The sequence below is a fragment of the Mobula hypostoma genome, chromosome 5, assembly GCF_963921235.1.
Source record: "Mobula hypostoma chromosome 5, sMobHyp1.1, whole genome shotgun sequence".
Taxonomy (NCBI): domain Eukaryota; kingdom Metazoa; phylum Chordata; class Chondrichthyes; order Myliobatiformes; family Myliobatidae; genus Mobula; species Mobula hypostoma.
The window spans coordinates 63,564,964-63,637,052 of record NC_086101.1 but is presented as its reverse complement, the minus strand read 5'-3'; positions in this window follow the sequence as shown (position 1 = coordinate 63,637,052).

Below are 72,089 nucleotides of genomic sequence, written 5' to 3'. Positions count from 1 at the left end.
ATACTTAACTACACTTAATTACATTTAAGTTTCATCGCTCGCTTCAGGATTGCAATTTTTGCTTCTTGCTAAGGGATCGAATACATTTTTTCAACTTTGTGGAACATCATTACTGGATTGATTGGAGGGTGTTTCATACAAGGATAACAACCCGTGCTCGGTTGCCAGCAGTGCCAAATGGTTTGTTAGAATTGTCCACTGCAGGGGTGCTTTTAAGGTTAAATGGGGGAAGTTTAAAGGTGTCATGAGGGTAGGCTTGTTATGCACAGAGTAGTAGGTACTGGAATTGGTTATCAGGATCATGAGCTGAAATGTTTGTCTAGTTCTGTACTGTTCTATGTTTATGTTCTACAAAATTCATTAACCTCATTCCGTACTGATACTAGGGGCCTCAGCAGTCCGCTGCCTTCAATAACTCCAATCAAATGCCTGATTAATTGCCTGTATTCAAGGAAATGTCTTAACAATGGACTCTGCTGCAGGGTTTGGGCAATCTTGTAGGCAGGGCTGCAAAACCGAATCAGCAATCACGCTCGTGAGTATGCATGTTCTAGCCAGTTACTGTTTAATTGTAGTGGTATTTAACTCTCTTCCTCTAGTTTCAGTCTTCTTGTATCTTGAAAAAAAGCACAACAACATCGGTGCCACCTGCTTATCTTCATTCCGGGAAAGAAGACTACCATTTAGATTGATGCTGTAAAGGAGCGGTATTTATTTAGCATTAAGTCACTGCTTCCAAGCCACAGTGTTGGGGTTAGCTTTCAATTTGACGGTTTTAGTTATCAACTCCGTTAGACAAGCATTCATTGTTGTTTTTTCTTCCTTTAATCTTGCACAATTCTCATCAGAAGTCACTGAACTGTTTATCTGCTTCAGAGTCTCCACTTCTGCACCTGGGCCATCACTGCCAGCAAGTCTCGAACCACAGAGGAAATGGACCCAACCAAGAGAGAACAGCTGACGATGCCCTTGATATTCATTAACAAGATAGAAAAGAAGTTACAGTCGGTGGAGGGTGCATTGGCAGAGGTGACTCACACAGTGCGATAGCTACTCGCACAAGTACAAGCCCAGCCCAAACCAAATTTCGTGGAGAAGAAGCTGAAGTTAGTAGAGTCTGGGTTGGCCAAAGTGTCTCCTACAGTGCGACAGCTGCTTTCAGAGTGGCAAGCCCGGTCCAAGCAGGAAGAAGAGGTGTTAACCCTCACAGCAACAGTTCAGCAACTGACAACAGACAGTCAGAATCAGGAGCAGTTAATTACTGCTCTCTTGACCACAATTCATCAGCTTCAGCCAGAAGAGCCCCATTGCCAGTATTTCAGACGTCCTCCTCTTTACAGACTCACCGGCCTTGGCCTCTAATGCCTTGACTCCCCTGACCGGACCAGAACATATTCCTCCACCAGGCAGATACTCTGGTCACCCCACCAGCTGCAGTAATTTTATTACCCAGTGTAAGCTGCCTTTCCAAGCCCAGCCAGGTTGGTTCCATGATAATGCGAGTAAACTGGTTTACTTGGTAAATCTCTTAGATGGGCTGCCACCGAGTCTGTTCAACAATCCACAAGAACAAGATTCCCCACAGCTCAGTCATTCCAGCACGGGGTCAGGAGGATGCCCGCCAGCTCCTGGATCTCCGCCAAAGGGAAGGGGCAAGGGAAGCACTTTGGAGTAAAATCCCACAGGCTTGCAGATGTGATGGTATAGAATAAGAGATCACCCATCACTGTCTGCCTGAATAGGATGTGCAAGGTAAGACCCCAGAGAAAACAAGATGCATGACTGTATGAGGGACCATGGCCTGATGTTCAATTGGAAGACAAAATCTGTAAGACAGCAGTGGAAGCTGTGAGCAGTTTCAAATTGCAGGGAGAGTACAGCTCACACAAACTCTCATGGTCCCAGAACATATTATACACATTCAGGAATGCTCACCAGCAGTTTTTTCCAAGGAGAAGACTGAAGAGAGCTTGATTATGCACGTCTATACTCATATCATTGTGATATGTGTAATGGAGAGCATCCTAACAAACTGCTTCTCTGCATGGTATGGAAAGGAAGATAGGAAGGCTCTACACTGAGTTATCAAAACAGCCCCACACATCACTGGCACCAGCCTACCCACCATCAAGGATATTTATACAGAAAAGTGACACAAAGGGGTCAGTAACTCTATGAAGGATTGCACAAGCCCTGCTCGTGGGCTGTTGCCCCACCCCAGTCAGGGACGAGGCTATGTGGCATCCACACCAGGAGAACTAGACTCAAAAGCAGTTACTTTCCCCAAACAGTAAGGCTAATCAATACTTCCACCCACTAACCCACCCCTCCACACCGCTCACGACTATAATTTTATAATTTCCTTTCAGTCACCTTATGTAAGGATATTCCTGTAACCAGTGATACAGTATGGACATAAAATCAATATATTTATATAAACTATCTTACATATTTATATGTTTTTTTATTATAATTGTGCATTTTTGTGCTGCACCAGATCCGGAGCAACAACTATTTCATTCTTCTTTATGCTTATGCACTGAAAACGACATTAAACAAACTTGAATCTTGAATCTCAAAGAGCTTACATTTTTAGATGCCTTAAAGGAAGGGGAAATGTTGTCTATGTAAGACCTGATGCAGCAAAGAATGAGCTGTAGCCATGATATTTTGGGAAAAGAATGAGTAGATTGTGTTGCATCGAGAGATCAAGAGCATGCATGTTGCAAAGAACAATACTGAGTGTAGATGTGAAAAGCATGCATGTTATAGAGCATGGTACTGAATGCAGATGTGAGGATTGAAAGAAAACAATACCTTGAGAAATATTAGAAGGTCTGAATTATGAAAGGCATAATTTCAGATGATTCTTCTAGTGAAGAGCTGGATCTGGAGATGTTTGCTAAGGAAAGATGTATGGCTGCAGAATGCAGCTTTGGTCTGCAGTTCCTTACCACCAGCCACTTCACAAGGTAGTGTGGGCTACAAGTAGAAGTTCAATCTGAGGCAAAGCAATCTGCATTCCCATCCACAGACCTCACCGATCGTCATCCAACATCGCGCATTTTCAGAATGCTATTTTTTGCTGTTCCCAAAAATCACCAAATAAACACTATTAAATAAAGTATAGCACTTCTAGTTAAAGTTTGAGTAATCTCAATTAAACAGTAACATTCATTGAAATATAATAACAAATCTATTCTAATGTTTAGCCCCAATGTAGGTGCAACAGCAATGGCTGAAGTAAAGCTGAGTGGTCAGATATAAAGTGTATCCAGAACTTCCGCACCATTCACTGCATATTCTGCATTCTACAGGTATTATAGAATCATTGAAAGTTGAAAGATGCTGTATGAAATTATAATGTGCTTCACAATTCTGTGCTGGAATATACAGGCATGGAAGTCTGAAACATGATGAGTGATGATTCACTGCCTCACTGATTAGGGGGCAGTGTTCTCTGGATCTGCCAGTCAACAGAATGATATGTAATAAAATAAACACCTAGGGCAAACCAAATCTGACACTAAGTCACTTAAAAGGGTGGTAGGATATATTCAGAATAACTTCGTACAAGGCATAAGTTTTTAAGGAACGTCTTAAGGGAGAGACAATAAGCAGAGACACACAATGGAAAGGGATAAATCTCGAGAGTTAACTCCGGCAACCATGATAACATTGAAGGTAAAAATTGAGGGGCTGGAACTGAAGGTCACAAATTTTGTTAAGGTTGTCTACATAGAAAAAATTAATGCATTATTGAAAGTGAGCAGACTATGTGGAGATTCAAATGCTGAAGCGGGCCTGATCGTTTCCTGCAAAACAAGTCGTTAAAGAATTTCCATAGCAAGTAGTTTGTTTTATGTTAGATAGCTTTACATAGCAATGGAAACACATGGACGAGGAGTTTCTACAGAACTTCGATGACAGATTCCAACAAGGAAGGAGAAGGAGTCTTATCGTTGCCTGCAGCAACTACCTTCAATAGTAGCACACTAAAGAGAATATTCTTTTAATATTCTGTACTCTCTGCATTCAGAGAGATGTCTGACATATCTCCCAGCCAAAAGTAAACAGCAAAAGTAAAAACTGATGTTCAAGTCTATTAATATTGCAGTTACTATAGAAACCTTTCTGTACACAAAGATCTCAAACTGCACTTATCTTGTAGAAATAGCCTCGTTTCATTTGTCGTCACCAGCCATAGAGCTCAGCTATCCACCCCCACCTGGTTCTATGTTAAAATATGATTTAAGGAAAATAAGTTGTAGTTATCTAATCAACTGCATGGCGTATGCTTTTTATACAACACAAGACTGAATATTAGAAGATGTTGAGAGACCATTTGTATTGTTCCCATGAGAGATTGCTTAATATTCCAACCTCTTTGTATAAACATCCTAAATACTAGAATAATCAAATCTGCAGTAAGAGCATCCTTAACACAAAATAAGCCAACACTGATCACATTCCACTAAACCATCAGCAGCTAAATAAAGTTTTTAAACAGGCTGCGAGCAGAAAAATATAATTTTTTTTTCTCTTTCTCATGTCGCTGTGTCTCGGCTGTCCTCAAGGTATTCAAGTCCACAGAGAAGTAGCGACCGGAGTTGCACAAAGTCTGAATTCATCTCAAATCCTTATGGAAATGAACTAATTCCCAGTTGTGGGAGGTGGGAACAATTTAAAAATGGTACAATTAAAAGGATGGATGTGTAATTTTGCATCATGTAGTGAAAATCGATTCAGATCAAACTTTAGGATCTTGAAAATGGAGTGGTCAAGACTGGTCTCTCCTCCAGGTGATTTTAAGTAATAGTTCAAAATCATCTAGAATTAAAGAGAAATGTATATAAACTAAATACATAAAGTAAAAAAAATGGTTTACAAGGAAGCATTGAACAGAGTGCCCACCTGTAAAATTAAGAATGAGTTCTCTTAACTGATTTGGGTACAGTGTCAGCATTAGGAAGAAATACAGAGTCATTGTTAGGGCTGAAGTTCAAAGTTCAAAGTGCATTTATTATCAACGTATGTATACATTATACAACCTTGAGAATCCTCTCTTAACAGACAGACACAAAACAAAGAAACTCAAAAGAACCTATTTAAAAAAAAATGTCAAACATCCAATGTGCAGAGAAAAAAAAACTAATAATGCAACACAGAACACAACATGCAATTGAAGAACAACAGCAAAACAGGCCCTGCTCCTCTCTCCCAACCACCCACCCATGCATATCTATAGTAAGCAAATAACATTAAGGACTGAAGTCACGAAAGTGAGTCCATTCACAGACTCAAAGCCACAGCCTCAGTTCAGTGCAGAGCCAAGTAAATGTTGCAGAGTAGTGAGCTGAACTGGTCTGTTCCCTTGCCTCCAGCCCTGGCACCCTGACCTTTTCCATCTGGCCCGGTGTTTAAATTGTCCAAATATTAGGTCGTTCCTCGCTGTCCTGGATCCAAGCTCTGTTAGGGCTCTGTCTCAGTTTCAGGATGATTCAAAGCTGTTTAATGTCATTAGAGTACAAATGATACAATCTGAAATGTGAAAAAGAACTGCAGATGCTGGAAATCTGAAATAAAAGTCAAGAAATGTTAGAAGACTCAGCACATCAGATAGCACCTGTGGAGAGAGTAATGGAATTACCATTTCACAGGAGTGTTCTGATGAAATGTTATGTATCAAAAAAATTAATGGTGTCTCTATTGTCACAGGTGTTGTCTGACTTGCTGTGTTTTCTTTGTATTTTTATTTGTATTATTGCATAGTATATTGGAGTATTTTATTTATATAATAATTGGCAATTTCCTGTATTATATTTTACAATATTGCCTAAATCACTTGCACCCATATAATTTTATTGTAGCTTTGAATCAATCTTACTAGTTTTTTATATGATTTTAGTGACTGGCTTTACAGTATCTGGACAAATTCAGGTGTAACACAGAGAAAAGATAGTAGTGATAACTGCCTAATCTTTGTCAAGGTCGTGGCTTGAACTTAGTTGTTTTAATTTTAGTTTATTTTTAGGTTTGTAGAGATACTTCTGTGGATAGGGAGAGGCATCAGAGGTCAGGTTAGTGTTTAGAGACAGGGATGTGGGGGAATTAGAAGGCAGACTGGAGAACAAGCCTCCGTTCCACATTCAAAGTTAAGTAATGTGATCAGATGTCAGGCTAGGAGAGCACTAAAGACAATGGTTAGATGATGGCCCCCGAGATCAGAAAGTCATTAGCATGTTCCAGGATCATAGTTCCATGCTGGTAGAGGGCATGACGGCCAGAGACCACAAGATACATGAATTGGTGAAACCAGACTTTGAGGTGCACTGTTTGGGTCCTGTTATCAGTGAGTCCTCCATTCAAGGCCTGGTACTTGTCTCCTCATCCAGATAACTCATTGCCGAGTCTTGGGTTGATGTGTGTTCATCCATGGTCGACGTTGATGAGGACCTTGACACCACCAAATGGTGTTGAGACTAGCGCGTGATTTGGATTTAAGTGAGAGAGAGTTGTGCAGCGTCAGCCTCACACTCTCTTCCCAATTCCCATTTGGAACCAGTGGCAAGACAGAGTCGAGATGGCTGGAGATGGGACTAGGCGCAGTGGATGACCAGGATGTCTTCTGTGCCTTGTCTTGCTCTACACATTCCACAACGCTTGCAGAGACCGCCTTCTTGCCCGTTGGACCTACCATTGTTCTCGTCTGCTCAATCTGCCAGAGTCTGTCTTCACACGCTGGGATAGACAATTCCCTATCTCACCGAGGGTTTGAGACCCATCGGCTACCCTCACTTGGTTTAGCTGGCTTGTCAAAGCCATTGCCCGGGGTGTGGCCGCTGTTCCGTGGAAACAACTACAGGGAGCCACAGGTGGGAGCTGAGTGCCAGGTGGGGACCGAAGGTGGACTGACTGCCTTGAAAAGGACGCGACATGTTCCCCCACCAGAGATGCTGCCCCTCCTTGACACCCCATACACCCCTATATACAATAGTATCACCGGGTGCAGAAGGGACCTTCACAGTTGTAGTTATATTCTCCCTTTCAAAACAGGCATAAAAGGTGTTGAGCTAGTCTGGTAGTGAAACATTGCTGCCATTCATGATGCAAACATGAGGAATTCTGCAGATGCTGGAAATTCAAGCAACACACATAAAAGTTGCTGGTGAACGCAGCAGGCCAGGCAGCATCTCTAGGAAGAGGTACAGTCGACGTTTCGGGCCGAGACACTTCGTCAGGACTCAGCCCAGAACGTCAACTGTACCTCTTCCTAGGGATGCTGCCTGGCCTGCTGCGTTCACCAGCAACTTTGATATGTGTTGCTTGACTTTCCAGCATCTGCAGAATTCCTCGCGTTTAATACTTAGATTCACAAGATACTGGGGTAGGAAAATTCAGATTCCGATTTATTTATCACATGTACATCAAAACATAGAGTTTGCATTAACAACCAGCAGACCCAAAGGATGGCAACTTTTCAGTGCCCCCAGACATTTCAGCACAAACAGAGCATGCCCACTATGCCTGACAGAGCAACATAGAACACAACACGCAATTGAAGAACAACAGTAAAACCTGCCCTGTTCCTCTCTCCCAACCACCCACCAACCCACCCACGCATATGTACAGTCCTCTAACCCCAAGACAGGCCACATCTTCGGTCTTCAGCCTCTAGCGGACTTGTGAATTCACAGACATTGGGCTTTGAACTTCCCCAGTGGACTCGCAAAGATTCATCCCTCCCCCTCCTGTCTTCTCCTATCATTTTGGATCTCCCCCTCCCCCTCCCACTTTCAAATCTCTTACTAACTCTTCCTGCAGTTAGTCCTGACGAAGTGTCTCGGCCCGAAACGTCGACTGTACCTCTTCCTAGAGATGCTGCCTGGCCTGCTGCATTCACCAGCAACTTTGATGTGTGTTGCTTGAATATAAGTAGTGATTATTTTGGAAGACCTATCTAGCTAGTCTTCCAAAACTATGTTAGATGGTCAAGATGGTTGAGGTTAGAGTACTAATGTCTAAAAAGAGGTTTTTGAAGAGATATGGCTCGATAAAAGTGAGATAGAGAGTTGAGCAGAAAACTGGCAGATGGAAATTAATCCCAACAAATATGAGTTGATGAATTTTGGGAAGCTAAATAGTCTGTGTATTTATGTGTATATTTACAGTAAATATTACCTGTCAAATATTGAAAAGCCTAGATAGAGTGGACTTGATCAGGATGTTTCTAATAATAGGAGAGTTTAGGACCAAAAAAGTCAGCTTCAGAATAAAAGGACACCCCATTAGAGCAGGAATGGGGAGAGACTTATTTGACAGAGGTGATGACTCCATTGAATTTTCTATATTAAATTTTATTTGTCACTTTTTGCCCTACTGACCAGACCATCTATATGAGACACAGCTTTAGAATATAAGGTTGTCTGTTTTGAAGAGATGTGTGGAAGAATTTACTTAGCCAGTTGGTGGTGAGTTGGTGGAATTTATTACCATAGATGGCTTTGGAGGCCAAGTCATTGAGTATATTTAAAGTGGAGGTTAATATGTTTTTGATTAGTAAGGGTGTAAAAGGTTACAGGAAAAAGATCAGAGAATGAGGTTGAGAGGGAAAATTAATCAAACGTAACTGAGTGGCAGAACAGGTTCGATGGGCTGAATGGCCTATTTCTGCTCCTATGTCTCATGGTTTTATGGAATAAGTGAATGTAGGTGAACATAGAGACTCAGGTATTTTGGAAAGATGGTAAAGATGATAAATGACGTGCTTGCCTTGATAGTTTGGGGCATAAAGTCTACAAAGGGGGACATTGTGTTGCAACTTTATAAACATTGCTAGGCCTCTCTTGAAGTGATTTGTGTAGTTCAGGTCACTAAGTTAGAAGAAGAATATGATTAAGGTGGAGAGAGTGTAGACAAGATTCCACAAGATGTTATGAGAATTGGAGGGCTTTTTTCTGAGGAAAGGTTGTATAGGCATGGTTTCCCTTCCCTGCAGTGGAAGAGACTGGTGGTGGCCAGCTAAAATTATATATGATATTATAGAGGCAGGAACAGATGATCAAAATCCTTATCCTGTGGTAGCGGTATCAAAAACAAGAAGGTCTAGTTTTAAAGTGAGATTAAGGATTATAAAGTAGGTATGAAGTTTGGGTTTTCTACACAGGAAATGATTGATATCCTGAATACGTTGCCAAGGGAGGCATTGGAATCAGATGTAATACCATGTTTAAGAAACATTTAGTTGGGCACATGAAAATGCAACGTATACCAAGTTAAAAAGCTAATATGGCAAATGGGATGATTGTAGGTGGACCAAAAGTCAGCACGGATGTGCTGACTGGAGGGCCCACGTCGGAGCTCTACACTCTTTAATCTTATGAGCATAAGCATTGCTCCTTTGATACCAATGAGTCCAATGTAACTGTTGCTAACACATACAGTATCTTTCCAAACTTCGCAATTTCTTCTCTGTATTGTAAGTAAAAGTCTCACTATGGAGGTCTTGTAAGAACATCCAAGCTGTTTCTTTTTATTTAGACTGAATGAAATAATTCTAAACTGCTGTAGCAGTAGAAAAGCTTAGTAGTTCGTGCACACTATAGATGGCAGGGCAAGTTAAGTAGCTAGTTTAGTCCTTTGGTGGCCTCTCCTTCACATGTTCAACCAGTCTGTTGTCGCCAGTACAGTCTTTGACGGGGTGGGGTGCTGGGACAATGGCATAAACACAGGTGATGTCAAAAGGCTCAATAAACTGAGTAGAAAAGCTGGCTCTGTTATACGAGTCCAACTGGACATACTGGAGGCTGTGGTAGAACAAAGGACCCTTTGTAAAATCCTGGCAATTCTGGACAAGCTTTCTCACTCTCTGCATGCCACCTTGGCTGAACAGAGGAGCACTTTCAGTAATAGACTAAAAACAACTGTACTGCTCCAAAGAGTTCTATATAAGGTCATTTTTACTGCCAAACATTAGGTTCTATAATGAGTCAACCTATAGCTGGGAAAGCGATGATCCCCTCCTGTTAGATTGTTTGAGGTAACTTATTTTTAAAAATTTATTATTCTTACATCTCTTCTAATATTTGTATATCTCATGCACCTGTGATGCTACTGTGAATTTGTAATTTATTTTGGGATCAATAAAGTATCTATCTATCTATCTATCCATCTATCTTCAAAAGAAAATCACTCCTTGTTCCTAGCTTTATGATCAGAACAGTAAAGCTATAAAGATACCTTATTTTTTATCAATCATTCTGATCAGCCTCTTTGGGAAAGTAATCAAGGTCTGGAGAAAGGATGTTATATGGTCCCGGTAAGGCCACTTCTGGAGTACTGCATGCTGTTCTGGTCTCCTTACTTGAAGAGGGATACATTGGCTTTGGAGACGGTGAAGAGGAGGTTCACCAGGTTGATTCAGAGATGAAGGGTTAGACTATGAGGAGAGATTGAGTCACCTGGAACTGGACTTGCTGGAATTCAGAAGGATGAGTGGAGATCTTACAGAAACATATAAAATTATGAAAGGGATAGATAGATAGATAGAGACAGGAATGTTGTTTCCACTGGTTGGTGAGACTAGAACTAGAGGGTAATGCCTCAAGATTCAGGTGAGTAAATTTAGGATGGAAATGAGGAGAAATTGCTTTTCGTAAAGACTGGTGAATGTGTGGAATTCTCTGCCCAATGGAGCAGTGGAGGCTACCTCAGTAAATATATTTAAGGCAAGATTTGATAGATTTTTGCATGATAGGGGAATCAAAGGTTGTGGGAAAAAGGCAGGTAGGTGGAGATGAGTCTATGGTCAGATGAGCCATAATCTTATTGAATGACAGGCTCGACAGGCCAGATGGCCTACTCTTACTCCTATTTCTGATGTTCTCATGTTGCAAATTACAAGAATGTTGATTGGCAACCTCAGCTTTGAGCAAAGATTGGAGGAACAGAGATTGTTTTTCACTGAGCAGAATAGATTCAAGGGAAACTTAATTCAGTTGTTGAAGTCGACAAAAAATTTTGAGAGGGTACATGGAGAAGAACTAAATGGAAAGAAAGCAGCAGAGCAATTGCCGTGATATGGAAGGCAGTAGCAGAAAGAATGATGGAAGTAAATGGAGAGGTGGAGTGGGGGTGGACGGGAGGTCTAAGTGGAGTGGGTTTTGTATTAACGGTGCTGCATGAAGATTAGAATGAGCAGTGACATGGATACTGAGCAGAAAACCCCACCAACCCTCGAGAATAGCTATTTCCTTCATATTCATACTTTTCTTCAGGGAAAGCCAGACCATCTGTCTCAAAGCAAACATCATATTAAATTCTGGAAGATTTATTTCATAGCAAGTCTCATGGTTAACACATCTGAGATTAGCAGCAACACCTTTGTTTCTTTCCTTGACAGGAAACAAAATAAAGATTGATTATTAGTAAGAACCTTTTCATTTCCACCAGCAAAGTGTTGAAGATGAATTCAGCTTGGTTTATACCCAGCTGGACAATAAGTTTAAGTTATTTCTTATTTTGTTAGCTTCTATTCATGACAATCACAACAAGTTATTTCTCCATTATTATTGCAGTTTAAAAATACTTTCTTGTGAAAGGGTGAATATAACCTTTCAGAAAATGCTTAAAATTGCTTAAATGCTCACTTTATGAGAATTTTATGATGCCATATATGTTTATATACATTTCTCCAAAATTCGATGCACTATTAAATTCATTAAATTCACCATTCAGTCACAATGCTTGTATCTGGAATATAAACACAAAGGATTTTTTACATTTCTCCTGAAAAGCAATATAAAGCTATTTTTTTCCTCAGCTTATATTGATTTCACGGCAAGTTTACATTAGCAGGGTGCTTGCATAGATTTTAAGGCAGCAACTTATCTTAGAGCAGAAAATGAAGAGGTGACATGAAGGAGAAGGACTGTAAATGGTAGGAGAAATGGATCTGTAATTGGGAGCATGGTGCATGAAGATCTGAAGGGAATTAACACCAGTCTAAGATTTAAAGTTTCGAATACTATTCCACACAATCCACCAGATTCTTACCATTCCTGATTACTCAAAATACCATTGACTTCAAAACACCCTCTGCTCTCCCATTTGGGCCCAAGCTCAAAATCTTCAGGAACCTCAAGGATACAAATACCATCATTTACCTTTTTCAACTGCTTGACTGTATTCCCAGTATTTATTATTTATTTATTGATTGAGATGCAGCACAGAATAGGCCCTTCTGGCCCTTCAAACAACACTGTATAGCAAACCTAGATTTAAGCCCAGCCTAACCACAAGACAATTTACAATGTCCAATTAGTGTACTAACCAGTACATCTTCGGAAGGTGGAAGGAAACCGGAGCACTTGGAGGAAACTCATACGGTCTCAGGGAAGAATGTACAAACTCCTTACAGACACCAGTGGGAAATGAACATAGGTCACAGGCACAAGAAAGCATTGTGCTAACCACAACACAACTGTTCTCTGATCCCTGGAGCATTAGCTTATATCAAATCTTTCCCATTGTTTCAAGATTCTCATTATTTCTACCAGAGATCCAAGATTAAGTATCCAAGTTGCAGTCATAGACCTATGCAAACAAGATTTCTCATCCAGGTGTTTCTCAAAGTGGGTGATATCACCCCTGCCCTCCCAGTGATGTAGAAGTTTTTAAGGGGGTGATAAAGATAAGTGGTCCTGTGGGGGGGGGGGTGCACTCTGTAGCAAAGGGGATAGCTGAGGGATTAGAGGCTTAATTTAAGAAATGAATTACTTATAATAAGCATTTGGTTGTCAGTGTCTCATAATTGATTACAATAATCACATAATAATCTCATCACTTGCTGACCCACCATTGTCATAGACTTTACTCGAAGCACATTATAGTTGTTGAAAAGCAATGCGACTCTTCTGTATTTGGCATATCACAAGAAACCTGGACTGAAGAAATCGTGTTATTTCTGGGCCTGGCCTGCACATTATTGCTGTTCACTGCTGCACTACAATGTAGCTAATATGATTCCCATACTCTAATCATGCAGTGAAGTAATTCCAGTGAATTAGGGTACAGTGTTCAATGGGGTAAAGTTCAGAATCTGTCCTTTCAAATGGTCTTGACCACATTTCTCTAGCCCATGGCACAATTGAAATATCACTACCCTACTTTATATACCTTCAATGAGACAGTCAAGGTCTCTCTGAGCTATTATGGCACAACTTTCTCCTTTATTGATCACAGCACTTGAGGTTGGACTGAAACAACAGGCAATTGATCATGGTCATTAATCCATAATGAAAATGACAGAAGCAGATCAAATGAAAAAGCAGTGTACACAGTAGAGTGTGCTGTATATGAAATAGGATTTATACCAGTACCAAGCAAGCAACAGCAGCCAGTCTGTCTGTTGTGTGAATTCTTATTCTTCAAATGAGGCAATGAAACCATCCAGGCTCCTTGAACATTTGAGGAGAACACAGTCTGATAAAGGAAGCAAGAACTTGGCTTATTTTCAGTCACTTTGTGAAAACTTTCAGAAATGGAAAACACTTCAAAACATGTTTACCAGCTCTTCACAACATAACAATGATGATTTGCATACTTCAGACTACATTCCATTGCTCAGAAACAGATATAAAGGGAGAGTCAATATTTCAAGTTGTTGAGCAAGTTTTCAAAGAGAAGGACATTCTGCTTACCTATCTTGTGCAACAGATGGGGCTCCATCAGTGACAGAGGCCACCATGGAATTATTACTTTCTTGGAAAAAAAGCTTTACCTAACATATTTACTATTTACGGTGTAATTTACAGACAGCTTTTTGTTGCAAAGGAAAACCTAAGTGACCAGCTGCACAAATCATTAAAGACTGTTATCACAGTGGTAAATAAAATCAAGTCTCATACTCTCATTTCTTAACAATTTCAAAAGCTTTGTATTGAGGATGATGCATAGTTTCAATGCTCTCTGGTACACACAGAAGTCCTATGGTTCTCAAAAGGAAACTGACAGACGGTTTTATGTATTTTTGAAACTTTGATAAAATTCACTGAGGACTCAGATGCTTCATTCAGTAATCAACTCAAGAATATTAGGCACGACGTTGCTTATTTGTCAGAATTAGTTGCAAAGTTTATGAAGTAAATCTTCAATTGCAAGGAAATGATGTAATTTCCTTGCAATTACATTGAAAAATACTGATAAGATCAAAATCAAATCAATCATCTCCACATTTCTGTCCAAGTTAACCCTACTTAAGTGCAACACTCGCTGTTGCAACCTTTTCCAATTTCCCAGCCTCTCTGAGTCAGAAAAGAAATAAAGAATACCAGCTGCTGATCTGCAAGTATACAGTGCTCACCTTGGTGAGCTGTATTAAGTCAGGTCAGAGAGATTTCAGGATCTTCCCTTGATCCAAATTTCAGATTGGGTAATAAGTTGGTTCCTGAATACTTGTAATGGGAAATTAACATGAAGGATGGAGGAAGGTCCAGTCTTGCTACAAAATGACTTTGAGCTGAAGCTGAGGTTCAAAAAATCATATGAAGAATTCTGGTTGCAGAAACACATCTCTGAATGTTATCCTGCACTGTGGAATAAGATCAAAATGTTCTTTATTGCTTTCCAACATCTTATTTAGTGGAGCGCAGTATCAGTGCAGTAGCCCAGATTCTTTCAAAGCAATGAAACATGGGGATCTGAGACTCCTTCTGAGTGACATTCAGCCTGATGTTGAGAAGCTGATATCACTGCACCAAGCCCATCCATCTCATTGAAAAGTTGAAAAAAAACAAAACAATGAAGTAATGAATAGTTGGACTGCTAAAGAACTGCCTAAAAATGTTGTTGAAAATAGTTTTTTTCACTGTAATTAAATAAATAAATAATCTTATTCACAGCAATTATTTGTCACTACTTTGAAGTTGCAGCTCCAACTTTCTTTCACGGTGCGTCATAAATCAAGATTCTTTTGTAATTTTTCTATAATGGCCGGAAATGGAGGGGGGGGGGCGGTCACTGAGGATGTGGCCAGGGAGCCATGGGGCGGTAACCCAAAAAAGTTTAGGAATCACTGTGTAGAGTGAAGCGCTCTGAGATCGGCATCAACCATGAATATTGTGTCTGGCAGCCTACTTAATACACAAGTCAAGGAAATAGGATATGGAGAACAAGCTGTTGCCCAGGCAGCAGGTTCCCCCTCTCCACGCAGCTGATGAATCCAAAGGAACTGCAGAGACTGATACAGTTTGGCACCAGTGGCATCACAGGAGTTGCTACTCAGTGTTGAATTCAGTGTAGGATAGACTTATGGACTCCACTTTCAGATTTCTCCTCAGTGCTTACTCCCAGAGCCTTCCCTATGTGTGGTTATAACTGCAAGGCAGCATAGGTTTGAGAACAGAGTCTTCCTCCTCCTAGATGAGCTTCCAACCATGGCTGATGAGCTGTATTTGCATGGACCTACTAGTTTTAAGGCAAGAGTAACCTGCCTTTTCCCCTTCTCCTTTCAGCAGAAGTGGTTCCACTGGGCTTAGTGGTGAAGCCACATGTGAAGGCTAGGAGCAGGAGCTGGACTTGGTTATTTGACATACGTGCCATTGGGAGCACAATACAGTAGTGTCATAAACTCTGTGGGCGCCTGCAGCTTGCCATAGACCGTTGGGCTTTGAGGTTTCTCAAGCACCTGTATTTACTAATTGTTAGAGCTGTTAAACCCTGGTGATTTCTGTTTAATCTTGTCAAGTTCATTGTAACTGATACGTGTTTCCTGAATTCTATGATTATTTAAAGGGGATTCTTGTTTAGTACTGGAGCAAAGTTCTTGTGTGTTTGCAGAGAATGATCTGTCTCGCAGTGTCGCTGGATCATGCCTTGATATTCTGTTAGTATTCCTCTGTCTAATCTCTTGTTTCCATCACTTCATGGGGAGTCTGCTGTTCCTCTGCTCCTGGTTCAAGTCATTGCCCGCATTTTATGTGACCAATTCTGCCGTCTTCCATACCTGGGTTGAATTATTGCCAGCACCCACAGTGACAGAGTCTGCTATTTCTCCACACTTAGGTCCAGTTCTGCCAGCGACCACCATGACATAGTAGATAGTGGAACCCTATCCCTACTACCTCTCCCAGTTATGACAAACTTAAAGAACCAGCTTCCAATAGATAAAAACTTATAAACGCATATCTTATTTCCGTTTCTCTCATATCGCAAGGCCTTCTAAAATATTGCAGGGCTCGCCCTCACTTTCCACCAATCCCATCCCAAATTCTTTCTGGTCTCAGTATAGTCTTTGATCCAATATAGTTGTTTTGCATAATATAGTACAAATGTTCTTTTAAAATTGCCAGTTCACTGTAAGCAATATGACAGAATTACCAGCATCAAATGAAAACGGTTGCTGTACGAAGTGAAGCATATTAAAAGTTTTGTGCCTCCTGAGAACAACAAATCCCATGTCATTGACATAGTCATAAACTGTTTTTTCAGATCTATTTCAGTGTGGATAAGGAGAAAGATTTTAAAGATTAAATACAGTCTCTGGTGATAAAACAACAATGATTTATTATGGGAACAATGTTGCTAAATGGATTTAAAAATATCTGTGGTTTCACAGTGCCGTAAACAAAGGACATGATTAATATCTCAGGTCCAAGATAGGAGATAAATTCTGTCAACAAAGAATTTTGTCATTCCAATTTTCTGCACTTTAGACATTGTTAGACAATGTATCTCATTGTTACATGACTGCCTGATGAAGGTAATTTTCAGATTCTTCATAATTAATTAGCAGCATATAATATTTCAGCTAATAGAAGTTGTTAAAATGTATAATTTCATCATTCTCATTAATAAATTACAGGAATTAATTATTGCTAAGGATAATGTAGAACATTAGAAATAATTCAAAATGATAACCACCATATTTACCTTCTAAGCTATTTGGCTAAAAATTAGACTGTTAGCATTGATGATGCTTTGGCAGTTTTTAAATAGATTGCATAATCCCATTTGCTTTTAGGAAAGATGGGAGAGTAAGCACACTTTTTTCCAGCTTATCAAGCTCACATCTTTACAGTTATATCCCCAAAATTATCGACACTGTCCTTTGTGAGAGCTGATTTTGTAACATTAAACTAATTCAAAGGAAGATATGGGAGTCTGAAATAAATGTCTGACTTTGGGTTTACTGTAAGCAAGACGTGCATGTGTCACGTAGCATGATGATGTATGCAATTCATGTATTTATTCACATAATCGGTAATGAATTAATTAAATTAACAAAAATGCTTACTTATTCAAACAATATATATACAAGATTACCCAAATATTACTGAAACATTAACTACACCACAGATTTCCTGTGCATTTATACTTTCCAAACTCCAAATCTATGTCAGACATCCACTTCTTTCATCCCACCCACCTAACCTGCCTAGTAGGTTGCAGCTGTAAAATACATTGGGAATATTTTGAAGATGTGCTACCAACAATTTCATATTTCCTATCTGCAATTGCTTTCACCTCCTCTGTATTCCAAACCAATTTCTCTACCCATTTCTCACTTATTAAATGAGATCAAGTTCTCTCTAACTGAAGATGGATTACAACCTTACTTTAAAAATTTGTACTCAAATTTAAATCCACATAGCTGTGAAGCAATCTGTGGGTCTATTTAGTAGCTGACATCTCATTGCTTACTTGTTTGTTAATTCCAATGATCCAGCTCCAGGCATTGGAATCTCTTTGCTGGTGAGATGCTGAAAGTAATTTGTCATAAGGAAAGATCTCTGAAAGCTTCAAGAATTATACATTCCTGGAAGCATGAGAGACTGAAGATGATGAATCTGCCAGGAACCTGCTCTATCTGCCCATTATCCATCACCTTTCCTTGGATTGCTGATCACCTACTGGACCCTTCTCATCATTCATCCTCCTCATTATATTGGCTGTCTTTCATCACAGACCTGTGCTTTGATGCAGGCTTTCAACCGGAAAGGTCTACGCTTCATTTCCCCCACAGATGCTGCTTGACCTATTGAGACTCTCCAGCAGATATCTTGTTGCACTACTCCCGGAGGTACTGTAGTACCTGTCATGAACACTACCTCACTACTTTTTCCTCTCTTTTGGTACTACTTATTTTATATATACATATTTTTTTCTCAATATCACATTTCCTTTTAAAATATTGCAATACAGGTCCTCAGCTACCACCAATCCAATCCCGAATGTTCTCTGGTCTCAGTATAGTCTTTGATCCAATAAAATTATCTTGCATAAAATAAAACAATTGTTCTTCTAAAATTTCCAGCTCACTGTAAACAATATGACAGGAGATATACAGTTGCAAGAAAAAGTTTGTGAACCCTTTGTAGTTTCTTAGTTTTCTGCATTAATTACTCGTAAAATGTGGTCTGATCTTCTTCTAAGTCATAATAATAGACAAACATAATCTCTAAACTAATAACACACAAACAATTTTACTTACTCTCGTCATGACTGAGTACACCTTTTAAACAATCACAGTCCAGATTTAAAAAAGTATGTAAAGCTCTGTGATATTGCCTTTTACAAAAGCTATTTGGATTCAGGTGTTCCAATCAATGAATTGAGATTGGAGGTGTGGATTGTAGAGGTGCCCTGCCCTTTAAAAAAAGACACTCAAAGCCAGACTACCGACAGAGCCTGTACTTCTCAAGAAAGATCTCTATATGTGTATAATGCCTCGATCAAAACAACTTTCAGAGAACCTTAGAAGAATTGTAGAAGATGGAAAAGGCCACAAAAGCATTTCCAAAGATCTGAGTGTTCATCAGTCCACAGTAAGAGAAATTATCTCCAAATGGAGGAAACTCAGTACTGTTGCTATTCTCCCTCGGAGGGGGTGTCCTGCAAAGATCACACCAAGAGCACAATGTGCAATGCTGAAGGAGGTGAGAAAGTACCCAAAGGTAACAGTGAAAGGCATACAGAAATCTCTAGAACTAGCAAAAGTCTCCACTATAGGAAAACCGCTGAACAGGAATGGTGTTCATGGAAGGACACTATGGAGAAAACCTCTGCTCTTCAAAAAAAAATTGCTGCATGTCTCAAGTTTGCAAAGACCACCTGGATATTCCACAACACTTCTGGGGCAATATTCTGTGAACAGATGAGACAGATGAGTCCTTTTTTAAAGAAAGGGGCTTACTTTCCTCCACCGTCAACTCTGCTCTCAAACGCATCTACCCCATTTCACACACATCTGCTCTCACTCCATCCTCCCGCCACTTCACTAAGAATAGGGTTCCCCTGGTCCTCACCTACCACCCCACCAGCCTCCGGGTCCAACATATTATTCTCCGTAACTTTCGCCACCTCCAACGGGATCCCACCGCTAAACACATCTTTCCCTCCCCTCCCCCGCTTTCCACAGGGATTGCTCCCTACACGACTCCCTTGTCCATTCGTCCCGCCCATCCCTCCCCACTGATCTCCCTCCTGACACTTATCCTTGTAAGCAGAACAAGTGCTACACATGCCCTTACACTTCCTCCCTTACCACCATTCAGGGCCCCAGACAGTCCTTCCAGGTGAGGCGACACTTCACCAGTGAGTCGGCTGGGGTGATATACTGCGTCCGGTGCTCCCAATGTGGCCTTCTATATATTGACGAGACCCGACGCAGACTGGGAGATCGTTTTGCTGAACACCTATGCTCTGTCTGCCAGAGAAAGCAGGATCTCCCAGTGGCCATACATTTTAATTCCACATCCCATTCCCATTCTGACATGTCTATCCACGGCCTCCTCTACTGTAAAGATGAAGCCACACTCAGGTTGGAGGAACAACACCTTATATTCCGTCTGGGTAGCCTCCAACCTGATGGCATGAACATTGACTTCTCTAACTTCCACTAATGCCCCACCTCCCCCTTGTACCTCATCCGTTATTTATTTTTATATACACATTCTTTCTCTCACTCTCCTTTTTCTCCCTCTGTCCCTCTGACTATACCCCTTGCCCATCCTCTAGTTCCCCCCCCTTTCCGTCTCCCTGGGCCTCCTGTCCCATGATCCTCTCATATCCCTTTTGCCTATCACCTGTCCAGCTCTTGGCTGCATCCCTCCTCCTCCTGTCTTCTCCTATCATTTTGGATCTCCCCCTTCCCCTCCCACTTTCAAATCTCTTACTAACTCTTACTTCAGTTAGTCCTGACGAAGGGTCTCGGCCTGAAACGTCGATTGTACCTCTTCCTAGAGATGCTGCCTGACCTGCTGCGTTCACCAGCAACTTTGATGTGTGTTGTTAGATGAGACAGAAGTTGTTTTTTTGTGGCAGAAATGCACACTGCTATGATTGGAGCAAAAATGACACTGCACACCAACACCAAAACCTCATAACAGCTGCGAAGCATAGTGGAAGGAGCATCGTGGATTGGGACTGCTTTGCTGCCTCAGGGCCTGGACAGCTTGCAATTGTTGAGGGAACAATGAATTCAAAATTGTATCAAGGCATTTTACAGGAGATTGTCAGGGTAGCAGTCTGTCAGCTGAAACTTAATAGAAGCTGGATAATGCAACAAGACAATGATCTGAAAGACAGGGATAATCAGCACAGAATGGTTTAAAAAGAAGAAAATCTGTGTTTTGAAATGACAAGTTGGAGCCCCGATCTTAACCCAATTGAGATTTGGCATGTCCCAAAAAGGGCTGTTCATGCAAGGTATTCCAGATATACTGATGAACTGGAACAATTTTCTATGGAGGAAAGGTCTAAAGCTCCTCCAAGCTGATGTGCAGGACTAGTCAACAGTTACTGGAAATGTTTGGCTGAAGTTATTATTGTACAAAGGGGTCACACCAGTTACTGAAAGCAAAGGTTCACATACTTTTCCAAACAAGTAATCTAAATACATGTTATATTGGATCATTTTTTCTCAATAAATATATGAGCAAGTATAATGTTTCTGTGTCATTTATTTAATTGGGTTCTCTTATCTAGTTTTAGGGCTTACGTGAAGATCTGATCGCATTTTAGGTCATATTTATGCAGAAATAGCGAACATTCTGAAGGGTTCACAAACTTTCTAGCATATAGTTTTGTTATTATATGTAATAATAATAATATTCATTATTTTTATAATATGCTATTATAATTACAATATATTGATGCCACAAATCAACATATTTCAGGATATATACCAGTTATATTAAACCCGATTCTGATTCTGACTTTTACTCTCCGTCACTTTGCCTATAGCTATACTGTATGTATAACTTTTTCAAGGTCGAAATCTCTCTGCATAATTCCAGGATACGAGGGATTTTGTTGATATTCTTGTTAATGTTCATTCGTCGGCTGACACTCACAGTGGAGTATGGAAACATAGAAGCTAATGTTATCAACAGCTTGTTCCTTCATAGGATTTCCCATTGCATCCAATAAGTACTGTGCCAATGATTTGACATGAACTTCAAGTTTATGAATTATTTTCATTGTGAAACTATTTGCAGATATTGTGCCATGCAGAATGTAGTGTAACCCTGTTTTCAATAGTACACTGAATCACAGTTACTTCTGACCAAACTCTCCAGTCCCGAAAAACTAATTTTATGACTGTCAACTCTAATTCGCTTGGAATAATTGCTGTACAGTCCCACAGATATTTAAGCAATTGTTTCTTTTCTGCTTTTAAGTTGTATTTATGATGTTCTACCTCAATCTGCGCTGGGTGCTGATCTTTTTCTTGGTCTTCATTAATGTTTAAAACATAGTAAGGATAAGTATTTCACTTCTTCATTTTCAGTCTGATAGTGTGCATTGTCAGCTTGATAACATCTCTTGTCACTAGTTGCCACAGACCACCAGCAGTAGGGTTTGAATACTGACTCATTGTGGGGAAAAAGTTATGCTGGCATCTGCCCACCCTTTCAGAAATGATTATCCTTAACTCTGAGGAAATGCCTAAAAAGAAGGGAAGTTCACAATAGGATCAAAGATAAAGACAATTTCTCATGGCTGACTATAACATCTGGGTTGTTGCTGGTATATATCAATGTTTAATGGTGGTGTCCCTGGTATATTTCAATGTTTAATAGTGGCATTTGTGTAGGGAAGTTGGAATTGTCCAACCAATTTAAATTTCAAACAACTTGAAGGGAAATGAAACTCATGGTGTTCTATTGGTTTTTAACATATGAAGCAAAACACTTAGTGAAGTAGCCACCATGGCCATCAAACATACACTGTTATTCACTGAAGTAATAGCTGATTTTCTACCTCAGCTCTACTTTTTTCTCCTATTCCCTGGCTTCTTGATTTCCTTAATAACCAGAAGTATATCAACATCTGTTCTGAATGAACTTAATGATTAAGTTCCCACAGCTCATTGGCATAGAGAAATCCAAATTCACCATCTTCTGAGTCAACATAGTTTTCCTCATGTCAGTGTTATATGGTCTAACCTTCTTCTGAAACTGTGATCCCTGGTTCAGGACTTGTCCAGCATGAGAAACGTCCTGCCTGACTCTACTGATCTGAATATTGATTAGAGCAGCACGGTTGTAAAGCAGTTAGCATTCCCCAGTTACAATACCAGTGTCCTGGGTTCAACCCTTTAAATGTCTGTAAGAAGTGCATACGCTCTCCCCTCCACCATGTGAGATTCCAACAGGTTCTCTGTTTTCTTCCCATATTCCAAAGATTTACGGTTTAAGGCTAGCAAGTTGTGGGAATGCTATGTTGGTGTTAGAAGCATAGCAACACCTCCAGGTTACCCAAAGCAGATCCTTGAACCGTGGTAGGCGTTGTCACAAATGGCAAATTTCACTGTATCTTTCAATATACAGACAACAAATAAAGCCAGTCTTTATCTCTCTCTTTAAATAATATAACTTTCAATGAGGTCATTTTTCATTCAATTCAGTTCCAATCAATAAAGGTTTCCTGACACCACAGTTGTAGGCCAAATCAAAGATGGTGATGAATCAGCATATAGGCAGGAGCTTAAAAATCTAGCTGAGTGGTGTCATAACAGCAACCTCTTACTTAAATCAGCAAGACCAAGGAGCTGAGGAGGAAACCAGAGGTCCATGAGCCAGTCCTCAACGAAGGATCAGAACTGGAGAGGGTCAGCAACTTTGAACTCCTTGTTGTTATTATTTCAGTGGACTTGTTCTGGGCCCAGCACATAAGGGAAATTATGAATAAAACAAAGCAGTGCCTCTAATTCCTTAGGCGTTTATGAAGATTTGGCATGCTATTTAAAACTTTGACAAACTTCTATTGATGTCTAATGGAAGTATATTGACTGGCAGCATTATAGCCTGGTATGGAAACACCAACGTCCTTGAATGGAAATCCTGCAAAATGTATTGGTTATGGTCCAATCCATCACAGGTAAAGTCCTTCCGATCATTGAGCACATCTACATGAAATTGTTATGGTTATGGTTATGGATTTATTGGGTATGCCCGTAAGAAGTTGGCTCTCAGGGTTACAGATGGCGATATATATGTACTTTGATAACACATTTGCTTTGAACTTTGGACTTTTTCTACTCATTTCCGTTTCATATGGCATTCCCACCAAACAAAGAACCAAACCGTTTATTCTCTGTGCGCTAATTCTAAATTCATTTATAAAATGTAAAGCCCTTTATGATTGCAAAAAATGATCCGAATCAAACTTGATCATTTGCTTTCACCTTGCCCATTGCCAGTAAATATTCAAATGCACTCCGCATCTTGCCACTTAAATTGATTAGTTCAATAGGTGTCATATCATGGTAATAATTTTACGAAGTATCAAAGGTTTATCACAAAAGCATTACTAGAATTTGGAACAACATTTATAGAACTATTTAAAAATTACTGTTGAATGTATTAGAAAATAGAAATTTGAGAACATTTATTTCTCATGGTTATTGAACAGTCCCCTGGGGCAATAAAATAGAGTCTTGACCTCTTAATTTATCTCGTTGAAGCCTTGCAAATGATTGGATGCCTGCACTGCAATTTTTCTATAACTATAACACTTTATTCTGCATTCAGTTATTGTGTTCCCTTGTACTACTGTAATGCACTATTGTAATGAACTAATCTGTATAGATGACATACAAAATGATATTTTTCACTATACATGTGACAATAAATCAATTTATCATTTTACCAGTTTACCAATTCACCGATTTTAATGGCATACATTTTATTTTATCAATTGGTTGATGTTAGGAATATAATTTTGTAAGTTAACATTTAGCTCAAATTGGACAATTATCTTTTTCCTAATTTTTATTTTGGCTTTTCTTCTAAAATTCAGACTGACAAATTGGATCTCATACTGGAATAACATTCAAGTTTTCATCTGCAGATTTTTTTTTGTGTGGTGAGCCCAGTTAATTAAAATATTTTCTGCACCATTTACTTTATAAAATATTTGGCTCCATAAAACACTGGAAGGGTGAGCTAATATATGCTGATTGACACATCCGAACGACAGGACCACCAGTGCATTTCCTAAAATAAAAATAGAAAATTCTGGAACTACTCAGTGCATCGGGTAACATTTAGTGGAGACAGAAATAGAATTAAACACAAAATAATCTGCAGATGCTGTTGTCAAAGGAACACTCCCAATGCGCTGGAGGAACTCAGCAGGTCAGTCAGCATCATGAAAAGATTAGTCGACGTTTCGGGCCGAAACCCTTCGTCAGGACTGAAGGAAGAACTTTGGGAAGGGTTTGAAGAATGCTGGTAGTTGAAAAAAACAGTAATTTGAAAGACAAAGGGGTAGGGGAGGGGAAGCAGGGAGGTGATTGGCAGGAGAACAACAGTAGAAGGAGGTGGAACTATGAGGGAGGTGATGTGAAATAGGGAAAGAGGAAGGGAGGGGAAGGGAATTACCGGAAGTTGGAGAATTCTATGTTCATACCAAGGGGCTGGAGACTACCTAGACGGTATATGAGGTGTTGCTCCTCCAACCTGAGTTTAGCTTCATCATGGCAGTAGAGGAGGCCATGTATGGACATATCTGAATGGGAATGGGAAGCAGAGTTGAGTGGGTGGCTACCGGGAGATCCTGTCTGTTTTAGCAGAAGGAGTGGAGGTGCTCAACGAAGCGGTCCCCCAATCTGCGTCGGGTTTCACTGATGTAGAGGAGGCCACACCGGGAGCACCAGATGCAATAGATGACCCCAACAGATTCGCAAGTGAAGTGTTGCCTCACCTGGAAGGACTGTTTGGGGCCCTGAATGGTGGCAAGAGAGGAGATGTAGGGACAGGTGTAGCAGTTATGCTTACAGGGATAAGTGCAGGGAAATAGAATGAACATTGCAGGTCAACAGCCCTTCATCAGAACTGCAGTGGTGAGGAAGTTGCAGAAAGATGGAGAGATACCAGGAACATCTGTGGCTGAGCAAGAACCAAAGGTGTTCAGGTGCTATCATGCTTTTGTAGTACTTCAATTAATCAATGTGTTAGAAAAGGAACATTAAAAAGCAAGCAAACAAAAAAAAATTGCTGAATATATGAGATCCAAAAAAAACAGAATTTGCTGAAAATCTGAAACAAAAGAGAATACTGGAAATGCCCTTCAGATCAAATGGCATCTGCAGAGAGAAGCTAATGATCTTATGTCGGAATGAGCTGGCTCTGACACAAAGACTAAAAGCTGGTTATCTTTTGTAGTTGAATTTAGTGTTGAGTCTCATGAGCTGTAGCGCACCTCGACAGAAAATGGAGTACACTTCCTCAAGCATTACTTGGACTTTGCTGGAGCAGCACAGGAGATTGATAGAGAGGGAATAGAGAATTAACGTGGTAGGTAATTGGAAACTCGTGCTTATTTTGCAAACTGAACAGTAGGAAGTTACCCAGGACAACACACACAAGATACTGGAGGAACTCAGCAGCCCAGGCTGCATCTATGGAAAAGAGTATACAGTCAATGTTTCAGGCCAAGAACCTTCACAATGAAGTTACCCAATCTGTATTTGGCTTTGCTTATGTAGAGAAGACCACATCATGGGCACCAAATAAATTAGATTAGATCAGGAGAGTGACTCTCCTCTTCCTCTATTTCTCACTCTGACCTTTTACCTCTTCTTAACTGCCTTACACATCCCCCAGGGTTGCCTCCTCTTCTCATTTTTCCTATGCTCCACTCTCCTCTTCAATCAGATTCCTTCTTTTCCAACCCTTGATCTTTCCCACCCACCTGGCTTCACCTATCACCTTCCAGCTAGACCTCTTCCCCTCAACCCAACCTTTCCCACCATTTCCTGAATGAGTGCTGTTGGCAACAACATGGGTGGTGTGTATGGAATTGTGAGCCAGGACATTCCATGAAACTGTCAGCTTGAAGACTGATATGCCATTTTCCTGAAGTTAGTAATTAAAGTGGCAACTTTTGAAGATATGCTACTGGAAGCTGCATTAAACATAGAACACAGAATAGTCCAGCACAGGAGCAGGCCCTTCAGCCCACAATGTTGTACTGAACCATCTAAAAGTAAATTTTAAAAACTGCTCCCTTCTACCTACACAATGGCCATGTCTCTCCATCTTCCTCACATTCATGTGCCTATCTAAATGTCTCTAAAAGCCTGTAATATATTTGCCTCTACTAACATACCAGGTAGTGCATTCCAGGCATCCACGACACTCTGTGTAAAAAAACTTGCACCTCACATCTCCCTTGAAACTACCCTCCTCACCTTCAACGCATGCCCTCTGTTATTAGACATTTCAACTCTGGGGGGAAAAGATATACTTTATCTACACCTCTCATAATCTTACAAACCTCTATCCAATCTCCACTCAACTTCTGCCACTCCAAAGTTCATTAATAAAGCTAGTTTCCATTCTTAAGCAAGTGTTTTTTTATTATGCAATCAGAGAGATAAAATATGTGCCATGCATATGGTAAATTTTTTAATGAAAAGTAAACAAGTATTTTAATAAAGCACAATCAATGAAAGATATCAGAGTTTTCTATGAAGTTTTCTGCTTGTCCAGTTGCACAAATTAATCTCCTATCCCTCAATCAATTGATGCAAATAGACCTGTGATTAACTGTAAACGGAAATGATTATATTTCATTGTGTCTGAATTCAGTTATCAAAGTTGTTCTTATGACCAACTCTTTACTTTGTTTTACTTAATGAGTTCTATTTTTAGATGGTACTTCCTTCTGATCCAAATGAAAAATAGGCTGATCAAAATATCCAGTGAAAGGAGTTTATTAACTGTGGAGCACTCCATAATTAGGCCTATCTCAAGCTTTACTTCAAACAAACAGATAAGGTTTTACACATTATGTAGGACCGGGTAATGTTTTATGGTGATACATTACGACGGAATATCTGCTGTACTCTCATCTGACACGATGTTACTATGTTTATTCATGCTGTGAATAGAATTGTTCTCTTTCAAATCAAATCAAGATGAGGAACTAAATTGCAATGGAAGACAAACTCATAGCCATCAGCAAAAAGAACTTCTGTCTTACCAGTTTTGATCTTTGGCCATTCCCTTTAGCAACAAGTATACCCCTTTGGATACTGCTGGGGAGGCGGGGGGTGGGGAGGGGCTCCTTTCAAGGCACCGCAGCAGCAGCCAGGCCAGTGGCACTCTGGCCAACTCTGAGGCTCAGCAGGGAAAGGTAAAGTCAGGTAGAGCGATAGTGACAGGACACTCAATAGTCAGGAGGATGGAGAGCAGATTCTGTGTCTGCGAAAGTGACGCTAGGATGGCATGTGGTCTCCCAGATGCTAGGGTTCAGGACGTTTCAGAGCGGCTGTAGAATATTTTCAAGAGAGAGGGTGAGCAAGCAGAGGTCATGGTGCACATTGACCACCAAGACATAGGTGGAAAGTTCTGCTCAGATAGGAAAGAAATTGAAGAGCAGGACCTCCGAGGTTGTAATCTCTGGATTACTCCAGCTGCCACATGCTAGTCAGGGCAGGAACAGCATCACAGAACAGATGAATGAGTGGCTGGGGAACTGGTGCAGGGGGAAGGGTTTCAGGTTCTTGGATAATTGGAACCCTTTCTGGGGCAGTGGTGATCTATACAAGAGGGATACCTATACTGGAAGGGAACCTGGCCGAGAGTTTGTCTAGTCCTACTCAGGAGAGAGTTTAAACTATTTTGGCAGTGGAATGGGAACCTGAGGACCAGGACAGAAAGTCGAGGGGTGGAGAGGAAAATAGATATAAGGGCCAGTAAATGCAGGCAGACGCAAAGTGATAGATTCAATGGGACAGAGTGTTTGAAATCTGTGTATGTTAATGATATGAGCATTAATGGCAAAGGTGGTGAACTTAGAGCATGGATCAGCCTGTGGACAATGATGTTGTGGCCATTACACAGACTTGGTTGAGAGAATGGCAGGAATGGGTGCTTAATGTCCAAGGGTTTCGATGTTTTGGAAAAAGAGGTGAGTAAAGTTGCAGTACTAATCAGGGACAATATCAGAGCTACACTCTGAGGGGACAATATGGAGGGCTCATTCATTGGGTCTATATGGGTGGAACTCAGAAATAGGAAGGATACAACCACTGTGCTGGGATTGTACTACAACACCCTCTCCTCCAACCTCACCAATAGCTGCTGGGTACTGAGAAACGGATATGCAGGCAGGTTAACGAAAGGTATAAAAACAATAGGATTGTTGTCATGGGAGATTTCAAATTCCTTCACATAAACTGGGACCTTCTGAGTGCAAGAGGTTTAGGTGAGACAGAATTTGTTAGATGGATCCAAAATATACAAAGATAGTCCAACAAGAGGAGGTGCTGGACTGGACCTGGTGTTGGGTAATGAGCCTGGCTATGTGTCCGACCTTTCAGTGCGTGAACAGTTAAAGAACAGTGACCAGAAGTCCTTAAGTTTTAAAATAGCTATAGACTAGGATAAGTATGGACTTCACAGTAAATTTTTAAATTGGAACAGGGCAAATTTTGAGAACATTAGGCAGGAAGTAGGGAGAGTTAATTGGGAACAATTGTCTTTGGATGTCAACATCTGACAAGTGAAGGGTGTTTAAGGGCCAAATGCACAGGATACAGGACAGGTATGTTCCAGTCAGAAGGGAGGACAAGGATTTTATGGCAAGAGAACCTTGGATGTTGAGAGAGGTGATGAATTTAGTCAAGAAGAGAAAGGAGAAGTATGTAAATCTTTGGAAACTAGAATGAAACGGAGCCCTTGACAATTATAAAGAAATCAGGACAGAACTGAAGAAGCCAGAAGGGGCCAAGAAAAGTCCTTGGGAAGTAGGATTGAAGAGAATACCAAAACATCCTATGCATACATCAAGACTAAGGTGAAAATTAGGGAAAGGGTAGGACGAATCAAGGATGTGGGCAAGGTCCTTAATGAGTGCTTTAAATTACTATTTACCAAGAAAAGGACATGGAGGGTATTGAGCACCTCTGCTCCACTGCCAAAAGTAAAATTTCCTGGTGGCCAACAATTTTCATTCCTATCCTTATTCGCATTTTGACATATCGGTCCATGGCTTACTCTTCTGCTATGATGAGGACACTCTCAGGGTGGAGGAGAAAACACCTCTTATTCTGTATAGGTAGCCTTCAATCAGATTCCTTCTTCTCCAACCCTTTATTTTTCCACCCACCTGGCTTCATCTAACATTTTCTAGTTAATCCTTCTACTCCTTCACAACCTTTTTATTCTAGAATTTTCCATCTTTCTTCCCAGTCCTGAAGGCTGTTTATAATTTTGATAACACTGCCTGGCCAGCTCTGAATTCCTTCAGCATTTTGTGTGTGTTGCTCTGGATTTCCAGCATCTGTAGAATCTCTTTCATTAGGGAGATCAGTGCTGAGTATATTGATATGCCTGGGCACTTTGACGTAAAGGAGGAGATTGTGTTGGGTCTCTTGAAGAACATTAAGGTGGATAAGTCCCCAGGCCCTGAAAGGGTATAAACCGAGATTATTGAGAGAGTCAGAAGAAGAGATTTCTGGGGCTTTGATCAATAGCTTTGTGCCCTCTTTAGCCTCTAGCGAGATCAAGGAGGACATGTCATAGCAAATGCTGTTCATTAATGAAGAAAGGAACCAGTGATAATCCTTGTAACTATAGACTGAGTCTCACATCAGTGATAGGGAAGTTACTGGAGAGAATTCTTGGGGATTGGAATTATGAGAATTTGAACGACCATGGCACGATTGGAGTGAGTCAGCATGACTTTGTGTGTGACAAGTTGTGTCTTACTAACTTGATTGAGTTTTTTGACAAAGTGACAAGGATGATTGATGAAGTCAAATCTGTGGATATTGTCTACATAGATATGAGTAAGGTGTTTAACATGGTCCTTCATGGGAGGTTCATCCAGAAGATTAAGATACATGGGAATCATGGTGAATTGGCCACTTGGATTCAGACTGGCTTGTCTGTAGAAAACAGAGTGTAGGGACTTATTCTAGCTAGAGGTCTGTCACTAGTGATGTTCTGCAGGGATCTGTACAGGGACCTCTGCTATCTGCAATGTATATGTAGATAAGCGGGTTACTAAGTTTGCAGATGATACAAAGATTAGTGATGTTGTGGAGAGTGGAGAAGTTTTGCGAAGAATACAGTGGGATATAGATCAATTACAAATAAGAACAGAGAAATGGCAGATGAAATTTAACCCAACCTAATGTGAAATATTGCACCCTGGTAGGTTAATAAAAAGGCCCTTAACTGTGTTGATGAGCAGAGGGATTCTGGGGTCCAAGTTCATAGCTCCCTGAAAGTGGCTACACAGGTTAAGTGGGTGGCTAATAGGCACAGGACATGCTTACCTTTTTTAGTTGAGACATTGAGTTCAAAAGTCAGAAAGTTATAAACCTCTGATTAGGCCATGTCTTGAGTATTGGTCACCACATTACAGGATGGATGTTGTGGCTTTTGAGAGGGTGCAGAAGAAGTTTATCAAGTTGTTTCCTGGATTATCGTCTAAAATCTAAGGGCATATGCTATAACAAGATTTGTACAAACCAATGTTGTTCTATCTGGAGTAGTGGAGGCTAAGAGGAAATGTGATAAGAGGTCAATAAGAACATGAGAGGTATAGATAGAGTAGACACAATATCTTTTTCCAAGGGTTGAAATGTCTAATACCAGAGAGCATACAATTCAGGTAAGGGGGTAATTTCAGAAGAGAAATATAGGGTAGGTTTTTTATATAGAAAGTGGTGGGAGCCTGGAACGGGCCTCCTTGGTGGTGGTAGAGGAAGAAACAGTAGAGGACTTTAAGAGACATTTAGATAGGTACCTGAATGTGAGAAAACTGGAAGGACATGGATGTTGTGTAGGCAGAAGAGATCAGCTTAGTTAGCCACTTGATTACTAATTTAATTGGTTCAGCACAACATTGTGGGCTGAAGGGCCTGTTCCTGTGCTGTACTGTTCTATGTCTTTTCTATCCAAAAATGGAATAATTATATCAACTATTCAGAACAGTTGTAACTCCACTGCTATTGAACACTTATAATATACATATGTAAGTTGAGTTCATTTCAACTGTGATATATTTTAAATTTCAATAAATATAAATATATATGATAAATCCAATACTTTGATTTTAAACAGCATTGCATTTAAAAAAATATATTTGAAATATTGCAATACATTGCTATTCATACCATTATGACATGCCATTCATTTGAAGCACACTGTATGTTAAGTTTAGTGTCTGAAATGTTAACTCTGATTATCTTTTCAAAGATGATGCCTGAGTTGCTAAAAATTGTCAGCATTTTCTGTTTCCATTACTTGTACAGAACTTGCTGACTTGTCTTTTATTTATAAATCCCTTTGTTTTAGCAGGTACTGCAATAATAAAGGTTATCTTAATGCTAAGTAACACTGCCATTTACCGTTTCTCTAGGAGTCGCATTCAAGAGTGTCAGGGAAGTGAAGCTTGTGCAGTGAAAATTGTGACTGAGAAGGTGCTCAGAAAGCTTAATGGTCTGAGGGTGGATAAATCTCCTGGAGCTGATGAAATGTACCCTTGGGTTCTGAAGCATATGGAAAGAATATGGAAGCATTAACGTTGATCTTTCAAGAATCGATAGACTCTGGCATTGTACTGGATGAGTGGAAAATTGTAAACGTTACTCTGCTATTTAAGAAGGGTGGGAAGCAGCAGAAAGCAAACTATAGACCTGTTAGCCTAACATCAGTGGTTGGGAAGTTGTTGAAATTGATTGTTAGGAATGAGATTACAGAATCCCTGGAGGCACATAACAAGACAGGCCAAAGCAAGCGTGGTTTCCTAAAAGGAAAATCCTGCCTGACAAACCTACTGCAATTCTTTGAGGAAATTACAAGCAGGGTAGACAAAGGAGATACAGTAGATGTGGTGTACTTGGATTTTCAGGCCTTTGACAAGGTGCCGTACATGAGGCTGCTTAGCAAGATAAGAGCTCATGGAATTATAGGGAAGTTACTAGCGTGGGTGAAGCATTGGCTGGTCGGCAGAAAACAGAGAGTGGGAATAAAGGAATCCTATTCTGGCTGGCTGCCGGTTACCAGTGGGGTTCCATAGGGGTCGGTGTTGGGACCACTGCTTTGTACAATGTATGTCAATGATTTGGACCACGGTATTAATGGATTTGTGGCTAATTTTTCCAATGATACAAAGATAGCTGGAGGAGTGGATGGTGTTAAGGAAACAGAGAGCCTGCAAAGAGCCTTAGGTAGTTTTGGGGAATGGGCAAAGAAGTGGCAAATGAAATACAATGTTGGAAAGTGTATAGTCACGCACTTTGGTAGAAGAAATAAATCAGCAGGCTATTATTTAGATGGGGAGAGAATTCAAAATACAGAGATGCAAAGGGACTTGGAAATCCTTGTGCAAGATACCCGAAAGGTTAAGCTCCAGGTTGAGAAGAAGGCAAATGCAATGTTAGCATTCATTTCTAGAGGTATGGAATATAAGAGCAGGGATGTGATATTAAGGCTCTGTAAGGCACTCATGAGACAACACTTGGAGTATTGTGTGCAGTTTTGGGCTCCTTATTTTAGAAAGGATATACTGACATTGGAGAGGGTTCGGAGAAGATTCACAAGAATGATTCCAGGAATGAAAGGGTTACTTTATGAGAAACACCTGGAAGCTCTTGGGCTGCATTCCCTGGAGTTCAGGAGAATGAGAGGGGAGCTCATAGAAACATTCCAAATTTTAAAAAGCCTGAACAGATTAGATACGGCAAAGTTATTTTCCATGGTAGGGGATTCTAGGACTTCAGGATTGAAGGACGTCCTTTTAGAACTGAGGTGCAGAAGAACTACTTTATTCAGAGGGTGGCAAATCTGCGGAATTAGTTGCCACAAGCAGCTGTGGAGGCCATGTCATTGGGTGTATTTAATGCAGAGATAGATATGTTCTTGGTTAGCCAGAGCATCAAGGGGTACAGGGATGAAGGCAGGTGAGTGGATGACTGGAAGAACTGGATCAGCTTACGATTGAATGGCAGAGCAGACTCAAAGGGCAGAATGGCCTACTTCTCCTTCTATATCTTATGATCTTATGGACTAAGTCATTGCACACTACAATTACTTTGATCATTGAAGGACTGAACAAATTATCAATTAGAAAACTCATTCTGTGGATAGGGATGGAACTGTTACATATTCAACCCCAATGTAGTTAAACATCAATCTCTTTCTAATTTCCTCTCAGTGCATTACAAATGATTCATTATTTTTAGATTTTTAACCTTTTTTTTCTTTCACCAAATTCAATATCTTTTATTCAGCTTTAAGTATTTTTTCCTATACTTCAGTTGCAGAAAGTGTCCAATTTACTCATTGAAGGTCAATCCCCCACAGGAGGCAGGGATTTGCCCATCTAAGGAGCATTGCAGCCCCTCCCACTACCTACCATTTAGCTGACGACATTACGGCATTGATAGAGTCTAAATCAAACACAGAAGTCACACAGCATTTTTTCACTCTCGGGATCACCACGAGTTGATCAGTGATGACATGGAAACAGTAAGCAATGGAGGTGCGATGCAATGAAGAGGGCCTGGGCCCACACTTTTGATAAGCGTTTGCCATTGTCCGTCTGTTTAGTATCAGTTTTGTCCTGCCACTTTGGGTGCACACTTTAGATAAATATTTGTAACCGAGTATAACTTGAAGGGTTTACTGAATGTTTGGTGTTTGTCCTGTCCTGTAAGTAAATAGTTAATTTATTTCCCAGCAGTGAGTGTCCCTGCCATTGAATCCGCAAATCTGATTTCATACAACAACTTCTTTGTAAAATGTTCATCTTAAAGTCACCTTCAAAATTAGTGAACACTCTGTGTTGGGTGTTAAATGATGAAGTAGTGTATCTTTCTTAGAATCTGGTTGAATTCCTTGGGTGGTTTTCAATCTGTAGTCCTTTTCCCTCACAGATTATCGCCTTATTTTCAAAGTGTCAGAGAGACCCATGCTACTCAGTGCATGAAGAATTCTGTGACTGAATAAACAAAAAAGATAGGTATGTTATGTTTCTACTTTAGAATGCACTGTAGCAATGTTGCTTAGAAAGCATTATCCCTCTTTCAAAGAACTCTACAGCTTCTGAAATAAATGATACAGCCTGGTGGCACTGACACCAATCGTCATGAAGTGCTTTGAGCGACTGTTAATGGCACACATCAAAAACTCTTCCTGCCACACTGGGCACTTACCAACTTGTTTACCAACAGAATTGCTCTCTTACTGTTGCCATAGCACCTGTTATGCACTTGGCCCTGATACACCTAGAGAACAAGGACACTTAAGTATATCAGAATGCAGTTACTAGATTTCTCCTCCCACACCTCTCTCCCCGTTATCCTCAACTGGGGTGCTCCCTAGGGCTGTTTGTTGATCCTACTGCTGTGCACAATGCTCACACATGACTGCATGGCCAAACATCCAAGCAATCACATTGTCAGGTTTGCCGATGATAAACTGTGGTTGGGGCTCATCGCCAGCAATGATGAGATGGCCTACAGAAGAGCTTGAAGCCTGGCGCCTTTTCCTCTTCCTCAATGCCAACAAGACAAAGGAGATAGTCATCGACTCCAAGAAAACACGCACCACTTATACCAATCTTCATATCGGCAGCAGCAATGGAAACTGCAAGCAGTTACAAACTGCTGTCAGTGCTCATTTCACATCTCCCACTATCAAGAAAGATAGGTCCCAGACCACATCTCCCACTATCAAGAAAGATAGGTCCCAGACCACATCTCCCACTATCAAGAAAGATAGTTCCCAGACCACATCTCCCACTATCAAGAAAGATAGTTCCCAGACCACATCTCCCACTATCAAGAAAGATAGTTCCCAGACCATATCTCCCACTATCAAGAAAGCTCACCAATGCATCTATTTTTCTGAGGAAGCTGAAGAGAGCTAGTCATTACACACCAATACTCACAATCTTCTTCAGATGCTCTGTGGAGGGAATCCCCAAATGCTGCCTCACTGTGTGGGACAGAAGCTGCACTGCAGTAGATAAAAGTACTCTACAGCGGGTAGTTAAAACAGCTCAATGCATCATTGGCACCAGCCTACCTACTATCAAGGATATTTATGCAGAAAGATGCCAGAAGAAGGCCAGCAATATCTTGAAGGATCCCACTCACCCTGCTCATGGAGCTGTACCATCCACATTACCACTCAAAAGTAGAGGATCCATATCTTGATTCCTATCTCAGAAATTTTAGACATGTGGATTGTCAAAAAAAAAGAATCAGTTAAAATTCCTTAGAAAGAGTTCCACTCCCTCCAGGGAGGAGGCTATGTAGCATTCACATGAGGACCACCAGACTCAAAAACAGCTATTTCCCCCAAGACTACAGGCTGATCGACACCTTCACTTATTAACCCACTGCACCACCCCCCATCACCACTACATACGCATAACCTGGCACCACTTTACGTACAATCAGTCTTTGTATAAGAAATTGTGCTTTGTAGAATTGCTTTTATTTTTATGCATACTGCATTTTTTTTTTGCTTATTGTGTTTACCTATGTTACATCAGAGCCGGAGTAACAATCATTTCATTCTCCTTTACACTAGTGTACTGAAGAATGGCAATAAACAATCTTGAATCTTGAATCTTGAAAGCAGTGTGACTGTAGCATAAACAGCACATTGGCACACAGTGTTCCCTACCTGTGCATGTTTTGACTTTCACTGGATATAGATGGTGGAAGACTGCACGGAGGGCAACATGAAGAGTGTGGTGCATTTATGGCTTTTCTTCAACTTAAGTAAATCTCATGGGTGAGTGCCATTCATCCCTCATTAGAACAAATGAACCGTTTGATCTGCAGAAAATCCCTTCTGCTTTCTGATGCCAGAAGGTGTTCTCTAATGACTGGAGGTGCCAAATCATTGGTTTTATCGTCAATTTACTGAATGAATGCAAGATTTTTGTTCAAGCTTTCAAATGTATTACAAACATTTACATTCCAATTAATCCAGTGTTTACTGCCTCAGTGATATTATGTGTTCAAATGTCTGGATTTATTCTCATCGCTCCAATTGTTAATCTTGAATTTTAGATTAAATTCTGTAAGTTTTTTTTCAACTTTCTATTGTGATATTTTCAGTCTGAATTATAACTTCGGAAATTATTCAATCTTATTTGAAAATGTTCACAAAGTAAGGACCACAACAATGATTATTCATTATATTTCAATATTTGGTTTAACAATGTCTAATTTGTGATAGAAAAGGACTGGCCTTGAAATATTCACAAATTCCAATTCCATTTTCCAAAATATTTGCAAATAGCTCACTTCACAGAAAGGTTCAAAACCACTTAGAGCAAAAATATCAGTGAAAGATTTTCACTGGAAAGGAGTTTCTTTGAATAGCAGCTATAGTAATATGCACAGGAAAAAAATCTACAATAATAGGTTTGAGTGGCTTTTTAATAAGATTCAATTTACAGTCAATAAACCCAGAAATTAATCAGTACCCCACCATAGTCTGATAAAACCAAGGGTCTTTAGTTGTATAAATATTATTCAATGAGTTCATGTGAATACAAGAGAGTGAGTATAATCATGGATTTTCTAATCCTCTTTGCTACTTGACTGCCCATGGAACTGTACCATCCACAATACCACTTGAAACTAGAGAATCCATATCTTGATTCCTATCTCAGAAATTTTAGACATGTGGATTGTCAAAAAAATGAATCAGTTAAAATTCCTTAGAAAGCTGAATATTATACATCAATATGCAATTAGTTTAGTTTTAACAGAGAGCAAATGCGAGAAGTTTAAAGTTGTTATTGTCTATAACTGACACATAACCCCGTTGAGAATGTGTAATTCCAATGAAATTGTTTTCCCACTTGAAATCTTGTTAAAGTGAAATGTGTAATCCCATTGTAACTATGGAGTTTATATTTGACCACTTGGCGTATAATTGAGAATTGTGATTCTCTAACACTTTACAAATTGTATCAGACAGCTGATACAGATATCACGTAGCAGAGAGAAGAGTGTGAAAGTTAATGTTAAATTCATAGATAAATTGCCATTAGAATTGTTTATAGTTTATGGAATTTTAATTTAAAACTAAGATATCTCAGCTCAAGTCAAGAAGAAAGGTGTCGATACATTGTTAGTAGATAAATCCCTGGGTAGATTTGCATTCACATTTGTAACATAAAGGCTTAGCGAGAAAGGGATGGGTATCTTAGTGTTCACTGTTACATTAAGATTATTAAAATCTCTCAGTCACAAGAAAGGCTACTTTTACAACAAATAAGATATCTTGATCTTTCATCATTTATTAAAATAATTGCTTATGAGGATCTCTGCACAGCCACTAGTCATCAATTACTCGTCTGTTGTAAACATAAGTGTGCAGTGGGAGACATTCAGTTCTGCAAACCTTATTTTTATTCTGCATCAACAACAAGTAGGTCACATAAGATCACATTTTAAACTGCAAAAGAAAATTCTGCACATTGTACCCAGTGATTTGTGGGATATTATGTAGAGTATCAGACATAATGGCCAAATACCCTGCTCCTATAACCACACCTGCCAGTGTGCTGGAATGTTGGCTGTTTTGTAGCTAAAGTGCAGCCTTACACTGGTGAATGGCAGCCAGTTCTTTAGTGTGGCCGAGTGATGCAGGGGACTTTCAATGCAGACAATTAGTTACACTCTCAGGACGGCCTAAAACCAGATGATGCCCATCTTCCAGGTTCATCCCAATTCAAAGCAGACGACACTATTGGGGCCACCGAATATCTGAATGCCTGTGATGTTTATAAATAGTAGAAGTATTTAAAATCTGCAAAAATACACAAATATGAAAAATAAATAGAATTTAATACTCAGCATATGTAAAGGTATGGGGAATAGAGGGTTGGAAACAATGTGGCTGAACATCCTGTCCCTGTGCTGTACTGTTTTATTTTCTAAACTAATAGGCACACCAAAATGCACTTACGAGGGGTGATTGATAAGTTCATAGCCTAAGGTAGAAAGAGTCAATTTTAGAAAACCTGGCACATTCATCTTTCAACATAGTCCCCTCCTACATGTACACACATAGTCCAGCGGTCGTGGAGCACACGGATCCCTTCTTTGTACAATGGTACATCAATTGAAGATTTTGAGTGTTTTTGTTGACATACCAAATCTTTTCAAACTCCTAATGAAGTATAGTCGCTGTCTTGCCTTCTTTACAGCTGTATCCATATGTTGGGACCAGATTAGGTCCTCAGAGGTCTTGACACCCAGGAACTTGGAACTGCTTACTCTCTCCACTTCTGATCCCTCCATGAGGATTGTATGTGTCCCTTCATCTTACCATTCCTGAAGTCCACAATCAGCACTTTTGTCTTACTGACGTTGAGTGCCAGGTTGTTGCTGCGGCACCACTCCACTAGCTGGCATATCTCACTCCTGTACGCCCTCTCGTCACCACCTGAGATTCTACCAACAATGGTTGTACCGTCAGCAAATTTATAGATGGTATTTGAGCTAAGCCTAGCCACAGAGTCATGTGAATAGACAGAGTAGAGCAGTGAGCTAAGCACACACCCCAGTGAGGTGCACCTGTGTTAACAGTCAGCGAGGAGGATATGTTATCACCAATACGCACAGATTATGGTCTTCAGTTAGAAAATCAAGGATCCAATTGCTGAGGGAGGTACAGAGGCCCAGGTTCTGTAACTTATCAAACGTGATTGTGAGAATGATGGTGTTAAGTACTGAGCTATCAACAATGAACAGCATGCTGACATAGGTGTTTGTATAGTCCAGGTGGTCTAGGTGTGTGTGAAGAACCATTGAGATTGCATCTGCCATTGACCTGTTCTGGTGATAGGCAAACTGCAGAGGGTCCAGGTCCTTGCTGATGCAGGAATTCAGTCTAGACATGACCAACCTCTCATGCGTTTCATCACTGTAGATGTGAGTGCTACTGGGTGATAGTCATTAAGGCAGCTCACATTATTCTTCTTAGGCACTGCTATAATTGTTGCCTTTATGAAGCAAGTGGGAACTTCCGCCTGTAGCTGTGGGAGGTTGAAAATATCCTTGAATATACCACCAGTTGGTTAGCACAAGTTTTCAGAGCCTTACCAAGTACTCCGTCTAGCCCTTCTGCCTTGAGAGGATTCACCCTTGTTAAAGACAGTCCAATATCGGCCTCCAAGACAGAGATCACAGGGTCACTGGGTGCAGTGGGGATCTTCGCAGACGATCCCTGAATATGCTCTGTCAACTTGGTACTTCCAACAGAGACACACCTTTCTGATTATATCCTTGACTATTTACCATAGTGATCTTTGACCTCTGACTGAATTGGCATATTGGTTTGTATGGGTAGCTTCTACTGCAGTTTTTCTTTAGGTTTTCTGCAAACCCATCCAAGAAGGGAAAAGTACCACTCAGTACTTCTGTAAAAATTTTCATTTTAAATACAACCACACATTATAAGTAAAATAAATACAAGCACTGTAAACTATATAGCATATAATGTTACACAAAATTACTAAAAATATTATATAAAATATTAACAACTTCAAGACTCTTCTATGAACACTGCATGCATTTTACACCTGATGGTATATTACACTGCTCTACCAGTGAACTATAACTCTTGTTATTTCCGTCTCTATCTCTAGTTTGCAGAATCCTGAGAAGCAATCCTTTTAACTCTGAGCATTACTTACACTTTAACACCAGATCACTATAGACAGATTTCACTGCAGTAATGGGTCAGAAATATCTACCAATAAATCTTTGTCCCCTCACTTTGAACTCATAAAAATAAACACATCCATGACTACTCCACACAATCTTCTCTTTTGATTATACCATCTCCATCCTATTAATCTGACATAGGGATGTTTGATATCTAACAATTGACGTGCACTAACAGAGAAAAGTTAGATTTTATTGGCAGTCTGAAGATGATGTTTACAATTCCAAATACTTACTGAGCACAGGAGTAGAGGCAGCAGAGTCAAATGGTTAGTGGCTCCATGAAACATACTGTACTGTAGTGCTATCATCACAAAGTGTGGAATAAGAAGAAAAGCCTGTTTTGTATCATTGTCGCGATCGTTATGTGCCGCTGGTGATCATAGACTTTCAACCACGATTGTACTTTGCAAATTTTTCTGCAGAAGTGGTTTGGCTTTGCCTTCTTCTGGGCAGTGTCTTTACAAGATGGGTGATCCCAGCCATTATCAATACTCTTCAGAGATTGTCTGCCAGTCATATGACCATCCTGCCACCCGACAGTTTTGTGCAAATAAATATGTTAGAGTTTAATTTCCAGCTGACAACGTATATAAAAAAAAATCAAATATAGGCATTAACTTTTTCCCATTACTTTATCAGAGGAATTTCTATTGTTTAGTTTGGTCAATTCTTAATTTAGCAAGAGTAATCGATTCTTGCTGAAAGCATCTAGCTTTAGCTTTGCATCTCAGCCAGGTGTCATTTGGTGCCACTCAATAGCCATCCACAGTTCTCCTGCTGTTCAAAAGTGTATATTAAATAATAAGTCACATTGAGCACTGCGGCATCAAATCGAGGGTGCAGAGATGGATCTGGTGGGCTGAACTGAATCATAGATCAGATTCTTCTTTTAAATTTGTCAGCCCAGGAGGGAAGATCCTGATGCCTTTAGAGGCTTAAAGAATAAACAATAACAGGCTGTTGGCACTTTGGCTTGATTGCACATGTATTGTCTGAGTCTGGGTATTCCATATACTTCAATATTATCACTGCCTGTTAGTCTGCTACAGATATTTAGGATGAATAACTAACAACAGTAAGCATCAGTCACTGCTACTCACACAAAATACACTTAAATGATTCACATTCTGACCATATAAGAGGTTGAGAAAAGATTTTTTTATTTATTTGTATTCTTTCACTTCTGTTACATTATAATCTCATTGTGCTTTTTCTGTAGGGGTGTCAGTACCTCCAGCTCAACTCTGTCTTTTTGTGTGTTTCCCCCGAGTTGTCAGTCTGTGGTTTTGTATTGGCATGTGCTCCTGCTCTACTCCGGCCCCTGTATTACTGAGTACTCCGTCTCTCATTATTACCTGTATTGCTGCCACCTGTGTCTCATTGAGATCCACCTATCATCTGCCTCTCTGTTTATTGCTCAGTGAATTTCAATCTGTTTGTTGCCAGATTGTGTCAGCGAATTTTTCTGAGCCTTTCCAGCATTTGTATCTGTACTCTGCCTGAATATCAGCTCTGCCTGTTTCCCGATTCTGGTTTTTGGAATTTCTTTGGATGTTTTGATCTCTTCCTAAATTTTGACGCTGACTTTGTTTGCACCTCGGGATTTGTTACTCAATTAACATCACTGTGTGCACAGTACTCGGTCTGTGATTGGATCCCTGCTCTAGCGTCCTGACAGTACAATCTGGCCAGAATGGATCCAGCAGACCCGATTGTCTGAGAACGGCCCTGGAGCAACAGGATGTGATGCTGGGGAGACATTGGAACCAGCTGGACTCTTTCAGGGCAGTGGAGTTGCTTTCTGCCAATGTAGCTGATCTTGTGGCCCAGACAAAGTCACTCCAGCTGTCCCACAGCGCCCATTAACATTCTGCGACAGCATCTTCCGCCCTGCCCTCTGCATCCTCGCATTCTCCTTCCATTAAAAGAGCCCAATCTGCCTCCTCCAGAAAAGTGTTTGATCGCTCCAAACATGAAAGAGAGGCTGCCCATGAAATGCTGCACATGCACCAGAGGTGCAGATCTGTGTCAGATTACGCCATAGAGTTCCGGACCCTAGCCACCTCCAGCGGCTGGAACTCGGAGGCACAGTATGACATCTTCCTGACTGACCGCTCCAAAGACATCAAAGATGAGCTGGTCACCCAGGACCTTCTTGCCACCTTTGAAGCCTTGGTGGATTTGGCCATCTGTATTGATGTTTGACTTCAGCAGCGCTGCAGAGGGAGGGGTTCCAGAGGGTCCCTGGGGGCACTGGATGAGTTCCAAGCTCCTCATTAGTCTACATTTCCCTGCCGTTTGCCTCCTTCTACAATTCCTGTTCCAGAGCCCGAGGCTATGCATGTTGACCGTACCTGCCTGACACCGACTGAAAGACAAAGGAGAATCAGCACCCACTCCTGTCTGTACTGTGACCAACCAGGCCATTTCATCTCCACCTGCCCAGTAATAGCTAAGCACTCACCAGTAGAACGAGGAGTACTGGTGAGCGTGACCCCTGTCTGGCCCTCCTCGACACCACTCATTTTCATACCTGCTTCTCTGGAGTGGGGTGTCCAATGGCGAGCAGTCTCCATCTTGGTTAAATCTGGTGCAGAGGGGTGTTTTATGGATTCTGGCTTGGCTGCCCAGTGGGGACTACCCATGCCTGCTCTCCAGTCATCATTAATGGCCAACTCTTTGAACAGTCAGAGACTAGCTAACATTACCCATGTCACGGCCCCAGTGAGTCTCAGTTTATCCAAAAACCATCATGAATAGTTGACCTTTTATGTTATTGACTCTCCTCAAGCTCCCATTGTCCTGGGCCATTCCTAGTTAGTCAGACACCACCCCCACATTGACTGGCTCAGTCACAAGATTGTAAGCTGGAGCCCATTCCGTCACTCCCACTGCCTCCGCCATGCTCAGATTCCCTTGTCTCCAAGCCTGGATCCCCCCAAGGAATTTTGGGACCTTAGTGCCATCCCTCCTGAATACATGGACGACAAGGCTGTGTTCAGCAAGTCCCGGGCCACTTCCCTACTGCCTCATCGTCCATAAAATTGCACCATTGACCTCTTTCCTGACACATTTCCCCCAAGGGGCTGCCTGTATTCCCTGTCCATACCTGAAACAGAAGCCATAAATAAGTACATTCAAGAGTCTCTGGCTGCAGGCATCATCCGGCCATCTTCCTCCCCTGCTGGTGCCGGTTTTTTCTTTGTTGAAAAGAAGGATGGCTCCTTATGTCCATGCATTGATTACTGGGCACTGAATGAAATCACTGTTAAGAACCATTACCCTCTTCCGCACATGCCCTTGGCATTTGAAATACAGCAAGGAACCTCAGTTTTCACCAAACTTGATCTCCGTAATGCCTACCATCTTGTCCGCGTCTGCGAAGGGGATGAGTGGAAGACGGCCTTCAACACCATCTCAGGCCATTAAGAGTATTTGGTCATGCCATTCAGTCTCACCAATGCCCCCGCCATCTTCCAAGCCCTGGTACACAACATTCTCAGAGTCATGCTTAACCAATTTGTTTCAATTTGACAGGAAGATTACAGTAACGTATATCCACATGTTACAAGAGTAGTGTACAGAAGAGTATCTCTGAATGAACATCAGGTTGAACCTTGAAATGGATGAGCTACAGCAGCAGATGTCCATGACCATTCACTCAGTGGTCACTTTATTAGGTACAGGAGGTACCTAATAAAGTGGTTTCTGAGTGTATTATGTTATGCATTTGGCATAAAGTATTGAGGAAGGATATTATCCCTCCTACTTGTACTTCTGTTCTGAACTTGCAATGAGAACATCGTCCACTATCCTTATCCTATTGGTGCATTTAGTCTTCAATCCTTAATCTCATTAGTCACAACGATAGTTTGCAATCTTTCCTCAAGTTCTAGATGCATATATTCCTTCACTGTGCTGTTATCTGCTTGCACATTCAGCAATAAAATTGTGATTTTTTAAAATTTGAACTGAATAGAGCAAAGGACAGTCAAATCATCAGCAGACACGTTAGATATCCAGTGACAAGAACCCCAATCAATAACATGAAAGCATGACTCCATTTCTCATCAACAACAATTTAAAATATTGAATTGTCTTGCACAACGTGCCTGTAAAACAACAAAGTGGAATTAAAAAAAAATGACATTTTAAATAAAATCTGAGATTATTATTAATATAGGAAGATCTATAATCACTCATCCAGCTGGTTGTCTTTCTTTGATTCTTAACTGTTTGATTCTTGTTGATATATTCAGCAGCAGTACTGTAGAAACAATACTGGACAGCTTCTCTCAACATAACCCTGTCTTTTGAGATTGTTCATGATGATAAGAAAATAGAATGTGAGCACATGCATCGAATATTTAGTCAACATTTTTTGGTTTTGTATATTTGTAAAGATGCATATAAAATCTTATTTCTTATTTTAATGCATAATTAATAGTCATGCGATTTAGTGATAACTGAATATTTGATTACTTTCTAGGAGATGTAATAGAGTAGAGATTCTATTATAGGAAAATCAATTTGTTATTTTTATGTTGGCTACTGTTACAGAATCTGAAAAGGTTAATAACCTTGAGCAACATTTTGAGGTTAATAATCTTGGCTGCTACAGAGCGTTCATCTTCTCACAGAAATTGTGGATGTATGTTTTGAATGAGCCAGGTTATTTTGGCTGAAACCTTTCTGCTGAACCAATATAAAGCTCTATCCCTAGTTTTAACAAAGAACCTCTAGAAGAAGTTCCTGACGAAGTTAATACTCTAGTTAATATGTTTATGAAATGTCTATTTTAGGGCAGAAAATGGTTATTTCAGCATTGCCTGGATATCTGTTCCTTGGACAGTATGTTTTCATGAGCAGGACAAGGTCCAAAATTATTTATTTACTGAGATACAGTGTGAAATAAGCCCTTCCGGCCCTTTGAGTCGTGCCAACCATCAATCCCCCGATTTAACCCTAGCCTAATCACAGGACAATCTAAAATGACCAATTAAACCACCACCTGGTATGTCATTGGACTGTGGGGGGAAACTGGAGCACCCAGAGGAAATACATGCAGTCATAGGGAGAACATATAAACTCTTTACAGGCACTGACGGGATGATTGCTTCTACCTTGAACTGATTCCTTAAGTTTTTTGTTTGGGATGTTTTGGCCCTTCCCCTCATGTGTCCACACTGTTCCAGTTGTCAACCTTTCCAAATTATCAGCTGTCACATAATGATATGACTTTTCCAGTTTTTAAACTCTTTCCCCATTTTACAATGGCTTTGTCTGACAGAAATCCAAGATACCTCAACAAAATGGATGAGAGGTTTCCAATCTTACAGACAGTGGATAGAATGGAAACTTTAATTCAAGGTTATGCTTTGATTTTTTTTCTCTCTACCTCTGGCATATTGCTTGATATTTAAGCTATCTAAACTGTGCTTTTGTTTTTTCTCCTCGCTAACAATCCCACAGAGTGATATGCCAGGAGGCAAAGCTATACCTTTTAAATATGCTCTATTGTCTTTTTGCTGGAAGTGGATGCTTAGGAAGTCTGAAAATACATCCAAACCCTAAGCCAGTTATAACAGTCAAAATAAATTGCTGATCTCTGCTGCAATAAAATACACAAAAGGAAACAGTTCTAGAAAATGTGGTGGGTTATATTCCCCACTTCCTTGAGGATTAATACTCATTTCATCCAACTTCTTGAACAAAATTTTGAGCTCTGCATCACCAAAATTCTGTAATTTTATCCATTTGGATCCCTACCCTGTCATCACTTATTAGATTAGATTATGAGGACACTCAGTCCTCATTTATTGTCATTTAGAAATGCATGCATTAAAAAATGATACAATGTTCCTCCAGAAAGCTATCACAGAAACCCAGGACAAACCAAGACAAAAACTGACAAAACCACATAATTATAACATACAGTTACAACAATGCAAAGCAATACCGTAATTTGATAAAGAACAGACCATGGTCATGTTAAAAAAAGTCTCAAGTCCTGATAGCCTCATCATCTCACGCAGACGGTAGAAGGGAGAAACTCTCCCTGCCATGAACCTCCAAAGCGCTGCAAACTTGCCGATGCATTGGAAGCACCCGACAGCAGCCGACTCTGAGTCCGTCCGAAAACTTTGAGCCTCCGACCAGCCCTCTGACACCGAGCACTGAGCACCATCTCTGCCGACATCTTCAACCCCACCCCGGCCGCCGAGCAACAAGCAAAGCCGAGGACTCCGGGCCTTCCCCTCCAGAGATTCTGGATCACACAGTAGCAGCGGCAGCAAAACAGGCATTTCAGAAGTTTCACCAGATGTTCCTCCGTGCTCTCACGTCTGTCTCCATCAAATCAGGATTGTGCACGGCACCCTACTTAACAGATAACAGATATCATTCACCGGAGTGGCTGCTGCAAGCTGTATCGTTCCGCCATCTTCTCCTCCCGACATTATAAACAAAATTTTGTTTAGATATGCAGTGTACTATTTTCAGAGGAACATGATACAAGAACATACAGTTGCTATCTTATCTATTTGTCCAAAAGGCTATCATTGAAATGTGCAAACAGAGACAAAAAAGTCCTGAAGAAGGTCTCAGCCTAAAATGTCGATTGTTTATTCATTTCCATAGCTGCTGCTTGACCTGCTGAGTTCCTGCATTTTGTGTGTGTGTTGCTACAGATACTGGAACCTGGAGTAATAAACAATCTGCAGGAAGAACTTGGTGCTTGGGCAGCATCTGTGTTTGGAAAGAAATTATCAACATTTGGGGCTGAAAACCTGCAACAGGGCTATGAGTGGAGAGGAGTCTGATTCTGTTCAAGTTTATTATCACAGGCATGCATATACACATGCTATGCAAATTGGCTTTTTTTGGAGCAACATTGCAGTTCATTACAAACATAAGCTAACATAAATTTAAATTCAAAGTTCAGAAGTTCAAAGTACATTTATTAGCAAAGATTTGTACTACATACAGCCTTGATATTCAGGCAACCACAAAGCAAAGGAACCCAAAAGAACCCACTAAAAGAAAACTGTCAATCCCAATGTGCAGAGAGAGAAAAAAAAACAATCTTGCCAACAATAAAAGTAAGCAAAAAAGAGTCCATAGACACAAATCCCAGAGCAGCTAGCACGGGCCACTGCCTCAGTCTCAGTTCAGTGCAGAGCTGAGTAAGCATCACGGAACCCTCAGATGCAGAGCCTTGGGCAGCCAGAATAGGCCATAGGCTTTGTCGCACCCTTCCTCCTCTCCTCTTTGCACTTTATAAACAGAATAGTGCTTTTGAAAGAAAGAGTTTCTTAGAGCAAGTTTTACACAGTTTACACAATGAACTTGTTTGCAAGAAGCCATAGGAATTTAGCTGACACAACTCTTTTGTGATTGGTGAATATTTACTAAACAAATCTTCATGGCAACAAAACTTTTTAATGGCATTCAATTGGCTGCTTAACAAAGTTTTCACTGATTGAAGGAAGAGGAATTAATGCATTTAAAGATGATATTTCAAAAATTCCCTTTGACTGGTTAGCGTGAAAGAGTCTGAAATAATGAAAATATCTACAATAGAAAAAAATACTCTTTAGAGACCCTGTATGCTCCCATCAGACAAAAAAAAAGGCCATTGGATAAATGATTTGTATATTTCAATATAATTCAGCTTGTCAAAACTAACATACTGTGCTTTTGAATCACAGGATCTTTACAGGAAGGAGAGTCATACAAAAAGTAGTGGATACAACCAGTCCTTCACGGTTAAAATTCTCCCCACCACTGAGTGGTGTTGCAAGAAAGCAGCATCCATCATCAGGGGCCCTTACCACCTAGATCATGCTCTCTTCTCTCATCAGAGAGAAGGTACAGGAGCTTCAGGACCTACACTAGCAGATTCAAGAACAGTTATTACCACTCAACCATCAGGCTCCTGAATCGGAGGAGATAACTTCACTCAACTTCACTCAACTTCACTTGCTCCATCACTGAACTGTCACAAACAACCTATAGACACACTTTCTAGGACTTTTCATTTCATATTCTCTACATTTATTGCTTATGTATTTATTTTTATAACTCATTTTTTCTCAGCTCAAGCTGGTAAAACCTGAGGTATGGCTATAGCCAAGCACACTCATTTCTCAATCACTAGGAACTTTAGGACAATTCTAGTGGTGTTTAGTATTGAGGTTTTCTGAAGATTTACACAAATATTGCTGTATATCCCTAATTGCTTAATACTATTGTGTAATGCTTTTGGGATGTAGATATTGCTATCAGTACAATGTATACTCTGGTCATCTTCCAAACTCTTCCAATTTCCTCTTCTAATTCAACATATCTCTGGTGTTTTTCACTTATTGATTTCAGTAGGTTATCAGTGTTTGGAATGGCTATATCTATTAAGTAATTTCTTCTTATTTGTTTATCCTGTATTATTATATTTTCATATCCAGAAGGTTATTATGGATTGTCCCGTCTGTAATAATGGTTCAGTCATAATATAATATGTAGGATTCGGACTCTAAAACTGGATCAGGCTTGTATTTATAGTAAGGTATAATTTATTTTCTGAGTATGTATTTTAAAGTACTGTAAGATTTTGGTGAATGATCTTTGCTACTTGATTGTGGCCGTGGAAGTCATTAGATTGAGTTAAACTGCTGCAGAATCCTGTATTGTGTTGGATTGCTTCTGGTTACACTTGGCATTTCTTACATTAATTATTTTGAATTTGTTGGCCATTTATTATGTATTTTTGATTATTTTTGTGTTAACTACTTGACCCTGTACTGCCAGAAGGAACCCTTATGTTTCTAGGAGGAGGTCTCAACTTTGAGCCAGGTGTTTGACATTTCCTTGTTAACATCTAGTCTGCTCAGATCATAGGGTCGTCTTCCATAGAGGCTCATGCTCTTCCATTGGTTAACGATTCTTCAATAATAATAATTTCTTCATTTTTCTGGGTTGTGCACTCATTTCAGGTTAGTGGTGTGTACTTATCAGAATTGCATATCCCCGTCTGAAGTGCTGAAGCTTGGTTTTGTTGATGAAAATATACCCTTAGAAGTTTTGTCTGACTGTCGTAATGTCTGATATCCCTCTTCCCCCCTTTTGTCCTTGATATTGCTGACCTAAGTGAGCTCGAGTGTATATAATGTTTTTTGAAATTTGTTATTTCAGTTCTTATTTTTTTTCATAAATTTTCCAGATAATTTTTGGACCAAGATATCATACCAAAAAATATGTTCATATTTGTTTTGCAGAAGTGTTTATTGCCTTTGCTATATTTATTACTGTTGATCTCTGTTTGGCAGACTTCCTTAAGCCTTGAAGTAAATTCTGTCAAAAGTATATCACACTATTTTCTTTGCTTGTTGATATCCCAGATACTTATATGTTTCATATTAATCCATCAATTGTATTTTAACCTGCTGCTCTGTTTTGTATTCTAATAGCTCTATTGCCCCCCTTTTCACGTTTACAAAGTCCAAAGTTCATGTTTATATCCTTTGAAAATAGTTCTACTATTTCAATTTAGTTTTACTGACGAAGGGGAATATAACTTCAAATCATCCATGTACAGAATGTGTGTCAAGGTATAATTAATTTCATTGTTTCTGACTTGATACCCAGTTTTCATCTAATTCTGTAAATTAGAGAGTATGTTTAAAGCTAGACAGTACCATAGTGGACTTAGGGAGTTGTCCTGGAAAATGCCTCGGTTTATTTTGATAACGGTGGTTATTCTTTTTGGTTGTTCATAGATAGGGTAATTATAGTACACCAATGCTTCATCAGATGTTGCAGGAATTTCACAAGTATTGTGTGTAGTTTATTTTGTTAAGAATTTATATTAACCATGAGTGTGGGAGAGAGTCAAATGCTTTTTGGTAGTTAATATAGCAACATGAAAGGTTTCTGCTTTTCCATCAGGCTTAATTTAGAATTACGGAATCCAATATCAGTTGTTCTTTACATCCTTTCATACCCTTACAGAATCCTTTCTGTTCTTCTGTAAGTTTATTGTGGTTATCCTAGTGAGTAGCGATTAGTTATGAGATACATGACAATTTATATATAGTTTGTAAACAAGTAATAGAACGATACTTTGATGGGTCATTTGTTATTATTATAAATAATATTACTTCTTTTTTTATGCTTGCACAGTTTGTTGACTTTTGCATACTGATTGTTTGCCCTGTTGGTGCGGTCTTTCACTGATTCTATTATGGTTATTGGATTTATTGAGTATGCCCACAAGGAAATGAATCTCAAGATTGTATATGATGAAATCTATGAACTTTGATAATAAATTTACTTTGAAGTTTTGAAATTTGAATACTTGAATTTTAATTGACTTTCAACTGGCTTCTTTTATCATGAGTTGGTATGCTTAGTGAAAGTCATGATATTACATACTTCCCAGCATTCAAATTTTAGTAAACTAATTAAGTTTTCATTCAGAAGCCAACTATTTATCATTGGTGCCAGTGAATTCTCTCCTGAGCACGCGTATAAATATCACTGAGTAAAATGCATGTAATTGTTCACTGTTTCACTCATATAATTGAACAAGGAAAATCTCTACAACCGCTATTGTGTTGTTACACATTGTAATCACTGTGATTCATGCTCTTAAGTGCAGCTTAACGTTGTTTAGTAGAAAAGGTAACATATGCATTGATGTTTGCTTCGCAGTATAACAAATCTACATTTTTCTTTTTGAAATGTCAGTTAAATTTTGCCTATTAAACACAGTGAAGGATCATTTTGATTAAAATCCTGAGAGCAAGGAAGGTCATTTGCTCTGTATAGAATGTAGGTTGTTAGCTGTCACAGCAGAATTAGCATTGATTGCATTACAGAGAATTACAAAAAAAACAATAATTCAATGAATGTAATAAAGTGCCAGAGACGCCCATCAAAACATGTGCAGAGACTGACTAGTTCCATTTATTCCATTTTCATTAATGCTTGATCAATCAATACAGCAGTACACAGTCTACTAAAATGATCCCATTGATTAAATCCTTGTAAAAGTTTTATTTAATACTCGAAGCATTTTTTATGCTTCATAACAAATTGAACAGACATTCTCAAATTCCTTGCATTTTAATTTCAGCTCATGGTGTTTATGGGACCATTAAAAACTTTCTGAATAACAAGAAGGTAGAAAACGGCATTATTTAATCCAATCTGCCAGAAACCATTCACCTAATCCATTATGATTGTTACAGAAAAGCAAGAGGCAAAAATACGATAGTATAATTTCATGTTCTGTAAAGTACTTACAGAATCTCTGCATAACATGCTCAATAACAATGAAAACATGCTTACCATAACTAACGAGGTGCAGTGAATATGAAATGCAAACAGACTGGGAATACTAGAGATTAGTATTGAGTAAACTAAGGTAAAGGTAGTTTAAGGAATGATAACTGTTCAAGCTCACTATTTGGCAGTCTTACCAGGTAGCACTATGTATTCAAAGTACGCTGTCACCATCAACAAACTTGCTATCACTTGCTCTCAAGCATCACAATGAATAACACATTGCTTAAGCAAAATTCGAGGTTGGAATGGTTTCTAAAACCCACAGAGCTAAACTGTAGTAATTGAGATAATATTGTCAACAAAGAAAGAAAAGAAAAAGTTACTGATATATACATAGAATTGTGTGTATTAAAAGTTTCATTGTAAAATTGTACATACACACACAACTGATCTTTTAATTTTGCCCATTAAAATGTAACTTGTGAAATCTGACATGTACAACAACTTTCTGAGTATTTTTATGAGTCTGTAAGAGTCTGCATGTAATCACATGCAACTTTTATATCAGTGTGTTTGTAGAGTAAGATTAGGCCAAGTAGAACTTGATAATTAGTTTTCAAACCACAACTTGACTTTAAATGGAGCAAATATATTTTGCATGAGGCTATGTTTTAAAATATTATGAAACAAAATGCAGCAAAGAGAATAATTACTATACGGTAGGTGCTGGAAACCAACAAAACGGATTTTATTTTTTTGTTTTCTCCCTGTACATACACTGAATCATTTCCTGAGTAATTTCAACATTCTCTGTTTTATTATACCAAATAAAACATTTTAGAATTTGTTACTGGTTCTGTAATTAGTTGTATAAATATTGATACTCAGAATAAAAAAGGTTGAGAACTAGAAATGCATTTTTGTAACTGAATTTAAGATTATTCAGAGAGAAATAAAAAGTAAGTGCTTTTTAAACTCAGTGAAGATACTTCCTTAAAACTGAAGGCTCCAAAATTGGTGAATGGCATACTCACTGGTATAATTTCTATGTAGTTTATTTGTGCAGAACTTCTCTAGTGACTGTAGAACTCACTGTAAGGCAACGATAGCCTGGACATTTGTTGTCACTGAGACCTTTAGTGAGACCACCGTAGACACCTCTGTTTATTACAGATGAGATAGTATGTACTCAAGCCTAACGAGCGAGGCCTCTGAAGTGAGACTTTTCCAGAAAGCTCTTGCTAAAGCATAGATATAATAGAGGCTCCTGAAAACAGGTGAGGTAAGAGAGGGATGTGAAACACACCCGGCAGCTAAGCCTCAATTGTCTTTATTATTCATTCCCATTCGCGCTGCCTGACCTGCTTAGTTCCTCCAGAATCTTATGTGTGTTGACTCAAAATATCACTGCTGCCTGCTTGAAGTTCCGATTGCCTCCAATACCTCTCTTGTGAGTGGTGTTTAATTTTGCACCATTATAATAATTTATAATAATCAATATCCATAACTGACAAGCCAATTCTGTATAAAAATAGTAGTTTCTCTTCAGGCTTTGGAACAGTGTGGGTGACAGGGGCCATGCTGTAGTCCTGGTACATAGGAGATTAAAAGGAATGCTTGAGTCAGAAAAGTGCATGTTTCCTGGGCCCAGGTATTTCAGATATTTTATTTTAAATTGCCAATGACAGTTACTTTGACATGAGGATGAAATGCATATAATTTGCTGCAATAAGAGTATAAAAAATGAAAGAAAAAATTCTAAGTTGGATTAGATATTTTTCTTGAGACATCACAGAAGGTAAGCAGTATCCTATTTGAGCTTCTTATCCAGTTCACTTAATATTTAGTTATAATTAAGTCAATGGGTTGTAATGTTAGACAGACAAACTATGAAGCTCTTGGTGCCCTTAAACATCATTGTAGCCAGAAATCTTGTTCTAAAGAAAAACTCCAGACTGATGTTGTGCCTGCGATTAGACCAGAAAACAATTTTTTCTAAGTGTTGTCTCCTCAGAATTTTTTGTAGTTATGATGGAGCCTTTGAAGCTGAATACAAATATAAGTTCAGACTTCTTGTATCATGTAGGAATTTTAAGAAACTAGAAATTAACTTTTATTGACTATAATGCATTTAATTGCATAATAGTGCTGATGCTTTTCAATAGTTCAACAAAGTTAAAAATGTTTTGTTGATGAATTTCATTTGCACTCAGTGTCGGAGGCTTCTTGCTTATATGTCCAACATCAATTAACCAGCACTGATGGATTCCAGTTGCCCTGATAATGCTTCTACATGACTTCAGACCTTTCAGTTTACCAAGACCCTTCTCTCTAATTACGGTAACTTCACACACATCATGACCCCTAACACGTGGAGCTTCCAGCGTACTGTTTGTGTCTTCCACAGTGAAGACTGATTCAAAATACTTATTCAGTTCATCCACAATTTCATTGTCCTCCGTTACTACTTCTCCAGCATCCTTTTCCAGAGGTCTGATATTCACTCTCACCTCTGCTGATAAATCTGACTTTATCTTCTCCTCTCTAATTTCATGGTGAATTTGATCATATTATGATCACTTCCCCTAAGGGTTCTTAATATCTTAAGCTCTCTAATCAATTCTGGTTCGTTGCATAATACCCAATCTAGAATAGATGATCCCTTTGTAGGTTCAACCATCAGCTGCTCTAAAAAGCTATCTCGTTGGCACTCTGAAATTCCCCTCCTGGAATCCAACACCAACCTGGACTTCCCAATCTACCTGCATACTGAAATGCTCCTACGACTATTGTAATATTGCCCTTTTGGCATGCATTTTCTATCTCCCATTATCACTCACGGACCACATCCTTACTACTGTTTGGAGGTTTGTATACAACTTCCATCAGGGTGGTTTTTTCACCTTTGTAGTTCCTTAGCTCGATCCACAATGATTCAACACCTTCTGGCCCTATATCACCTCTTTCTAACAATTTGATTTCATTTTATACCAGCAGCACAACATTGCCCCCTCTGCCTTCCTGTCTGTCTTTTTGATACAATGTGTATCCTTGGATTTTAAGCTCCCAACTGTAATCTTCCTTCAGCCATGATTCAATGACTCCTACAATATCATACAAGCCTATCTGCAAATGTGCTACAAGATCACCTACCTTATTCTGTATAGTGCATGCATTCATACATGACACCATCAATCCTGTGTTCATCTTTTTTGAGGTTGTCTGCACTTTATGTAGCAACTCATCCTGTTGACTGCAATTTTGCCCTATCAACAGCCTCTGTACACTACCCATTGCCTCTGTTTGTAAACCAGATAACTCATCTTCAGTACTATTAACACACATCAAAGTTGCTGGTGAACGCAGCAGGCCAGGCAACATCTCTAGGAAGTGGACGTTTCGGGCCGAGACCCTTCATCAGGACTAACTGAAGGAAGAGCTAGTAAGAGATTTGAAAGTGGGAGGGGGAGGGGGAGATCCAAAATGATAGGAGAAGACAGGAGGGGGAGGGATGGAGCCAAGAGCTGGACAGTTGATTGGCAAAGGGGATATGAGAGGATCATGGGACAAGAGGCCCAGGGAGAAGGGGGGAGGAGGAAAAATCCCAGAGGATGGACAAGGGATATAGTCAAAGGGACAGAGAGAGAAACAGGAGAGAGAGAGAAAGAATGTGTGTATATAAATAAATAACGGATGGGCTACGAGGGGGAGGTGGGGTATTAGCGGAAGTTAGGGAAGTCAATGTTCATGCCATCAGGTTGGAGGCTACCCAGACGGAATGTAAGGTGTTGTTCCTCCAACCTGAGTGTGGCTTCATCTTTACAGTAGAGGAGGCCGTGGATGGACATATCAGAATGGGAATGGGATGTGGAATTAAAATGCGTGGCCACTGGGAGATCTTGCTTTCTCTGGCTGACAGAGCATGGGTGTTCAGCAAAATGATCTCCCAGTCTTCGTCAGGTCTTGTCTATATATAGAAGGCCACATCGAGAGCACTGGACACAATATATCACCCCATCCGACTCGCAGGTGAAGTGTCGCCTCACCTGGAAGGACTGTCTGGGGCCCTGAATGGTGGTAAGGGAGGAAGTGTAAGGGCATGTGTAACACTTGTTCCACTTACAAGGATAAGTGCCAGGAGGGAGATCAGTGGGGAGGGATGGGGGGGACGAATGGACAAGGGAGTTGAGTAGGGAGTGATCCCTGCAGAAAGCGGGGGGGGGGAGGGGGAGGGAAAGATGTGCTTAGGGGTGGGATCCCGTTGGAGGTAGTGGAAGTTACGGAGAATAATATGTTGGACCCAGAGGCTGGTGGGGTGGTAGGTGAGGACCAGGGGAACCCTATTCCTAGTGGGGTGGCGGGAGGATGGAGTGAGAGCAATGAGTGCGTGAAATGGACTTCTTTGTCTGGCAGAATTAGTTCTTACTCTTAATAATTTCTCCTTTGGCTCCTTCCACTTCCTCCATAATAAAGGTGTAGCTAAGGGCACCTGTATGGGTCCTAGCTATGCCTGCCTTTTTGTTGGCTTTCTGGAACAATCTATGTTCTGTACCTATTCTGGTGTCTGTCCCCCACTTTTCCTTCGCTACATCAATGACTGCATTGGCGCTGCTTCCTGCACGCATGCTGAGCTCGTTGACTTCATTAACTTTGCCTCCAACTTTCACCCTGCCCTCAAGTTTACCTGGTCCATTTCCTACATCTCCCTCCCCATTCTAGATCTTTCTGTCTCTATCTCTAGAGACAGCTTATCTACTGATGTCTACTATAAGCCTATTGACTCTCACAGTTATCTGGACTTTTCCTCTTCTCACCCTGTCTCTTGCAAAAATGCCATCCCCTTCTCGCAATTCCTCCGTCTCCACCACATCTCCTCTCAGGATGAGGCTTTTCATTCCAGGATGAGGGAGATGTCCTCCTTTTTTAAAGAAAGGGGCTTCCCTTCCTCCATCATCAACTCTGCTCTCAAACGCATCTCCCCCATTTCATACACATCTGCTCTCACTCCAACCTCTGGCCACCTCACTAGGAATAGGGTTTCCCTGGTCCTCACCTACCACCCCACCAGCCTCCGGGTCCAACATATTATTCTCCGTAACTTCCGCCACCTCCAACGGGATCCCACAACTAAACTTATCTTTCCCTCCTCCCCCTCTCTGCTTTCCACAGGGATCGCTCCCTACGCGACTCCCTTGTCCATTTGTCCCCCCCATCCCTCCCCACTGATCTTCCTCCTGGCACTTATCCTTGTAAGCGGAACAAGTGCTACACATGCCCTTACACCTCCTCCCTTACCACCATCCAGGGCCTAGACAGTCCCTCCAGGTGTGGCGACACTTCACCTGCGATTCGGCTGGGGTGTTATACTGCGTCCGGTGCTCCCGATGTGGCCTTCTATTATTGGCGAGACCCGACGCAGACTGGGAGATCATTTTGCTGAACACCTACGCTCTGTCCACCAGAGGAAGCAGGATCTCCCAGTGGCTACACATTTTAATTCCACATCCCATTCCCATTCTGATATGTCTATCCACGGCCTCCTCTACTGCAAAGATGAAGCCACACTCAGGTTGGAGGAACAACACCTTATATTCCGTCTGGGTAGCCTCCAACCTGATGGCATAACCATTGACTTCTGTAACTTCCAATAATGCCCCACCTCCCCATCGTATCCCATTTGTTATTTATTTATATACACACATTCTTTCTCTCTCTCTCCTTTTTCTCCCTCTGTCCCTCTGACTATACCCCTCGCCCATCCTCTGGGTCCCCCCCTCCCCCTTTTCCTTCTCCCTGGGCCTCCTCCCCTTGATCATCTCATATCCCTTTTGCCTATCACCTGTCCAGCTCTTGGCTCCATCCCTCCCCCTCCTGTCTTCTCCTATCATTTTGGATCTCCCCCTCCCCCTCCCACTTTCAAATCTCTTACTAACTCTTCCTTCAGTTAGTCCTGACGAAGGGTCTCGGCCTGAAACGTTGACTGCACCTCTTCCTACAGATGCTGCCTGGCCTGCTGCGTTCACCAGTAACTTTGATGTGTGTTGCTTGAATTTTCAGCATCTGCAGAGTTCCTCATGTTCAGTACTATTACCTGCCTTTCCTACAATACTTCTTGTATTGAAATATATGCAGCTCAGGACACCAGTCACACCCTGATCAACCTTTTGATTCCTAAGTTTGTCTGAATTCTTACCAACATCTGCCTCCACAACCTCTCCATTGTTCTGACACTCTGGTTCCTATCCCCCTGCAACTCTAGTTTAAACCCTCCCATGCAGCATTTACAAATCTTCTGGCAAGGATATTAGTACCCCTCCAGTTTAGGTGCAAACTGTCCCTTCTGTATGGATCCCACCTTCCCTGAAAGAGAGCCCAATGATCCAAAAAGCTTATGCCCTCCCTCCTACACCATCTGCTTAGCCACATATTAAACTGTATAATCTTCCTAGTTCTGGCCTCACTAGCATGTGGCATGAGAAGCAATCCTGAGATCATAACCCTGGAGGTCCTGCCCTTTAACTTAGCACTTAACTCCCTGAACTCACTATGTAGAACCTTGTCACATGTTCAACCAATATAACTGGTATGTACATGGACCACGACTTCTGGCTGTTCATCCTCCCACTTAAAAATGCTGAGGACTTGATCCAAAATATCTCAGACCCTGGCAACCTGGAGGGAACACACATCTGGAAATTTAATTCTTGCCCACAGAACCTCCTGTCCGTTCCCCTAACTAAAGAATCCCCTATCAGCACAATGTGTTTCTTCTTCCCCCCCACCGCTTCCCTTCTGAGTCATAGAGGCAGACTCATTGCCAGAGACCTGACCACTGTGACTTTTCTCTGTTATGTCAACCACCCCCAACAGTATCCAAAGTGTTGTTGAGGGAGATGGCCAGAGCAATACACTGCACAAGCTCCCTAACCCCTATCCCTTTCCTGACTGTCACCCAGTTTCCTGTCTCCTGCACCTTGGGTTTAACTACCTCTCTATATGTCCTATCTATCACCCCTTTGGCCTCCCAAATGATCCGGAGTTCATCCAGTTCCAGCTGCAACTCCTTAATGTGGATTGTTAGAAGCTGCAGCTGGATACACTTCTTGCAGTTGTACTTGTGAAGCACGTTGGAGGTCTCCCTGTCTTCCCACATCCTGCAAGAGGAGCATTCCACTATTCTGCCTGACATGTTTGCTGTCCAAGCTGAGCAGATATAAAGAAAGCAAAGAGAAAAAAAAAGAATCTTGACTTTTTCTTTCATTTGATCCTCTGACTGAAGCCTCGAAGAGCTAAAGCCTCAAGATCACCACTCTGAATCTGTTCACGCAGACAATGGCCGCTGCACTTGTCCATGCCTTCCTTTAATTTGATCTTGCTAATCAATTCCAAACACTAATTGGTCACTGGTCAAAGCTCTTTTTTCGCTATAGTGACCGGCTACTGCCTTTTCTACTCGCGCAGTGGACCTGAATGCGTTCCCCTGCTCTCAAAACTTCCGAAGTCCTGGTTGGCCACTGCTCAAAACTCTTTTTATGGAAACAACAGTTGTTTCCACAGTGATGCTTAGAGAAAGACAAAGACAACATAACCATGTGAGACTATGGTTTAGTTTCATCTTTCTTAAGTCTGAATCAGAGCAGTAGAAAAGTGTAGGAGAAATTGCTTGAAAGTGATCAATTAATAAAGGGAGCCTGCTTTCGGCTCTTTACCACCAATTGTTTCAGCAGGAGAATGAACTTCAGACACAGTATATTGCCAACTCATTGTCACAAGGCCACCCAATGGATTTTCAATCAGATTTTGAGTTGAATAGATAAACCTAGCTTTACGGGTGTAATTTTTCACTGAGAGATTTTGTGAGCCCAGAATGACGAAAAGCACATTGCCAGACAATCATCCTCAAAACTAGTTACATTCAGACAGCAACATTAGGTAGGCCTGACACCAGACTGTTGAAACAAATATTTTATCTTAAACTCTGTCGTGGGAAGAAATTACCAAAAGCCCAGAGAAATGGATGCCCTCAAACCTTCATTGTAAATTTGACATCGGCTCAGATTTCTTGGAATCTCAGGAGTATGGCCACTCAAAATGGTGAAGGAGCATGTAGGATGGCGCCAGTGAGCTATGTGACCAAGGGCGACATCCTCCAGACAGTTCACAAAACTACTTCTTTTGATTCTTCTACATGTTCTTCTCCTTTAAAATGACAAACAAAGGAAAATCTGCAGATGCCGAAAATCCAAGCAATACATAAAAAATGCTGGAGGAACTCAGCAGGCCAGGTAGCATCTATGAGAAAGAGTACTGTCGATGACCCTTCACACTCTCTGGATCTTTTCAATGATGTCAGGTTCCCAGGCTCCTATCATCTTATTTTCACTATGGACGTCCAGTTCCTATACAACTCCATCCCTCATCAGGAGGGCCTCAAAGCTCTCTGTTTCTTTCTGAACACCAGACCCAACCAGTACCCCTAAACCACCACTCTCCTCCATCCAGCAGAACTTGTTCTCACTCTCAATAATTTCTCTTTTGTCTCCTCCCATTTTCTTGAGACAAAAGGTGCAACAACCATGGCACTCACATTGATCCCAGCTATGCCTGCCATTTTTCAGCTATGCGGAACAGTGTATGTTCCAAACCTACACTGGTGTCCGTTCCCACTCTTCCTACACCACATTGATGACTGCATTGGTGTTCCAATGTAGATTGGGAGACTGTTTTGCCGAGCACTTACGCTCCTTCTGCTAAAGGAAGTGGGATCTCCCAGTGTCCACCCATCTTAATTCTACTTCCCATTCCTATTCCAATATGTCAGCCCATGGCATCCTCCACTGTCATAATGTGGCCACACTCAAGTTGAAAGAACACCATCTTATATTTACTCATACCTGATGGCATGAACATCAATTTCTTGAACTTCTGGTAACGTTGCCCCCCCACCCGACTCTCCTTCACCATTCCCCATCCCCCTTTCCCCCTCTCATCTCTCATCTTATTTCCTTGCCTGCCCATCGCATCCCTCTGGTGCTGCTCCCACCTTTTCCTGTCTGACTCCCCCTTCTCCGGTCCTGTATCTCATTCACCAATCAACTTCCCAGCTATTCACTATCCCTCCCCCTCACGGTTTCACCTATCACCTTGTGTTTCTCTCTCCCCTCTCCCAACTTTAAATCTACCCCCCATCTTTTCTTTTTCCAATCCTACTGAAGGGTCTTGGCCCGAAACGTCGACTGAACTTTTCTCCATAATGCTGCCTGGCCTGCTGAGTTCCTCCAGCATTTTGTGTGTATTGCTTTCCTTTCAAATGTAATTTTGCTACTGTTGGCATCTTTGATCTACATTTTGGTGGTGTGTTTTTGGGCTGATTGAGTGATCCGGCACTTTGCTGTCTCCGGTGGGTGATTGGTGAAGTTTCAAACGAAGCATGCAACCCCGATGCCAAGAAGCCTGGAGACAGGTTGTGAGCCCACGATCGGCTCCATTTCTCACCTATCTTGCTGATTAAAGCATTGAGGAAGATTGAAGCTATCCAGACAAAAGCAAAAGGCGAGGCATGTTCAGCGCCGTTGACGAGCATTTTGCTCACTGCTGCTGAAGGAAAATGTCTGCCTGTGATGATCTCTCTCCCCCTTTCTGTTGCAGCTCCCAGAAGATTATGCCAGAGTCCTGAGTCTTGGGCAAGGTTTAATCGATACAGTATGTGGATTGGACTCAGTGGCTCACATTATGATGAGTTTCTGGTTTCTAGTCACTCTTTCTTTATTGTTGATATTTTAGGCAATTTTGATCAGAGCGACCTGCAGCTAATGAAAACTCTGTGCTAGATTGAACTGAACTGAATATGCCTGGACGTTTTTATTCTTGTGCTTAATATTCTGTATTTTTCACTCATTTCTTTTGCCATTTGCATGAATTTTTTGGCATGGGGGGTTGATGTTTATCTGTGAATTGGGATCAATGGTTTTCTTTGTTTCACAACTATCTGTGGGTTGTATATTGGATACATACTTTGATGATAAATGTACTTTGAATCTTTGAGTCTTGAATCTTTGGATTGAGAAAGTTAAGCCTATACATTGTGAGCACAGGGAAGACTTGTATAGGGAGCAGAAGGAGTGGACCAACTCATAAACTACACATCAGCCCATGGCACAAGCCATATCTGGGGAAGATCCGGCAGATGTCACATTGTCCTTATTAGTCACCTCAGAACCCAAAACTCATAGTGGTAACAAGTCATTCCTGATCTTGTGACTGGAAGTCTTATTATAAATTTCTCCAAATATACCATTGCTCTTAAAACATAGAAACATAGAAAACCTACAGCACAATACAGGCTCTTCGGCCCACAAAACTGCACCGAACATGTCCCTACCTTAGAACTGCCTAGGCTTTACCCATAGCCCTCTATTTTTCTTAGCTCCATGTAGCCATCTAGGAGTCTCTTAAAAGACCCTATTGTCTCCACCTCCACAACCGCCACCGGCAGCCCATTCCACGTACTCACCACTCTTTGCATAAAAAACTTACCCGACATCTCCTCTGTACCTATTTCCAAGCATTTTAAAACTATGCCCTCTCTTGCTAGCCATTTCAACCCTGGGGAAAAGCATCTGATTACCCACACAATCAATGCCTCTCATTATCTTGTACACCTCGATCAGGTCACCTCTCATCCTCCGTCGCTCTGAGGAGAAAAGGCCAAGTTCACTCAACCTGTTTTCATAAGGCATGCTCCTCAATCCAGACAACATCCTTGTAAATCTCCTCTGCACCCTTTCTATGGTTTCCACGTCCTTCCTGTAGCGAGGTGACCATAATTGAGCACTGTACTCCAAGTGCTCTTAGCCATGGAACTACTTTACCTTCCTTAAAGTATCCTTCAAAGTAAACACAGAACATCAAACAGAAACAATGTAGTAAGGGTGGCCATGCGGCCACCTCACAATTCCTACTTAAAAGAGGTTCCAAAGGGACGTATGGCGGAACAATCACATATGCAGAGTTAATTAGTGACAGAACTCTATCCCATCCAACCACTCTGGATATAATGCAGTCTCAAATCTGATTACTAGAAGTACTGATCTGGTCACATGGAACAGCAGAAAAAGAAACAGTCAATGTTCGGGTCAATGATCCTGAGTTCAGCTTGAAAGAATTGACTGTGAATGGAAAACAATGAAATTTAAAACAGATTATGCATAAACGTTTCAAGTTTTTAAAATGAACAACTAATGTACAATATCCTCTGAAAATAATAACGATTTTTTTAACATTGTCCTTATTTGGCATCATACATGGACAAATACAGTGGAAGGCGTCATTTTGCACCATGAACAACAGAATCGGATGATTGTGCTGGTCAACCACAAGTGTAGCCACATTTCCAGCGGCAATATACTCTGCCCAGAACTCACTAACCTTAGCCCTCCATCTTTGGAATGTGGGAGGAAACTAGACTACACAAAGGAAACACATACAGTTATTGGGAGAATATACAAACTCCTTACAGACAGCAGTGGTAATCGTTTTCAGTGATCGCTGGTGCTGTAAATTTCGAAGTTTCATTTCTCTCATCCAATGCTGTTTCTTCTTACTTTGGCCTCACCAGTGAATTACAAGGAGCTTAGACAATTTCTGTATACGCAGTTAAGTCTAAAGCATGTAAATATTTCGCTATATTAGTCATTAACATATTGTGAGCTTCTTAATCTGAATGATTTGCTAAATACAGTATGACAGACTCAAAGAAAATGCAAAAGTTGACATGCTCAAATTGTTCTTGCAGTGCACCATTGATAGTCACTCCATGTTTATCAGAGACAAGAAATTCTGCCCAGCAACAAGAATTCAGCAAGTCAAGCAACATCTATAGTTAAAGATCTCGGTCCAAACTGTCAACTGTTTATTTCCTTACTTAGTTGCTGTGCTCCCCCAACATTCTGTGAGTGTTATCATATTTAAAGTCATTCCTTCACTCCAAACTCACCTGATCTCATGAGTTAAAAGACTGGATGATCCAAGATGATCACAACCTTACTATGAGGTTTGGAGGCTTGTGTGCCTCAATAACCAAGAGAGCTATGTTGGCTGGAGTCAGGGCCTTGCACTTTGGCTCTTGGTAGGGTCACCCATGCCAAATGGGTAGAGGGCAGACTAAGAGTGATCCATCGGTCCTCCAGGTTCAGGGGTTCAGCTCAGTGCTAACAACCTGACTGGTCAAAAGAAAACTGTTACAAAAACAGTAATGAAGAATCTTTCTATAACTGTGCCCATGGTGGGGACAGACAAAGATGAAGGACCTTCATTGCTGCCCTAAACACCAGTGGTATAATAGACACTAAAAAACATGGACTGGATACTGAGCAATAACATGATCTAATCCTTTCTGTTTATGTGAATGGTAAAATATTTTATCCTACTCCCTACATTAGAGAGAAAAAAATCTGCATCTTGGCAGCACTGCAGCAGCAAAAGGAAACATCAATGGATTATTCAAGTGCATAGCTCCAAGGATCAGCCCTATCCACTGACTAATGAGCTGATAGCACAAGGCCATAAATAAAGGATTAACACTTGAAGCATGAAAGGGTGAGATTAATTGAAAGGTTTTCACACAAATGCTATTAGATTTGAATGCTTTATCAACATTTTCTGCTGAAGCAGAGTCAATCATAATATTTAAAAGACTACTTTAAAAATGCTTGTTGAAGAAAATATAAAAATGAAAGACAGTGAAAATAGGATTAAGCAGAATGGTTTATGTGTGTTCTGTGTTGCTATTTAAAATTGTTTGAAGGCTTACCTAAACATGCAGCACATTCATAAGTGATAATTATTTGAGACCACATCTCACCTACCCATTTATTTAAATGTTAAAAAAATTGCACTACCCAAAGTAGTGTGGGATGTTGACTTCAATATTGTTGAAAATGTATTATTTAATCATTTGATGTTTACATCTTTCCTGTGCATAAACTATAAAACTCACTCAACTCAGAACAAAGCGTGCAAATGGATGTCATTGCTTGTGAAGTGTTTCTAGATAAGGTTCTATGTACATAAATTATGTCTACATATTGCACTGTAATGTTGCAGTAATGTTGGCGTCACAGCAGCAACCTTGTACTCAACGTCAGTAACTGATTGTGGATCAGAAAGAGTAAGGCGAGGGAACACACACCAGTCCTAGTAGACGGACAAGAAGTAGAAAGAGTGAGCAATTTCAGGTTCCTGGCTGTCATTATCCTTGAGAATCTATTGTTGACCCGACATATTGATGCACAGGTTATATTTCATTAGGAGTTTGATGAGATTTGGTGTGTCACCAAAAACACTCTCAAGTTTCTACCGATGTACCGTGGGGAGCATTCTAATTGCCTGCATCACTGTCTGGTATGGGGATGGGGGGACACGGAAGGCTACTGCACAGGATTGAAATAAGTTGCAGAGTTGCAAACTTAAGCAGCTCCATCATGGGCAATAGTCTCCCCAGCATCCAGGACATCATCAAGAAGTGATGCCTCCAAAAGTTGGGGCATTAAGGGTAATCATCACATAGGGCATTGTTACATCGGAGAGGAGGTGCAGGAGCCTGAAGACACACATTACAATGCAGGAACAGATTCTTCCCTTCTGAATGGACATTGAACCCAAGAGCACTACCTCACTAATTACTTTGTGCACTACTTAGTTAATTTAACTTAAGTTTTATATTTATATATATTCCTCTTACTGTAATTCACAGATTTTATTTTCGTGTATTGCAATATACTGCTCCCGCCAAGCAATAAGTTTCATGACATATGCTGGTGGTATTAAACCTAATTCTGATACAGTCTCCAATAAATCTGGTTTCTCATAACTGCAGATTGAATTTGCGTTCCCCATCACAAACTGATGAAAATGTCACAGTCCCGCACAATCAGCTAACCAATGAGTTCAGTCTGTGCAAAAGGCTGATTATGGTTAAAAAAAAGTGGAAAAATAAACTAAAGGATTAATGCTTGTGTTTTTCAATGACCTGCTCTGAGGTAGGCTCTAACAATCTTTAAACTTATCAATTAATCATGTGAAACATACAGCAAACTGTCTGTTCATGTCATACACTCATTAAATAGGTGATAAACTACTCAAAATCATCATATTGGAATGCTTTGGTGGTATGTCAGTTTTAAGATTCTGAACAGTATGCATTCTAAAATTATACATATTGCAAACTTCTACACAGTATTTACACTTTGAAAAAAAATTGGACTGGTTAAGATCTTGGAAAAAGAATGGGAACTGTGATCTTTACAGATTCTGCAGTATTCTAATGAATGTAACAACTTGCAATGAAAATAATTGTCAGTTCCATTGTCATTGACATGTTTATAATGTTATCCTCACATCAGTGTGTACAGCTTAGCTCGTATATGTCAGTTGCTCCACTACTAAGCCCAAGCACATTTCTACCACCCCTACAAACACACTCCCACTCTCAAACAAACCTCCACCACCAATAACTCACCATATGCTCTGAGGGATGGTTTCGACACCAATCAGTCTCTGAGCTGACAAATCCAACTCAAAACACAGTGGAAAATGAATTTGAAACTGATTAATTCTTACTTTATGCCAATCCTGCCTATAGTAGTAATTTAACTTAATCAAGTATTTATGGGTTTTATGAAGTATTATTATAACTTTTAATAAATGCAAACATATTCCTTCAATTAATATATATATATAGTTATACAAAATACTGCTGTGCCACCACAAATATTCAATATCTATTTACAGAATGACTGTTGAATTTTGTACCAAAATTAAATGATATTGGTGTTCCAATTGGAAATGCAAGTCAGATTGGAGACGCTGGAAATCAGAGCAACACTCAGAAAAATGGTGCTGAACTCAACAGACCAGGCAGCGTCTATGGAGGGAAGTGAACAGTTGATGTTCTGGGCTGAGGCCCTTCTTCAGGATTGGAAAGTAAAAGGGCAGAATACAGAATAAATTGGTGGGGGAGAGGACAGTACAAGAACTGTGGGTGACAGGTGAATCCAGGTGAGAGAGAAATTAGATTGTTGGGGGGCTGGAAGTGGGAATGATGTGAGAAGCTGGGAGGTAACAGGTGGAAGAGACAAAGAGATAAATGTATAATACGAGAGGACATTGGACCACGGAATAAGGGAAGAAGGTGGGGAACGGTGAGGAGGGTGGAAGTGTAGGGCAGAAGAACATTTGGGATAGTTACAGGTATAAGAACCTAGATGGGTATCAGTGAGGAGGGATGAGCAGACAAGGGCATGATCCCTGCAGAAAGCAGAGGGAGGTGGACAGGGGAAGCCATGTCTGGTGGTAGATCCTGTTGATGGCAGAAGTTTCAGAGAATGATATGCTGGATTCAGAGGGTCGTTGTTTGGTAGGTGAGAATATCTTAGTGAACCCTATGCCTGTTATGTTGATGGGAGGATGAAGTTGGTCAAACTTGCAGGAACTGGAGGATTTGCAGATGGGGGTAATTATCCCCATTCATTATGGGGATAATGAATCTAAGATTCTGCAAACAATAGCTTTATGAAGCTCTTTGTAAAGCATTCCATATTTTAGGGGTAGCACAGTAGTGTAGTAGTTAGCACAATACCTTATAGTACCAGCATCACGGGTTTAATTCCTGCCATTGCCTGTAAGGAGTTTGTGCGTTCTCCCCGTGACCGTGTAGGTTTCCTCTGTATGCTCCAGTTTTCTTTCACAGTCCAATGACGTAGCAGTTGGTAGGTTAATTGGTCATTGTAAATTTTCCCACGATTAGGCTAGGATTAAATTCGGAGATTGGCTGATGTGGCTCGAAGAGCCGAAAGGGCCCGTTCCATACTATATCTCATTAAACCAATCTGCAAACTTATAGATGGCATTGAGCTGTGCATAGCCACACAGCCAAAGGTCTGGAGAGAGTAGAGCAGTGGGATAAGCATGCATCCCTGAGGTGCACCAGTGTTGATTGTTAGCAAAGTGGTGATGTTATTTCCAATTTGCATGGATTGTGGTCTTCTATTAGGAAGCTGACGATCTAGTTGCAGAGGCCCAGGTTCTGTAACTTTTCGATCAGGACTGTAGGAATGAAGGTGTTAAATACTGAGCTGTAGTCAATGAACAGCATCCAGGCATAGGTATTTGTACTGTCCAGCTTAGCTAAGGCTGCGTGGAAACTTTAATGAGATCCTGTTTGCCATAGACCTCTTGTGGCAATAGGCAAATTTCAGTAGGTCCAGATCCTTGCTGAGGTAGTAGTTGATTCTAGCCATGCCCAACCTCTCAAAGCACTTCATCACCATAGGACAATAGGCGTTAAGGTTGCTCACACTGCTCTTCTCAGCACTGGCATAATTGTTGCTCTTTTGAAGCAGGTGGGAACTTCTGACTGTAGCAGTGAGAAATTCAAAATGGTCATTGCCCAAGACTTGCTGACAAGAAAAAGAGAGGTATCTTAAATGGACTGAGTGAATTGGAGGGCATAGTGGAAGCTGGTGGTAAAGTTGATAAAATTGATGGGGACACTAATGCAGTGTCAATGTTGCAGGGAAGAAGTTTATGTTTGCATTGAAGACTGTTTCATGTAGCCAACAAAAAGGCAGTCGTAACTGGAGCTCATGCAAGTGTCTATGTCTATATTTTTGGTTTGTAGGAAATGGGAGATCCAAAAGGCAAATCTTACGGGTAAGTACAAATTCTGTCAGACAAAGGACGATGATAGTGAAGAAGAATTATTTGGATCTGTTATAAGTAACAAGCAGAGGAAGCCTTGAAGCCTTTTAGACGGGGGATAGAAATGTATAACGACTGGGTGAAAATTGGGTGGTCCTGGTCTGGAAGATGGAAATTGATGAAGTGATGAAGACCAGTAAAATCGTCATGGACATGAGCGGGTGGAAAAAATGGGCCCTCAGGAGCAATTATGTTTGTGGATCTTAATCTGGAGGAATAAGTAGGCAGTGCAGGGACATGGAACAATGAAGCTGGAGTCTCTGGGAGGGATTAGTTCACTAATTGTGCAGTAGACCATGGCCGATGCAGCTCAGTGGAGTGAGCTTTCAGCGTAAATAAGAGGGGGTGTCTGAGAGCTGCCTTCTGCCCTCAGCTCCCTGCATAAGATGCTGCTTGACCTGCTGAGTTCCTCCAACTTTTTGTGTTTTGTTGCAGGAGTTGATCTCATTCTGATAAGTATGTTTAGAGATGTATATTCAGGGTGATGTGGAAACACCAATGTCTTTGAATGGAACATCCTACAAAAGGTAGAGTGCATCATAGGTAAAGTCCTTTCAACCACTGAGCACATCTGCATAAACACTATCATAGAAAAACAGCATCTATCATCAGAGATCCCCACCACCCAGGTCATGCTCATTTCTTACTGCTCCATCAGGAAGAAGGTACAGGAGTCTCAGGACTTACACCACCAAGTTCAAGAACAGTTACTACCCCTCAACCACTAAGCTCTCAAAAAAAAGGGACAACTACACTCACTTGCCCATCCATGAGATGTTCCCACAACAAATGAACTCACTTTAAGGACTTTATCTTGTTATCTCATGCTGTTGTTAGTTATTGCTATTTGTTTACATTTGCATTTGCACAGTTTGTTATCTTCTGCACTCTGGTTGATCATTTCCTTGACCCTGTTATAGTTACTATGCCCGTAGGAAAATGAATCTCAGGGCTGTGTATGGTCACATTTATGTACTTTGATTAAAAAAAATACTTTGAATTTTGAGATGTGTTTGTATTTGATATCAGAGAATATGCATTCAGTGGCACTTTATTAGGTCCAGGAGTGCAACTGGTTGTGGTCCTCTGCTGATGTTGCCCATATCCACTTCAACGTTGGATAAGTTGCCTGTTCAGAGCTGCTCTTCTGCACACCACTGTTGTCGGGATTCTGAAAGGTCAATTCCTTTTCCTGGAAGCTTTTGGAGAGATGCCACAGAACTGTAGTCACTTACTGTGTGTCATATCAGCCTCAGAATTCTGGCAGCCAGTCAACAACCTAGGATTTTAGAAGTACAAGTTATCTGGATGAAAAGAAAACAACATTGAAATAAAAAAAGATTTAATCCTCTCCATATGCATGAAATAGTTATAAATATCTGCAAAGCACAATTCAATAATTGCTCACTCACATTAATGGATTGATGCAATTTAATATAATGAGCCTGCACTTTGAAACACAGTTGTGTTTTGACATTGTACACTACGCAATACAAAGGAGAAAAGCAGTCATAACACAATAATAAAATGATATCATTATAACTCTCAATCACATCCCCAACATTTCAATGCTGTGTGGATATATTTTAAACACACAAGGTCAAAATCCAGTCCTGCATTCTATTTATGATGTATTGAAAAGACACTAACCTGTGGTCCAATATCAATATAACAGAAGCATCCTTCATTTGAAAATGTAGATGGAAAGTACAATTTTTACTAATAGAATTCCATATCTTTCAAATTGATCATTTAAGTTTTAAAATATTTTAATCGAACGCTTTACTAGCTTAAGCATATTAGTGCTTTCTTTCTTTATTTCCCCTGAGTTAGCCCACTGGTCCTCAAGAAATCAGTAAGCAGTGTGGAATTTCTAACTGTTAGGCATGCAGTGGTGTTTTTTTTGTTATCAATAAATAACATGTTTGTAAGAATTTACAAGCACTTCCAGGGAAAAAAAATGTTCTGTGATTTATGAGCGCCCTTCCAATGTACAAGCACTGTATGGTTTCTGTTTCATTGTAATTGAAGTAGTTTAATAAATGTGTGACATCTGATCTGTGGAAAGGATAAGCTATATTTCTCCAATCTCAGAAATGTTGTGTTTTCCACAAACCACACTTCTCGTTTCTCTTTCAATGACATTTTCTGCATGGGTAAGTCACTTCAGTGCATACTCTGAAATAGTGATTGCAGCACTGCATGCTAGCCACCCAAATCACTCCTCTACTGCTTCATCTGAAAGGTTATTAAGCATGTTTTGGTTCACCGTGTAACTGCAATGAAATAGTAAAATATTATAAAGGCAATAAATGAATACCAAGTAGAGCTGCAATCAGATTGACACACACTTAAGATAGAAATTTGAGTACGGGAATGCAAGTGCACAGTGTGCAATCTCTGTTCCTGACTCATGAGGTCAGAAATCTTCCAAAATTGGACATCAAACATAATTAACTTCAAGCAGTACTGCTGTTAATAGCATACCTACTGAGAGAAGATTGCAGGCCAGCCTGTATCCTGCAGATAATTGAGGGCTAGATTGAGGAGCAGAGCAGAGAAAATAGAGGGGGTTTCAGCGAGAATAGCAATCAGAGCAGAGAGGGAGGTGATGAGCCAGGCTGAGATAAATTGCACAGTGGGGTTTGCAGAACAGTCCTAAGTAGTAGGGATTAGGTTGTAGGTTTAAAGGTTGTTCTGCAGGGTTCAGAATCCAGCAAAAGGTAGAGACTGGATCTTGATCATTGGTGTGTCTTTGTTTGTTATTATAAGGGAGAGCTGAGTGTGGTGCAGAGGATCTGAATAACGGTAGGAGTAACACCTCACATTCATAAATCTAAAGAAAGGCTGAACACATGTGCTCCTATCAGCCCCACATCTGGATAAGTTAATTACCATATCTGCTGCAGGCAATCCTGACAGCATCTCTCAATGGTGGTGTCTGCTAAAGGACAAACCTTCCTTAAAGAAATTATTTTACACAACTGTTGAGCCCCTTAGCAATATTTTGGAGCAAATCTACACACACTTCCTATGCAACATTTCACTGTTTTAGATATTAACAAACATGTACATAGTAAAATACCAGGAGTTATTAAGAGGCAAATTGTAATTAGATATACGGACAGAGATTACACATAGAGAAATATTGGTAAATTGCACACTTTTCCAATTACTAACAATAAAACATTTTATTCTGCAAATATTATATGCAAATTATGATGAATGTGTGGATTATAAGATGATTAATATGAATATTATTAATATTTGTATAGAAGCCACAAGGCTAAAATGAAAGATATTTTGATCTACGAAATTCAGTAGTATTGTGAAAAGATGGAAAGAAGTGGAACTGACAGAGATCAAGGGTCAGAGGAATGTCAAGGTGATCAAAGGCAAAATATGTCTGGTCACTTTCAGTCAAGAAGTTTTCAACCACATCAGAGTTTTCCCAGTATTTCATACAAACCTTAAGACTCCAATTGTCTTGCAACACATGCTTGAACCGTTCTGAGAGAAATTTCAGCTCTTAGTTTCTGAAACAATGAACTCAACCCTTTAAAATCTAGGCTCCATAATATAAAGGACTCCCTGACTCCCAGAAGGAAACTTCACAAGGCAGCTCCAAACCTCACTGAAATTGTTCACTCATCTCAGACATTTCTCAACTGAACAAAGTATGCCTTTTTGGAGAAGGTGTCTAAAGAGAAACTTACTTATTTGGTACCACCGTGCACGAGGAAGCGGAACTTTTCCTCCAGCCTGGTAAGAAGCCGGACTTAAGGATTCCCCCTTGTTTTTTTTCGGTAGTTTCTAC